General features: G+C 41.8%; 1 protein-coding gene across 1 annotated transcript; it reads right to left on the minus strand.

Annotated features, from left to right (window-relative positions):
- Positions 1 to 26387: 26387 nt before the first annotated feature.
- LOC129066770 (suppressor of cytokine signaling 2-like) lies at positions 26388 to 56247 on the minus strand. The gene is made up of 3 exons (XM_054568602.1): positions 56033 to 56247; positions 27295 to 27436; positions 26388 to 27110 (listed from the first exon to the last, which is right to left on the minus strand). Exons 1-3 carry the CDS (start codon positions 56245 to 56247, stop codon positions 26388 to 26390), a joined length of 1080 nt encoding a protein of 359 aa, XP_054424577.1.
- Positions 56248 to 72089: the final 15842 nt, after the last annotated feature.

Below are 72089 nucleotides of genomic sequence, written 5' to 3' on the forward strand. Positions count from 1 at the left end.
GTGACCACCTATTTCTTCAGGTTCTCTACCATTATTTTCCAGGCAAAGGTCAGAATAAATGTTATTTATAAACTAAAAGCAAGAAAGGCTCTGAGAAGCCTAATTCAATCTCTGGTTATCTCAGATAAGAAATTGAGTGAGCCAGAGACTCAGTTGTTTACCACGGATCACTCAGCTCACTCCTGGCAGAGCTAGAATTAGGACCCAGAGGCCTCTTTCCCTGGTCTCGGATGCCTTCCTAAAGTCATACAACTAAGATTCTAGTTCACGGTAGCCTGCCTTCTCACCCATCCCTAGCATCCTCTTTGGATTTGCACTAATAAACAAAGCAGATGAAAATTAAACAGTTTAATACTAATAGGCAAAAACTACAAATGTTTTCCTTCAGACCTGGAATGAGACAGGGATGTCTGCTTTCACCTCTCTTATTCAACATAGTGCTGGAAGTCCTAGCCACAGCAATCAGACAAGAAGAAGAAATAAAAGGCATCCAAACTGGAAAAGAAGCAGTAAAACTCATTATTTGCAGATGTCATGATATGGTATATAGAGAACCCTGGAGGGAGGGGGCAAGGAAAAGTGGTGGGGGGTAGGCAGAGACAAATGTATTTGAAAAAATAAGTTAATTAATTTAAAAAAAGAACCCTAAAGATTTCTCACACACACACACACACACACACACACACACACACACACACACACACACACACACACACTACTAGAACTGATAAGTGAATTCAGTAAAGTAGCAGGATACAAAATAAATACCCAGAAATCAGTTGTATTTTTCTACACAAATAATGAACTATCAGAAAGGAAAACTAAGAAAACCATTCCATTCATAATCACTTGAAAAAGAATAAAATATATAGGAATAAATTTAATCAAGGATGTAAAGGACCTGTACTGGGAAAACTATAAGACACTGAAGAAAGAAACTGTAAAAGATAGAAATAAGTGTAAGCACATACTGTGTTCATGGATAGGAAGAATTAACATCATTAAAATATCCCTACTACGCAAAGCAATTCTTATCAAGATAACAGTAGTATATTTCACAAAACTAGAACAAATATACCAAAAATTTATGTGGAAACCACAAAAGACCCCAAATAGCCACAGCAATCTTGAGAAAGAAGAATAAAGTTGGAGGAATCATGTTACCTGATATCAAACTATACTGCAAGGCCATAGTAATCAAAACAGAATGGTACTGGCATAAAAACAAACATACACATCAATGGAACAGAATAGACAGCCCAGGAATAAACCTATACCTTTATGGTCAATTAATATTTGACAAAAGAGGTGAAAAGATACAATGGGATAAAAATAGTCTACCCAATATATGGTACGGGGAAAATTGGACAAATACATTAAAAAAAACAATGAAACTAGACTGCTTTCTTACACCATACAGAAACTCAAAATGGATTAAAGACTTAAATGTTAGACTTGAAACCATAAATATCCTAGAAGAAAACATAGGCAGTAAAATCTCTGATGTTTCATAGCAATATTTTTTTTATACATCTTCTTGGGCAAGGGAACAAAAGAAAAAATGAACAAGTGGAACTACATCAAATTGAAAAGTTTTTGCACAGCAAAGGAAACTATCAACAAAATGAAAAGACAACCCACTGAATGGGAGAACATATTTGCCAATGATATATCTGATAAGGGGTTAATATCCCAAATTTATAAAGAACTCATAAAACTCAACACCAGGAAAACAAATAGTCCAATTAAAAACTTGGCAAAGGACCTGAACAGATACTTCTCCAAAGAGGGTGTACAAATGGCCAACAGGTGTAGGAAAAGATGCTCAATGTCACTAATCGTCAGAGAAATACAAATTAAAACCACAATGAGATAACCTCACACCTGTCAGAATGGCTATCATCAATAAATCAACAAACAAGTATTGATGAGGATATGGTGGAAAAGGAAGCCTCTTGCACTGTTGGTGGGAATGTATATTGGTGCAGCCACTGTGGAGAACAGTATAGAGGTATCTCAAAAGATTAAAAATGGAACTGCCTTATGACTCAGCAGTTCTACTTCTGGAAATAAATCTGAAGAAATCTAAAACACTAATATATGTACCCCAAAATTCACTGGAGCATTATTTATAATAGCCAAGATATGGAAAAAAACCCAAATCTTGAATCAAGAATAAATGTCTATCAATACATGGGCAGGTAGGGCATAAAAACTGTGGTTCATTTACACAGTGGAATACTACTCGGCCGTAAAAAATCTTACCCTTTGTGACAGCCTGGATGAACTTGGAGAGCATGATGCTAAATGAAATAAGCCAGTCAGAAAAAGACAAATACCATATGATATGTGGAATCTAATGAACAAAATAAACTAGCAAACAAGAACAAACTGATAGCTATCAGTGGGGTGGGGGATTGTGAGGCTTAGTAGAAAAAGGTGAAGCAATTAAGCCAAAAAAAACAAAAAAAACAAAAACCCTCATAGACACAGATAACAGTATGGTGATTACCAGAGGGAAAGGAAGGTGGGGGTACATAGATGAGGGTATAGGGGATAAATGGTGATAGAAGGAGAGTTGACTTTGACTGGTGAACATGCAATACAATATACAGATGATGAATTATAGAATTGTACACCTGAAAATTATTTCATTGTATTAACCAATGTCACCCCAATAAATTCAATAAAAAAGTTTAAAAAAAAAGAAAAAGTTAAACAGTTTAGTTTAATCTCTTTTAGAAGTTTCAGATACGTGTCTCTCATTAGGCCTGGACTATTGAAAATTTAACCTGTCACTTGTCTTATTCTAGCTGAAGATTTAACAAGTTGTCACAGACACTGTTTTGTCCATTTCTAACTTCAGTTTGTATTAGAATGCAAATCCAATGTTGTAGAAACAACAATAAATGATTACTATGTCTATCCCAGAAAAAATTCAATGAATTAAAAAACCATTTGACCAATATCTACATGTTTCATATTTGATTAAGTCTCTAATTTTATACTTTAAGTAAACATTGAAGTTTGCCTATTAATCTTTATTCTTGATTACCAATTGTCATCTGACTTTACAGCATAATAGAGGACTGGCTATTCTCTCTTTGTTCATTAAGTCCCAGTTAAAATGCCTGATCATTATTAGGGGGCCTTATGGGCACAATGGCTCCGTGGCAGTTCAGTGCCCAGAAAAAGCTCAAAAACTCTCTTCAGTCATAAGGTTTTGAGCAAAGTGGTGACTGCATTTTAGTACCGTACTTTTAATTTTTAAATTGTTTTCCTAGGACTTTACAGAAAAAAAAAATTTTAATCCACTTTTAAACCAAGATTACAGAATAATTATGTGCTAATTAGGTGTACTACCATTTGAATGGTAATGAAAGTGGCCCTGGTATTTAAAAAAAAAGGATTATTCTTTAAAAATCAAATTCCGTCTATGATATATCATATTCAGGTGTTTATTTTTATTTCAGCACCCTATAAAGTCTCAACATTTCAACCATTTCTAGGTAACCTACTGTAATGGAAATGTTATCACCTTCAGTTATCATTCCTGCACTGCCTTTATTACTTTAAGTCTGTGCTGTCTTTTTTTAATTATAAACATCATATTTTTAATTTAAACATACATGTATATAATAGGTTTGTCAGTGATATTGCTTTGGGAATAAAACAATAGGTGAAAATTTATCCCGTTGTAGGTTTTTGAAGTGAATGTGTTTGTAAAGAGATTACTTCAGACTTTAAGATCAGCTCAGCACTTAAATACATTTCACAAAGATTGGAGTTTTTGTTCAGATAAGTGAGGGTTTAGATGGCAAATTTAGTATTTTTAGAAAGTCAGCCTTTATCCAAAACAATACTGCTTCATATGTAATCCTTGTTTAGAAGTACAATGCAGCAAAGTAGGAAATTCTCTTCTTTTTATGAGAAATTCAATAAATATGTGTGGTAAAAAATATTTAAAGTCAAATAATATGCATATAAAGATATGAAATGAAACATAAAAGGTTTCTTTTTGTAACTCCCAAATCTCTGGCCACATTTGTCAGAGATTATTATTGTTAACAGTTTCTTATATGCTTTTACGGAAATAGTTTGTACACATGCAAGTATATATCTGGTATCTTAATTCTTAACCACTAGGGTAATACCAATATATTTTTGCTCTTTGAACTTAATATGCCTTGGACATCTTCCTATGTTAATACATCTTAAGTGATGGGTATATATATTAAGATTTCTATTGATGAATAAATATTTAGGTAGTTTCCTGTTTTGGCTGGAATGTTGAAGTGAAATATATGTGTTAGATAAAGATATAGATTATACTTTGCATAAGAGAATGAACATATTGATGGAGTACATTTCTAGAAACATAATTGCTGGGTCAAGGAATATATACATTGAAAATTTGACACATATTCCCAAGCTGCTCCTTGAAGAGTCTTTAGCCCTACCAACAGGCTGTAAGAAAGCCTGCTTCTTCACACTCTTGACCACATTGCATATTATTATACAATTTCATTTTTGCCTATCTGATAGGTAAGAAATGGTATCTTATACTTTTAATTGCCTTTCCTTTGAATAAATTAAATATCTCTTCATATTTATAATCCATTTGTATATTTTAGAAACTGAAAGTTCCTGTTTTTCTCCATTTTCTTTTTTCTTTTTTGCATTGGGCTTTATCTTCTTTATCAGTTCTTTTAATAACAAGAAAATTAGCTACCTTTTATTATGTGTATTGAAAATATTTTCCCTAGTTTTTTTCTAGTTCCTGCCACACAAAAGTTTTAAATTTTTAGGGATTTAATCTATTCCTATCCGTTTTTGGTGTTTAGAAGCTCAATTGGAAAGGGCTCCACCATTCTAGGATTTTCTTTTTTTGTTTTCTTCTAGTACTTTATCAGTTTTATTTTTAAAAACATATATTTGAATCTTTGAGCTATCTAATTGAAGTGATACAGCCTTGTTATTTCCCAAAACATTATTTTTAAAACCATTTATTTGAATAATGTGTTTTCCTCTCTAGTTTGAAAAGTCTCCTTTTATCATATACTAAACACCAAATATGAGTCCAGCTGGATATAAACTTGTTTCTAGACTCTGTCATTTATTGTTTTTCTGTCTATGCCATAATAAAACTGTTTAATAGCTCTAGTTTTAAATTTTAATTTCTGCATGAGGTAGTCCAGTCATTAGAACTCTTATTTTTCAGGATTTTGGGGGTTTAGCACTTAACATTTAATTTTTAGTTTATTTTATTTTTCCATATGGATTTTCAAGCCAGCTTGTGAAGTTCTGAAGAAGAAAGAGAAAGAGAGAGCAAGAGAGTGAAGCAAAGCAAGGAAGCAAGGGAGGGTGAGAGAGAATGAGGGGGGAACATTATTGTGATTAAGATCACTTTTCATTGATGGATCAACTGAGGGTGAATTAATATCTCTACAACATTAAATATGCAAGCTGATAGTATAGTTACTATTTACTCAGGTTTTCCTTTTAGAAGTAGAGTTTTAAGGTTTTCTTTGTATATCTTATGCATGTATATATATGATACACATCATATATATTTAGCTAAGCTTATTTCAGGTATTTTATATTTTGATTTCTTTTATAAGTGGTATAGATCTGATCCTGAAATTATAGTACAATAAAATTAGTTTTCTTATGGCAATCTACATTGGCCAGTAACAATCTTTAGTGGATACTGAAGTCTATCAAATGGATTTTTGAGATCTGTACAAAAATGATCAAATGGCTTTTCTCCTTTGACCTATGACTTCTTTAATTACATTAATACATTTACCATTATTAAACCATCCTTGCATTACTTGAGCATATCCTATTCTATTAGGACATATTATGCTGTACATATCCTGCCAGATTCCATTTGCTAGTATTTTAGTTGTAAGCCATCCCAAGTTTTCAGAACAAACAAGAGCCATATCTGTTTTATTCACTACTTCATATCCAACACATAAAACTTGGCCCTGTTTCTGAAGCAGAGAAAATTCTCAATAAAAATTTGTGAAAATAAGTCCATGAGTCATTTGATTTGGTTCTCTCTTAACTCTTCCTGTCTATTCTAGAGAGAAAATCCATAACAAAGAGTAGCATAAATGTTCATGAGTGGGTCCTGTTAGGATGCATCAGGTCTTTTGAAAACTTCTTTGTGTGTTCACATGACCTTTGCGGTGACTAACCACCCTTTTGGGTCCTTTCTCCCCTGTTTTGACTAGACATATTTTTCTCCTTGAGCAATCTTCCTGACAACAGCAAAGACACCTCGGACATGAGCAAGACTGAATTTCAGAACAAGCTGTTCTGAGGTCCTGCTCGGTTGTCTGGCCGAGCCCACATGGAGCTGAGAGGCGAGCTGAAGCCTGACCTGGAGGGTGCCTGTGTGTTTCAGGGGCCCTAGTTTAATTGGCATCAATCGCTAAATTACCCAGCCAGGGATTCAGGCGGCAGCTCGGAAGCCTCACCAATATAATTCCTGTAGGTGCCTTCCTCTCACCCCACAATTGGCTTCCAGCAACGGCAAATGGAATCTGTCCATGAACATCTCCATTAACGTCTCAGAAGAGCACAATGGCCTGGGTGTGCAGCCCAGTTCTCTAACTCAAGTCACATGTGCAAACCAGAGGGCAGAAGAAAGAGATCTCCAAAGGTTACTTTGTGACAACACAGCTGTGGAGACTGATGCTATGAATGAGCAGTGACTAATCATGACCAATCAGTTCATCTGCAATTATTCAGATACTCCTTCAGTTTCTCTTTTTTTTTAATATATGTTATAGTGTTTATCTATTAGGATAATAGGAATATTTATCCCCATTGTATCCTGCAATATTGTAATGTTGTGATTTATTTATATGTATGTATGTAGTCACTTGGTGACTGAAATATGTTCCTCGGGTATATTTGGTCTTCATCTACAGTTCCCTACCTCAGTTTCTTGTATACTCTTGTGTTTCTTTTCCCAGCCTTTCCCCATGGTGTCTGTCTATGGACACAAAATGAATTCAAAATCTTCAAAAACTTCCACATGTCTCCTTTTCCCTTTTCCTAGTGTCCCATGTTTTCTACCTTATTGGCCTCTTTCGATGTTCCTTGTGGCCAGGTACATCAACTTTCTAATTTCAGTCAGTACTCACGGGGTCTTGTACCCAAACATATAATACTTTAATTACATAGACTGTCCAGTGGAAAATTCTATTTCCAATTAAATCTAATCTGTTATTTCTGATTTAATAAATAAGAACATATTTAAGGAAATCATATCAAAACACTAGATTATTGACTTTCACATCAACTCTCTTATAACTAGTAAAAGGGTAATTAATACTGCTGACGAAATGACTAGGTTGACAGTCTAATGCAATGTAAATTTCCTTCCCAGGTGGAGGACACATAAATTCTAGGGCAAGTACTTATAGAATGCTCCAAAGTGTTACTGTGTTGGCATCTGTTTGGGAACTCCAACTCTCTGTAAATAAAGTGAAATGCATTATTGGGCTGGTTAGGGAATAATTAAAGCTACAAATGACTGTTGCAAAGAGCATTCTGATAAACTGGTGAATTCAAAGCCACAGTTATTCAGTCTTTAAAACTATACTTTTGAACAAGAATTATCTATGTACATCCTTTGGGTCACATTAGCTGAAAGATTCCTAAAGTTTTGCTTCACCTTGCGGTGCAGACTTGGCATGGGACTACTTAGCCTGCTTCCACTAACATCTTAAATTTAACCAGGAACAAGAACTAGCAGATGATCCCTATTGATTCACTCTGTCTTCAAAAACGAAGCCTTGCTGTGCAGTGCCAACTCTCACTTTTTCCACATTACATAATGCTCTTTGTTCCCCAGCATTTCCATGTGGCCATCTTATAAGTGGAACCAGGAGTGTGGTTTGCCTAAGGCTTCATGTTGATATTGATGGACTATGGAATAGCAAGTCCCTTACTGCCTAGAAACTAGGCAAAATTCCTCAACCTACTGACCTCACTTGCACAAAAGAAGAGCTCCATCATTGAATGGATTATTGTTGTGCTGTTTCTGATGCTCCCCAACAATATTTAGGGCCTTCTGCCCACCCCGATGAGGCTTCTTATTGAATGTAATTATTGTGCTGCTTTTTTCCCCTCACAGTCTGAGTTTAGCCATAAAACAAGTACCATAAACTAAGACAAATGTTCTTATTTGCTAACTCTGTTGTCACTGGATCTGAGACCAGACAGCCTGATTGAGAGTCATTGATGGAGAAGGAGAGACCATTTGTTCACCAGCCTAAATAGAGGCATTAAAATTTAGTTGGTACAGTGTTGGGTTTTTTGTTGGTTTTATTTTATTTTATTTTTTTTTTGCTATCAGTTTTCTTTTATAATTTTTATTAAAGTTAAGTTTCCACAACAGCAAGAACAATGAACTGGTGTGCTTTGTTTTAAGCACTTAATATATATTATCCTTTCAGTCATCACAACACCACCATGAGGAAGATATTTGTATTAGCGCCACTTTCAGATAGGAAAGCTGAAGTTTAGTGAGATTTTGCTGTTGAGACCAAACCACAAATGTAGTTAGGTAACAGAGCCATGGCTCAAATACAGGTTTACTTGATTCTAAAGCATATTGGGCCTGGCGAGGTAGCTCAGTTGGTTAGCGCGTCGACCCGATATGACAAGGTTGCGGGCTTGATCCGCAGTCAAGGCACATACAAAACACAACCAATGACTGCATAAATAAGTGGAACAAATAGTTGTTTCTCTCTCCCCCGCCCAAAAAAAATCAGTAAATAAAAACATTTAAAAATAAAAAAATATAAAGCACGTCAGAAGGTAAAGAGGCAATGACAAAAATTGTATTTCTAAAAACTCACCCTTTTCCCCAAATCGAAATAGTTAACATCACCAGTTTTCAGAGTTCTCAACTAGCAACGGCAGCTTTCAATGAAAAGCCTGGGAACACATCGGATCCCAAGTAAGCTAGAAGCAGATGAGGGAACTCTGCTGAGCTTATTTTTCAAGAGTAAGTCAGAACTAACTAATGGGAATTCAAATTCTTTTAGTAATTGTTATCAGTTATATTACTATGTATCATCAGAACCAGCCTCCTCTGACATAGTTGCTTTGTGATCACAGTTGCAGTGAATTAACTGGGATTTTCCTTGGAGGAAGCTGAGACACAGCAACTCTTCCTAAATTACCCTGTAAATAAGCAGTGAAATAGATATTTAAGCCCAGGGTTGTTAAACTCCAAAGATGAGAAAACAAAAATTACTGGCAGAACACATAGGCGTTGTTCAAAGATGGAACATTCTTAACACTCTTGAATTAGGTGTGTAGCTACAGGATGTTGTTAATTATCATAACAATTATAATAATAATACCCATGGGGGTTAATATCTGCCCAGTACTTTACTGTCTGGATACCTGGCCCACAGCCGAGCATTTCACACATACCATCTCATTGGAGCGTCACAGCCGCCATGGGCTGTGGGGTCCCCATTTTATAGGGAAACTGAATTGACCCAGGACATAGGGTAGTAAATATGGAGTCAAGGTCAGCATCGAAATCAGTCAAATCCAAACCCAGCTTTCAACCTTGATCCTCAACAGGGGGTCCCCTAGGTCTCTCTAAGAAAGTGTGAGGATGTTTCAGCTCTTTCTTCTCTTTAAAAACCTCAAGAACACTTTTGCCCATTGAATCCACATCAGCCCTGGACACAATATTAAAAGACAGAGTGTGCCTCTGGGCGTTGGAAACAGCCAGGGAGAGGCAGCCTACACGTGGATACATTAACCAAAGAGGGGCAAGTTCACGGTGGGCAGTACCGCGACTTTCCCTGAAGCACAGAGGAGCAAGACTGAGAGCCGGTGAGAGAGAGGGAGTTATACACTGTTCTGTCTGCCCGACCCACCTGCACACCACAAGCTGGCAGGCCCTTCCCCAACCAGTTCATTCAGGTCAAATACAATATCCAAACTGCACAGCAACATTAAGTGAACATACTTACTGCTCTTGCAAACCATTACAGTTTAAAGTGGAATGAAAATTGTCCTGGAAACACTGGCTCTGTAACTGCAAAATCATCTGTGCTTGACTCACGGAAGGAGGCTCAAAGGTTCCAGAACTACGCGACCAAGATTTATGTTCCAATCTTTCTGTCCTTGCTTACTGGAGGTGAGAGGGTTGAGCAACAAGAGGTGACATTATTTCTCAGGAGCCAGCAAATGCCCTCTGTCCCTTTGTTGGCTTGGGACAGGATGGCCAGATGACCAAGCTTATTAAAATTGTTTGATACAAAACCAGAAATGGTTTCTGAGTGAGACCTAAGAAACTTCCTTATTTGTTAAGTGTACAGAGTTCACTGTGTGGACGTGGTAACATCTGTTTTGTTGCTCAAAGATATTTTATGCTTCTGTAAGACCAGGGGTTTCAAGTACATTCCTCAGGGCCTAAGAGCTCTGAAGAGATGCTGAACAGGTTTCTTTGGGGTCAGGAGCACAGGAATAGGGCTCCAGGCAGGCCCCTGCCACATCCAAAGCAGCAAGCCCCTCCTTTTCTCTCAAACCCACTTTGTGAACTGGGGTTCTCTTGGGACAGCTGTTGTTTCACTCCCTGTCTTCTGGCAAGAGAACCCTGATTTTCTTCTAGAAATCTACCACTCCCTGCCTATATGTGTGGATTCCTCTGCTAGATGCAGGAAAGGGTATGTACAAGTCTCAGACTTAACCAACCAGAGTCTCCAAACCAACCCATTTCATCTCAAAGGTGGTCCCAGAAAGGGCAGCTGATCCCATTGGGGCCAGTGGGCACTGGATTTGCCCAGGTTCCAATCACCCCTCTTCCAGCTATCTGGTATGGCTGCAGCCTCAGTTTCCGCATCTGTAAGCTAGGGGTGATGCTACTTATGCTTCGATGGTTCCTGGCAAGTAGTGTACATTTTACAAAATAGGAGCTATTATTTCTGAACCTGTGAGGACAATCCCTTGCTCAATTTGCTTAGATTCTTCTTAATTTTTCCGCTTAACAATTACCCAAAATGCCCTTTATACCAACCCCTCCCTCTCAAAGAAAAATCCCAGCATCTCCATATTTTCAAAAGCCAACCACGTCTCCACCCGCTCAAATCCCTATCTAATTTGCTTTCATTCCTTATCTCTTCTAATCCTTCTCATTCCTGCTTTGTATGCTATGTGCGTCAAGGACCTAGGGGAAGTTTGCCAGACATCTGATGCTCACAATACCTCCCTGCCTGACGTGATGGTTCCTCGTCTTTTCATTTATCCCCACCCTCAGAATGACATGTTTCATTTGTTTCATCTTCTTGAAGGCATAACCACAGTTGTACGCAATGCCCGCTTCCCTGACCGCAAAATTCCACCTATTTCCAGCGTTACCTTGGACGTACTTCAGTTTACTACAGCTTTGCCCTCTGTACCTTCCCCAAGGCGCTTCCCTCATCCTTAGTATGTCCTTGACTTGGAGGACAGAAACAAATAGAAGCCCTTTGAATATGAGGGCTCCTTCTGTCTTGTAAAAGTTGAAAGTCTCTGAGGACATGATGTTAGGTATCCTGAGGAAGGAAGAGGGGCAGGCAGAGCAATAACCTTGAGCATGAGGAAGAGAAAGGAGACATATCGAGTCTGGGAAGGGGGACAGTCAGATGGCCATGAAGGGCCAGCCTTCAGTGCCACCCACGGAGGTGGCAGGACTTGGAGAGAAAGGCTGCCTGGTATAACTGAGAAGGCCAGCCCCCAGCAAGGGCTCCCCAGCCTTGGCAGAGATCCCGTGTCATGGCTGGGACACACAAGCAGAGAGACTACAGGACTGTAACAGAACTCAAGGCCCAAATAATGATGATGTCAAGAACAACAATGATGAATTGGTGGCTGGGCAGGACTTTAGCCTCCCATGTTATCCAAGGAGGAAAGGGTCTCAACAGTGATTGAGGTTAGCTTTCCTGCCACACTGGCTGGTAGGGTGGCCACTGAGAGTCAGGCTTGAGTTGAAATAAAGCATAGTAAACAGATGAGGCCTGCACACAGCTGACACTCCACAGCGGGCCCTGAGATCGACGCCCACTTCTCAGCTCAGCTCAGCTCAGCTCAGCCCAGCCACGGCTCACTGTGTGGTACCAGTGCGTGTGAACACTACTGTGAAGGGCTGTATCAGAGAAGGTGCCGGCCAGGAGTGTGGGCACGCGGTACCTCTCCCAGGTAATACTTCTCCATCAGAGGCCCCAGGATTTGCTCTCAATGTGGGTGATAGTGCCAACAGCCAAAATACCACCTCAGAAAAAAATCCACTTCCTAACCCCCAGGAAAGTCATCCAACATCGTCCATCTGGAATTTTCTGAAGCCAGACCAACTAATCAATGTCAAAACCAGAATGAGAGGAAACTTTCTGAAGAAACACCCTCCCATCCTCTCATGTCATAGGTGAAAAATGGCTGGCTTTGTTTTCTTTGCTTGTGAAGGGAAGAAAAAAAAAATCAAGGCAGGTCATGATGCTTAGTCCCAAATACCCTCATTTCCCAGTGCCTTTATCGTTCCCAAGTCATCCCATCAAACTGAGTTACAACCCTATTAAAATGCCACACTCAGTATTTTCTGTCTAATCCCCTAATACACCAATCACTGGCCATGGGCAGACAGGTCAGGGCACTCCATGCTCCAGAGGATTGGGTTTGGGTTTATTCTGACTGGAGGAAGAATGGGAAAGAAGAGAGACTCAGAAAGGACGCAGGGGCTGGCAGCGGGGAAGCACAGGCCGTGTCTGTGCAGACAGCCGCTCAGGCCGGTGACCCTCAGACTGCTGACTCTGCAGGCCGGCAGGCGGGCAGGCGGCCCCATGAAGTGCCATTTTGAAGGACAGATATGATCAGACCAAAGGAGAGCCCATTAGCCCCCGGTGGAGGAAATGACACCTGTTAACCCCGGGGGCCCCTCACTGGGGACAGGGGGAAGGTGGCCCCAGGGTGACTCAATCCAGCAGATACTGCCCAAGGACAGTTATGGAATGCAAATATTTATAAATCCCGTGGTTGTTTAATGTTCTTTAGAGCACTAAATACACACGTGGTATCCTCAAAACAAGATACAGAAGTCCTGCTTCTGAACTTCCCCGACCTAAAATGATAACAGGAAAGAAACTGTCAGACAGGGTCTTTTCCCCCCATTTTGTGCTTATGAATCTCGGTCAAATGTGCATCATGTCCAGGTGCCAGGTGTCTTCCTATTGGAGGCAAGTGGCTTTGCCTGGGGAGTTACCCATGTTCTGGTGACTTTCTGCATGGTTTTTCTTGGGAAGGATCAAGGGGAAGGATCAGGAAGAATGGGGCAAAAGAATTAGAAATTTCCACTCATTCTCTGCATAACTCTCTAAGCAGAGGGTGTGTTTCTGTGCCTTTGCATCTTCAGAAGTGTCCCCTGCCTTCTGATAATGTGACCTGAGTGACAAAGGACACTTAGTGGGTTAGGATAGAGGCCAGGTGGCTGTGCTATGTGGGGAAAGGCAGCTGCCTCCTTGGGGTCCCTGGCTTTCCTCTGAACACTGCCATGATTTTTCTAAATACAGAATATTACAATTCTGAATAATTAAGGGTTTACTGAAGGGACGAATAAGATTCTACCATAGGGCTAAAAACTAAGAGCTAGCTGGTACTCTGGCATTACTGGGAAATTTCTTTTCTGGTCAAAGTAAAGTGAGGGATGAATTTTAAGATCGCCTGGAGCCTTGAGTAGAAAGCTTGAATGTGCACCAGAGCCTTACCTGTTATGTACGGAAGCGGGGAGGAGACAAAATGAGAGTGGTAGGAAAGAGCGAGCTGGAACACCTGGCCCCGCAGTCAGAAACCATGACAACCTTGTGGTGAGAGAAAGGGTGGTACCTTCCAAAAGTTAAAAAGTTGAAAAAATAAATAAATTCTGAAACTAAAAGAAACCCATTCCGGAGTTCAGTGATAAGGTTCGGAATGGGGGGCTGCTGTCTGCTGTGACTGTAGTAATTGCTATGGCAGTTACGCCTCCACACCCTGCCCACCCCATCTCCCATAATGTCCGACAGCAGCCCTCTTTCTCTAGCCTAGTCCCTGACTTGGTGAGCCTGTTGATGTACCATCTGTGATTAACCTATGATGAATCACACAATCATGAAATGCGAGAGGCTGGGATAATTGAGAACCATGGTGCAGGTAAAGCTATATGACTGAGTCACACTGCTTTAAAAAAAAAAAAAAAAAAAAGTCAGGACTGGCAACCAAGCAGTGAGTGGGCATGATGGGGTGAAAGCACAAGGTTTGACTGAAGCAGGCACCCTGCACCATCACCTGGGAAATTGTTAGATGTGGCCCCTCTGAATCAGGATCTTGGGGGGTGGAGCCCAGGATTCTGTGCTTTTCCAAGCCCTGAGTGTGATTCTGATGCAGCCACAAGTTTGAAAGCCAATGGACTGAGTTGAAGCTGATTATTTAGGAACATAACACAACTTCCCTTCTCAGAGAGTGTGGCCTTCTGAGTTTCCCATGAGCCCTTGCTCCTCAATGCTTCATTCTTCAAGCAGATTATTTCTTCCCTTTTGAAAGTATCTTAAAAAGCTAGGTAGGGCCAGAGTTGGTCTAGTTCATGTGCTCATTTATTTCCTTTTTTTGGGGATGGCTCTTTACAAAAGCCAAATCACACAGCTTGATTACCAGACTCATCTCTAAACGTCTTTTTTCAGATTTTCAAACTCAAAATCAACCTCAAAGGGCAAAGTTTCCTCTTGAACTGAGGGCGTTCCAAAGAATGTGCTTCAGGTGCTTATCTCAGATGTGTTTATTGTTTCTTGGAGCTTCTTGTTCCTTGGTCTTTTCTTGGTATTTTTTAAATACATCACCTTCCTGGAACAGCCTGACAACACTGCTCTTCCAGGTAAGATGGGGCCCAGCTACAAAATAGCAAAAGATAACCTGGTATACTCTAGGAGACGCTGAACTGTGGGTCAGAGGCCAGCTACACTGAGAAATGGGTACGTGAAGTATCCAGGCTGCTCAGCATGCACAGTTTGGATTCTGAGGGTCCTGTTGACAGTGATGGGCCCTGGAACAGCTGCCGGCTCTGACAGAGATACAGCAACACAGTGGGAGCAAAATACCTCCGAGAGTTGATGGGCTAGTTTGGGGAGCAAGTCACAAAGGCTAACACAGCAAAATTCCACTCCGATTGTTACGGCTGTCAACACCCAGTTTTCCTATTTGGAAACATCACAGTGTTTCCCAGTGAAATGTAGCCTACATAAGACTAACACGTTGGGAACATTGAGAGATGCTCATGACCCAAAGTATCCTCGTGCCATGGGGGCCAGGCAGCGTGCTGGATTTAAACATAACTCAGTGAGAGGTATTTCCATAGCTCCCATATTGTCGGACTTCCTCAGGTAGCTGCCCCTCCCATTTTTGTGACAGCCACATCAGGAAGGGCAAGGGGAGAGGTTTCTGTTCTGATACTATCCAGAGTCCTTAACTAATTTCTTTGATGGTCCAAAGTGGACACATTTGCCGAAATTCCAAGTACTGTAAATTTTATATGCTTCATGTTCCTGTTTCTTATTGGGGGGCTATTAGGAGTGAACGTTATTCTTAATCAATTACTTAGAGGTGTAGAGTTTTTAAAAAAAAAAACAAAAAGTGATGGTTCTAACACCTTATTCTATTCCACCTTAAGGAGCCTCAGCCAGGACTAGTAAAGAAAGCAAATTCAAATCTGATTTGCCTTCCTAATTGATTAGACACTGTATTGGTCAAAAATGCATTCAGATCAATGAACAGCAAACTAATTGACAGTCATTTAAACACATAAAGATACATTTGTCTCTCTTAGAAGAAATCTACAAAGAAATAGTTTGGGGTCAGAAATGCGTCAAAGATCCAGACTTCTCTGTTTCTTGCTTCATTGTCCTTGGCGTGTGACTTTTGGCTTTATGGTAGCAGCAGAGCTGTTATCTCCAACATAGCATCTGCATTTCAGGCCAAAAGAAGAGGAAATACCAGCCAAAGTAAGCTTCTGCGTACTTCTTATTGGCATAACTCATATGGCCATATCTGGCCGTAAGGGAGGCTAGACAATCAGGTTTTGGCTTTTTAAACTTCTGAAGGAGAGAAGGAAATTGGGTCAACTAATCTAAAGTGTATTATTACAGACATAATAAATAGCAGAACTCTGGATTAATATGTCCTAATGTGTTGTTGGCGAACATTGTCAAGGGTCTTATCCTGTCATAGGTTCATATAAGCAATGAATTATGATACAATATGATAAAGACTAAACACCAACAGTGTAAAAGTAGAGCATTTTGTTTTGCTGAAGGGTCTAGGGAAGATGAAGTCAGTGTTTCTTAAGCTTTTATGGGATTCTGTTAAAATACCGATTGTGATTCAGTGGATCTGGGGTAGGGTCCAAGATTCTGAAATTTCAACAGGCTCCAAGGAAATAGGTAATGTTTAAACAGGGCCTAAAATATGAGTAAGAATTCACCAAGTGAGGAAAAAAAACAAGGACACTTAAGATTGAGGGAATAGTATGCAGAGATTCACATTCATATCTCCATTTAGGAAGCCTTCTGCCACACTATTTCTAATTTATTTTCTTTAAAAATATACATATACATATATAAATGGATGTCCTGATGAACAGTTAGGTAGTAGGTAGATATACAGACAGCCATGTACAATAAGTACATAGTATATATTTAACTAACTACTATACACCAGTGAGTTAATGCAAATTCTTAGTAAATGAGCTCCTTCCTTACAACACTCTTCTAATTCAATGCGTTGGTTTTTCCCTTCCGCAGCCTTTCCTTCTGTCATTTATGTTGCACTCTAGGACACAGGTTTGACCCATAATGATTGCTAAAAGACTTCCCAGTATTAGTCCTGGAGCTGCCCAAGAAAGCAAAGAACATACCATGTTCGATGTTAAAAAGTGAGCTTTACTGCTTGAGTCACTTCAGGAATGGTCAAGGGCACAAACAATAAGGATCAGCCTTTAAACATCATGAGGCCAGTCATACTATAGCTGCAGCTTGGGACGATTGACCAAGCATTGTGTGACCCATGGCCTAGAAAACTAAGGCCAGAGGGATGTGATGATTTCAGAGTATTTGAGAAAAGCTGAAGATCCATTGCCTGCGTGTTGTGTCAGACATGCCTGTTGGGGGAGACCAGGCTGAAGTGACCCCAATACCACTGGTTCAGGTAGCACTTCAGTCTCCAGGAGCTCATGCCCCCACAGTAAATGAGAAATGCCACTATGGAGCACATTTAGAAACAAGCAAGTAGTCTGCTATTCTGGAGTGCAGGGCAAGGGAGGAGGGGTGGTAGCAGATGAGGCTGTTTCATCTCAAAATTAGATTGTTTTAGCCATGCTGAGGTGCGCCTTAGCCTATGGGCAGTGTGGAGCTGTCAAAGTTTATAAACAATGTAAGGACATAATCACATCTGGGCTGTAGAGGGGTAACTTTGTTGGCAGTGCAGTGAATAGGTGCAGGGAAAGCATACCAGCTAAATACAAGTGAGGAAGGTCCGGTAGAAGGGGAGAGAATATGAGTCCCTGAACCAGACCAGTGACTATAGGAAGGGAGAAAAGGAGCAAGAAGTAATGGTCATGTCAAAGGTAGGTTCAAATGGGCAGAGTAAACTTAAACATATGGTTAAGGAAAAAAGAGAAGTTGAGGGTGACACTAAACTAAGGTAGCAGTTTGGACTAGCATAATATGTTCTTTTTTAATTTACATTTGAAGGCCTTCAGTTGTTCACAGGCACTCTATACACATTTGCCTTATTCTTGTCCACTTCATGTATCTTTGATACGTGCTAGAGCCTAAAACCTTTTCATATTGAGCACAAGAAGTTTTGTCTTGGTCAACAGGATGATTAAAATGGTTCTAAATGGAAGACATAATACAGGAGAAGAGCAAGTCTGCACGAGGAAGGTAATTCAGGGTAGAGCTATACCAATAGAGGAGAGCTGTTCGGCACTCATGGGCAGAGGACTAGCCTGAAACTTGATTCACTTTTTCTGTGACCTTGAGCCAGTTCTCTTGGCCTCCCAGTAGCTAGAAGGCAAAAGAAAACATCCACCACCCTGTGAATTGCCCCCCAAAGCCAGTGGGCCCGTCACATTGATTCTGGCCCAGTGCACAGTGATTGGTGTCATTCTCCCTCCTCATAGACCCCTTGCACAAGCCCTGCGCATGCTGCTCACTAAAGTGTGTGGATAGCTGGACTCCCCGCACTCCCCCAGAGCGGTGCCACCCTGTGAGATCGAAACAGAGAGGAGAAAAGACATGCCTGGCTGTATCAGGTTTTGCTGAGACACACCATCCAGTTCTCTGTATGCAAGAATTTTTAGAAAAAGTTCAGTGTTTATTTTCATGATTGCACTAAAGACCTCTGGAAATACCATAGATAACCACAACACTAATAAGTATTTAATTTATTACATTTGCACATGCAGATGGAAAGAAACCAATCCTGGCATAAAGACAACTATAAACAAACATAAATTACAAATCAGACAGTCAAACTGGAAAGTAAAGTAGAAAAGATTCAAAAATCTATCTAATGTTTTCCTGTTCCCCTGTAGCATTGGGCTAGCAAGTTCTTTTACTTTTTAATTCTACTAATCTGAAGTTCCTCTCCAATTAATGAGCTTTTCTTTTCTTTTTTCATCCCGTCAAAAAAACCCCAAAAAATCAGGTAGCAGGCCAGGCACTAGAAATGCAAATACAACCCTGCCCCTAGTCAAGTCATGGTTTAATCCCATGGTTTATGCAAAGTTTAGGTGTAAAACAATTTTAATGATCTAGTAAATGGATGAATTGTTTTTTTATTTTTTAAATTTAAATCATTTATTTTTTCAATTACAGGTGACATACAATATTGTTAGTTTCAGATATACAGCCCAGTGATTAGACATTATGTTACTAAGTGATCTTCTTCATACAGCTCGTACCAATCTGATACTACACATAGTTATTAGAGTATTATTGACTGTATTCCCTATGCAGTACTTTCCATCCCCATGACTATTCTGTAAACTACCAATTTGTACTTCTTAATTCCCTCACCTATTTCACCCACCCATTCATCCCCTGTCTCACCTGGCCACCATCAAAATGTTCTCTGTACTATAAGTCTGTTTCTGTTCTCCTTCTTTATTTTTTTTTTTTAGATTCAGTCATTGATAGGTAAGTATTTATTACCATTTTATTGTTCATATTTTTATCTTTTGTATAATATTTATTATTTTTATTACCATTTAGTCCCCTTATACACCCCTCCCCCCAGCAATCACCTCGCTGTTGTCCATGTCCATGCGTCCTCTTTCCATTTTGTTCAGTCCATCCACCCCCTAACTACTCCCTGCCCACTGGCTGTCATCTGTTCTCCATCTATGAGTCTCTCTGTTTCTGCTTTTTCTTTTCTTCTTAGAGAAGACCCTTTAACATTTCATCTAGTACTGGTTCGGTGGTGATGAACTCTTTTAGCTTTTTCTTGTCTGGGAAGCTCTTTATGTGTCCTTCAATTCTAAATAAATGCTTTGCCAGGTAGAGTCATCTTGCTTGTAGGTCCTTGCTTTTCATTCCTTTGAATATTTCTTGCCATTCTCTTCTAGCCTACAATGTTTCTGCTGAGAAATCAGCTAGAAGTCTTATTGGGGCTCCCTTATAGATAACGAACTGCTTTGCTCCTGCTGGTTTTATGTTTCTCTCTTTGTCTTTAACCTTTTGCATTTTAATTATGATGTGTCTTGGTGAGGACCTCTTTGGATTCATCTTGTATAGGACTCCCTGTGCTTCCTGGACTAGTATGTCTACTTCCTACACCAAGTTAGAGAAGTTTTCTGTCATTATTTTTTCACATAGGTTTTCAATGTCTTCCTCTCTCTCTTCTCCTTCTGTCCCTACCATGGCGCAAATGTTGGTATGCTTGACATTGTCCCAGAAACTCCTTACACTACCCTCGTTTGGGGGATATTTTTTTCTTTTTGCTGTTCTGATTGGGTATTTCTGGCTTCTTTATATACCAAAACTCCAATTTGATTCTTGGCTTCATCTACTCTACTGCTGATTCCCTGTAAATTCTCCATTTTGGTTATTGTATTCATCATTTCTGACTGGTTCTTTTTTATGGTTTCCATGTTCCTTTTTATGCTGTTGAAGTTCTCCCTAAGTTCATTAAACATCCTTATAACCAGTGTTCTGAATTCTGCATTTACTTGATTGCTTGTCTCCATTTTGTTTAGTTCTATTTCTGGACTTCTGTTCTTTCATTTCGGACATGGCCCTTTGTCTCCTCACTGTGGCAGCCTCCCTGTGTTGTGCTTTTGTATTAGGTAGAGATTGGTAGAGTGGCCTTATGTTGTAGGTATTCTGTGGGGTCCAGTGGTATAGCCTCCTCTGTCACTCAAGCTGGGAACTCTAGGTATACCCTGCCCCCGTGTGGGCTGTGTACACCCTGGTATTGTAGTTGAGCCTTGATTGCTGTTGGCCTGTCAATGGAAGGTGTTTATCCCTAGGCTGACCGACTAAAAGGACAGGCCGCAACCACCACAGGCAATCAGCTGAGCAGTGGCCCACCCTACAGAGCAGGACTTACTTCAGCGGGGCTCTGGTGCCCCCTGAGTCCGCCCCTTGATTGTGTCACTTGTGGAGGTGGTTGGGTGGTGTTTTGACATGGTCTGAAACTGTCCACTGGTGTGCTGGCTCCAGGGCCTCCCAGGAGGTGCAGGCCAAGGTCAGCTGCCACCTGTGTTTGGCCCAGGGGCTCCCAGCATGGGCTATAAGCAATCTACAGATGACTGTTACTTGTGCTGAGCCTGGAGGTGGCCAGGCAGGGCAAGCTACAAATGACAGCCAGCTGCTAGTGCCAGACCTGGAGCCACTTAGTGAAAGGTATGGGGAATAATGAGGCCAGGTGCTGCTTATTTGAGAGGTTTTAGGAAAGTCTGAAGCATGAGCCACCACAGGCCATGGGTATGGAAAAGCCACTAGAAACAGCTTGGGTGGACCCACAAGTTGGGTGGGGCAGGGTCTCAGGGAATCACCAGGGCAGGGTGAACACTGAGAACTAGGTTGATAGAGGCTCAGATATGGAGTCCTCCTGCTGGTTCTGTGGGGGCAGGGGCGGGAGTCTCAAAAATATGAATAATGACCTCTGCCAGGACTTTTGTTTGGCAGAAAGCTGTGCCCACCCCACCCTTGCCCTGATGCCAGACAATTCCTTTCCTCCCTGTATGTCCTTGGTACCTTTTGAGCTGCTGCCCCAGTGCTGGAGCTTGGAGCAAGTGAGTTTAACTCCATGCACAGGCCCTTTAAGAGGAACAGCTGGGACTCCAGAAGCCCTCTGTCTCACCCAGCCACAATCCCTGCTAGTTTTTACAGCCAGGAGTTATGGGGGCTTCTCTTCCTGGTACTGGAACCACGGGCTGGGGGGCCTGGTGTGGGGCTGGGACCCCTTGCTCCTCAGAGGGGACCTCTGCAGCTGAGATATCCCTCCCAATTTGTATCTGCCACACATGTGTGAGGGACCAGCCCATACTGTGTCCCCACCCCTCCTGCCAGTCTAGACGTGGCTTCTTCTTTAAATCCCTAGCTGAAGGACTTCTAGTCAGCTAAACTGTAATATACGTATGAAAACATCCTAAATGAGGAGGAATTGATATGATAGGAGAGTCTAGAAGTTTATTTTGAGATTTATATGATCCTTGGCTCTTTTTACCAACTCTGTCTATGGAATTTTTCTTCAAGGGGCCTCCCAGTAATCAACCTTGACTACTCTGACTCTTTGCCTCTGGGAACAAGGGCAGAAGCAATGGAAAAAACTCCTCACCCGTTCGATAATTCACCTGTCCCTCATACTGAGGCATGACTTACACATGCTTGTTATCTGGAGAGGGAAACAGACAGAACACAAATAAACTGCAATACCAGCAAGAGCAAACAGTGTGGTATGAGAGGTCATGGACTTAAGAGCAGAGGCTCTAGATTAAGAAGACTAAGTTCAAACTTTGTGCCATGTCTTGTTAGCTGGATGAAGTGAAGCAATTTCGTAACCTTCTCAGTAAATTGGAACAATACCTATCTCATAAGGCTGTCGTGAGTATTAAATGAAGGAATTTATGTAATGTGTTTAACACAGTGCCTGTGGGCACACAATAAATGATCGACATGACAATGCTAAACAAAAGGATCATAAAGATGTATATAAAGTGCTATGGGAAACTGTATCAGAGTACGGGTAATCCTGCTTAAGAAGGGGTTCAGTGAAAAAGAGACCTTTGAGCTAAACCTTGAAGGGTAGAAGGAAGTCAGGATGGAGACTGAGAAGTTGGCATTTCAGAGGAAAAAAGGCATCATAAACTAAAAATATAAGGTAGATTTAAGGCTTAAGAGTTTATCGAAGAAATAAATGAGAAGTTAGCTTGAATCAGGGGCTCAGCTATGGATAAAAGAGAAGAATCTGAACTAAATCTTGGAGACATTCCTGTGTGTAAGTTTCAGAATGATGACATGAAATGTGTAAAAGTAGTTTGTGTATACACTATATGCAATTAACAGATCTGACTTCTTGCGACAAGGCTGCTGGTAAAGGCTCACCGTCTTCTTTCAGGAGCCCTTTAAGTGTGTTTATAATCATGTTGATCAGGCACTTTCGTTGTTGAAAACTCTTCTTGCCATTTTTTTTTTAAATCAAAATGTGCATTTTCAGAATCAAATTGGAATTTCAAAGATAGACCATGATTTCTCTATTTAATCAGAGGCTATATTGTTCATCTGAGCCTAGGAAGGAAAGTTCTTCCAAACTCTTCCAGAAAATGTATTTGGTGATTAAGTTCAAATAGAGCATTCTCCCAAAACTTGCCTTTTTATATCAGTGTTGGTCTCTGCCTCACCCCCACCCCAAACCTCTCCCCTACCCCACCAGCTCCCAACTCTGGCCCTTCCTTCTATCTTTGTCAGTTGAAGTTTTTTCATGATTGATAACCTCACAAATGTCAAAATACCAGCAATTTGGTATTTTGCTTATGTTTGTTTTTAAGCTTCACATAGTCTATAAATCACCCAATACTTTCTATTCCATTGCTACTGAGCCGACACTTGAGACACACAGTTTGCAATTTTATTTTCCTCTGCCATTATTCATCCAGCCCCTCCATCCATATTTTTCTTACACATGAACTCAGTACTAAAAATACACATCAGTTGAAGGTTCTGCCAAAACACTTTGTACATGAGTAATCCAACTTGTCCAAGACCGAAAGGAGTGAGGGGGTCCTAAAATGAATCCCTTTGAAATGAATGAATCAATTTGTCTGGGACCTGACTTCATTAAGACATTACAAGTGTATGCCTGCGGGATATAAAGTCACTGGGTCAGCCTGACACACACTCAGTGTGCACTTCATGCCACCCTTTAGGACTTGACACCTCTCCCCAAATGCCAGAAGTTCAGCCAGGGTTCCCATGCATGGCACCAGTACACCATAGCCCATTTTCTCTTTTAAATTTCTTCAGAGCTCCCATCTTTATCTAAAGGTATCCTGTTTGTTTGTTCACTTATTTCTTATCTCTGTTTTCCCTCAGGATTTACCTCCATGAAGGAAGAAGGGACTTAACTGTACCGTTGCCCACTCTGTCCCCACCACTAAATCAGTGCCATGCACAGGATAAGTGCTCAAGTTTGTCGAATCGATTTTTGAAGCCAAAGTCCAATAAAGCCAAACTAATACCTAACTTTTTTTTTTTTTTGCTTGCATTTTTCCTCAGAGTAAAATAATACTGATGGTTATAATTGATGAGTGCCTGCTGCGTGGCTTCTCCTGCGCCAGCACACTAATACAGACACTGCGTCATCTGCAGGCCTCCCGGCTGCCCTGTGCGATCTACATTTGCATGGCCTTTGCAGATGAAGCCTTTGGGGCTCAGACAGGTTTACTGACTCCCCCAAGGCCACAGAGCTGGGAGGCAGAAGACTGCAGGCTTGAACCTAGGACTGCTTTACCGCAGCTTCTCAATTTACCACACTGCCACCCCTGACCGGCATGGGCGGCAGATTTTAAAATTACCAGGTCTTAACCCTTTTTGTACTGACTCAGGATTGGGGCTAAAGAAAGGAATTGCCAGCTTTAGGTTAGGGGCGTGCTGCTCTTTTTTCTCAGATGTTGGTTATAGGGATGGCTGGTTCTAGGGACAATCACTCATCCTCCTGCTTCTTTTCCCTTCTGGCCACTTCAGTCTTCCATATCCTTTCAGAGAGCAAAATAAAAAGGATCCCTTTTCCAAAACTCATCTATCTTTCGCAGTTACATTTCTAAGAAAACCTGGAGGGACACAAGCCTCACAAGTAAAGTCCCACCATCGGATGTGTCTAGAAGCTCTCCCTGCTCCTGCAGGATTTTACAAGCCACCTGAAGTGTTTGAGCAGCTACATCAAGAGTGGCAAATTCTCCATTCAAATAAGGCAAAATGCTCCTTTATTTATTTGCTTTAAAGAAATGGGAGGGTCCCTTTAGTTCATGTACACATTTTATATGTGTCTTTTCCCTTTAGATCACCATTATGTTAGCCTTGCCTTTATTGGATAGAGTAAATTTGTGGGGACTCTAAAGATCTCCGAGTTTCCCCACATTGATATTTTACTCCCCTAGAATACAAATGCCAAGCAATTATTCTAAACCTAGTAAAATATAACTTCCATGCAGTATTTCCTGATTACTCAAAACAGAATTAATATCTCTATAAAAGTTTGCACAAACTCTACAATATCAATTACCATGCAAAATAATTATCTTTGTACCTATTGTTTATATATCACAGATTTTCATTAAATACCCTATGACCAGGAATCACATCATATTAATCTTTATCTTGCTGATCATGTGGCAATTAATAGAGCCTCAGTAAGTGCTGAATGAATTCTACATACACACAGGTTATTCATCCTCTTTTGAAACACTATATATACACATATATATATTTTATCCTCATTCAAGAACATTTTTTCATTGCTTTTTTTAGAGACAGAGGAAGGGGGAAGAGAAAGAGGAACATCAGTATGAGAGAGAAACATCAGTTGGTTGACTCTCGTAGGCTCCCTGACCAGGGATCAAACCCACAACCTAGGTATATGTCCTGACCAGGAACCCAACTCACAGCCTTGCAGTATAGAGGACAATGCTCCAACCGCCCGAGGCACACTGGCCAGGGCCTCTTTTGAAACACTTTAAATGATAGTTCACTGTATCAAGATCAACCCCTTTTTATTGTTGGGCAGATAATAATTATTATGAGGTCAAATGTCTTTTTTTTAAGTCAGGATTTTTAGGGGTTTTTTTTTTTTAACTTAATACATTCTAATCAGATAATAACAGCGGTAAATAAACCTTTGAAAAACAGGTAGACTTTCCCCTAGATCTGGAGGAAAATTAAGTCAAAGTTCTTGCAAACGAGACAACTGCTGATGTCCATGGTTAGACATTCAAGGACAACTTGGAAATTTTTAAGCCATTTCCAAAAAAATCTATGGCAACAGGTTGGGACATAGCTACTTCAAAGGGTAAAATGTCTATATTTACATGGTTTTATTTAACAGGAACTGGGTTGCACCTGTATAGCATGACATTCTTATCTTTAGTCTTAAAGGAAAAGACAATCTTTTTCGTTTGCACCAGTTTTAAATACCTCTGAAGTAAGTCTCTCTTAAAATGGATTACTTACAGCACTCATTCACACGAGAGAGTTCATACATGTAGTAAACATATAAATACAGGATTTCATGGTCACTTTTTGGATTGATTTGGTTAATTGCATAAAATGAAGATAAATACTCACAAGCACATCTGATCAACAAAACTCCTAGGTACATCAGAATACAAAATATCACATGGCCAAAATAGACTCAGATCAGCAGGCATATAAAATTGAAGTAAAGCCTGTGCCAATTTCCTTCCCCTTCTTCAGTACTCCTCCATGGGGTCCTTTCTCTACTGGAGCTTGGACCTTCAACCAAAAAAAACAAAAAACAAAACAAAAAAAAACAACAAGAACCTCCGACAGGCAGGGCATTCTGATAAAAATGTCCCTTCAGCCCTTCAGCCTTCCTTGGGCCATTTAATTTTTAACTTAAAAGGATCAACTGTTCTCAGCTTTAGGAAGGGAAGCCGTACCCAGGTGAAAATATCTTGGGCACTTTAGATACCTCGACACACATTGCGTTGGATTGACTCAGTCCTTCCTGGAATTTTGTGTTGTTATCCAGAGCAGGTTTTGGTTCCCTTCTGCGTAGCTGTCCTTGGAGATCGTCTTCGTGAAGCGTGTTTAGAAAAAGAGAAACACTTATATCTGGAATTTATATTCTTCCAAGTAATCTTTCAGTCTTGTCGGTAAAGGCAGTTCCCAGACGGCGCTGGTGCACTTGTTAATGGAGAGTCTGCAGAGATGCTGCAGAGGTGGTGCTGAAGTGTACAGCGGTTTGGTCAGGTAAAGGTGAACGGCGCCACTCCGGTGGGCTTCTGGGTCCACCCGCTTGTCCTTACACATCTGAACATAGTACTCGATCAGATGCACCGCACTGTCAAACTGTTTAAGCTGGGACTTCACACACACGATAGAGTCCAGTCTGAATTTCCCATCTTGATATTCGATTCGCAGATTAGTTGGTCCAGCTGATGTTTTCACAGATATTGTCAGTAGGAAGTCTGAATGCGAACTATCTCTAATCAAGAAAGTTCCTTCTGGTGCCTCTTGTAATTTCTCCTTGGCTTCAGAAACAGTCATACTTCCCCAGTACCAACCTGTCTCGCCGAGCTCCTGCCAGGCCTTCGCCAGACGCGCCGCCTCCGGGGACAGCTGCCGCGGGGACAGCTCCTCCGCGGACACCGCGCTGCCCCACCGGCTCCGCGTCCTTTCCACGCCATTCCCGGGGCGCTCCAGGCTCCGCAGGGTCACGGGCGAAGGGTCACCGCGGCAAACAGCAGTTGCCGCCGAGTTGGCGGTAAGAGAGCGGCACGCGTCCTTCCTGAAGTCAGTGGGACCCCCAAGCGCGTCCGTGCAGAGTATCTGAAATGGTGGTGTACGGGACAGGAATCGGGAGCCTCTGGTTCTTCTCTCTAGGTCCTGGTGGACGAGTGGCAAAGTCTCCCACAGGCGCGGCCGCCCACAGTTTGCCCGGTTTCACACCCTAGGGCACCACAGTTCTCCTGCGGACGGAGCCACCTGCCTGGCTCAGGAGCCACCAGCCTACTGCGGAGAGGTGCGCGAGGTGCGCGAGTTGCCGAGTTGCCGAGTTGCCGCATCCCGGGCCGGAGGCGGTCCCACTCCCGCCCCCGCTCCGGGCAGGGGTCGGGGGCGCCGCCTGGCGCCGCGGCGGCCACTCCCTCTCACGCCTTTCCGTGTTGAGCTGAGCTCAGTGTCCCTGAGAATCCAGCTTTGAGCCTGGTTTGACTTTCTGCACCCATTCAGAGGAAGTGGGCTTCTCTTTAAGCATTTTAAGACAGCGAATGTGGACCCCCCGCCCCCTCCTTGACGAAACACCTTCCTGTCTCTGCTGAGGACTTTCTAGGGACAGCTTCTTAACTCTAGCCACCCTGGTTCCTCTTCCCAGGACAATCTCTAAAGACCAAGATTCCTGTGGGAGGAGAGCGCCGCGCCCTGCCTCCGGCGCGGCAGCGGGGCTCAGTACTACGGGACTCTGCTGAACTGGACACTGTACTTTTGCAAATAGCCTTAATAACATTATGTGTTCAGTATTCCATCCATTCTCTCTCAGGTCTCTTTTTCTTTTAACTGTAGGGAAGTCAGATTTCTAATTGATCTTGCTACAATTAATTTTATGATATTAAAAGCAAAACTTTATATTTGTCATTGTTTAAAGATATCTTGTTTGGGGGGAATTTTAAGGTGCTTAGGTCTAGGAGACTGAACTCTGAGTACAATCATGCATTTCATGGTTAACTGACACCCTCTCCACTTGATAAGCCTATAAATGGCTGGGTTTTAGACAGTCACAGCCCGAGTACATTTCCAGGTATGTGCTGGCCTTACTAATTCACTACTCTAGGTGGGCACTCCTAAGTAGCAAAACAACAGCAGCAACATCAGCAGCAGGCAGGCTTTTGAGCCCTGAACACCAGGCCTGTGCTAAGCACTTCCCATGCTTGTCAGCTGGGACAGGTAGCTGTGCATGATGATAAACAACCTCAAATTCATGATGATTTAAAACAACATTTTTTTTAATCTCCTTGCACATCCAATGTGGGAAAAAAGGGGTAGGATTTTGCTCAGTCTGGTCGCTGGAGAGGCAGATGAATGGAAGGAAGTTCTTTCTCAATATCTAATTACTCAGCATCATGACAGACAAAAGGAAGCATGACAAATCCCGGATTGGTTTTTAAAGTTCCTTTCCAGAAGTAACACATGCCATTTTCTGCTCACATTTCATCAAGCAAAACCAGGTACATAACCATCTCTAACTTCATTTTTAAATTTTCTGTCTTTATCTCTTAGTATAATGCTTTACCCAGTACGGAGTCACCACCCAGAAAGTAGGTATTGAATGACTGACTGACTGAATGAATGAATTGACTCTTTAGTTACGGAGCTTCTTGCCCAAGAAACCCCAACTCAAAATGTCTGAGGACATGAGGAAACTGAGCACTTCTCAAGTAGGCAGCTCCAGAGAGGAGTGATTCTGAGGCTCGGGGAAGTCACTAAGGGTCTTGCACCTTTCAGCTCTGTGCTCTGCCGCCCCCCAAGTGTTCCCTGATCTGGTATGGCTGCAATCTCATCTCCCCATTCCCCATGGTCACAGGGTGGTCACAGCAGTTCAGTAGTCATATCCAATGACAGCAGAATCCAGAAGAGGGAGAAACCAACCCTTTTGCGCAGTCCTCTGTAAGAGAAAGAAAAGCTTTGCCAAAAGCTACCCCAGCACACTTCCCCTATTGTCTCTGTGGCCAGAGTTGTGTCACATGCTCATGCCCAAACCTGTCATTGGCAAGTGGCATTAGGCTGTGGGACTGACTTAGTCCAGTCAGATCCGTCTCCAGGCTAGGGGTGGGGTCACTCTCCTCTGAAGTCCATACGTGTGAGGAGGAGAGTGGACCCCTGAATACAACTGGAGTCTTGTAAACAAGGAAAAAGGAAGGGATGGATATTGGGTAGAACATATCTGAGTCCCCAAATCTCTTCTCATTAACTGTTCCCTGCCATCATGGCTTTGATCCCTCAGACTTTCTGGGTCTGTGCGTGATGTTCTGAGCTTTTCCTTCATTTATTTAACCCCCCCCCCCGCCCCCCCACTCTCTCTCTCTCTCTCTCTCTCTCTCTCTCTCTCTCTCTCTCTCTGACTTCAATTAAGTTAGAAGTTGATTGTCATGGGCTTGGTTGAGTTTGGAAGGGCCAGGTTCTTTTTATATAGGCTAACGATATTAGCTCTCTAAAGTAAACCACTTAACATAAACGAGGCAGAAGTCAAATACAATTTCTTCCTAAAACTGTCGTAGACCATGAGTCTACCAGTATTTACATCACCTTAGTTACCACCTGGGCAGGGAGAAGTTAGTGACGCGATGAAGAGTGTTAGAAACAAAGACTGGCATGAATTCTCCACTGCTTTGACCCAGAACTCCTGACCGTGCCTCACTGTGCTGAGATTGCAGGCCTACCAGACTGTTTTTTGGCTTATCAGTGTCTCTCCCTGGAACCTGCATCTCTGTTTCATTGCCCACTTTTCACTCTGCTCCCCTGTCTAGCTCTTGATTACCCTTTGGGTCATTTAAACATGGGTGTCTCCTATGGGCACAGTCAGAGTATCCCTGCTATATTCCCTCCGGCCACCAGAAAATGAGCTAACACAGTGCTGTCACACTTCAAGGTTCACCTTGTTGTCAGTCCCTACTGCTTAGACCATAAATAAGCTATGAACCACAGAAACCACATCTGTATGATCCCCGTTATCCCCAGTGACCCTGGGGTAGAGTTGCTGATAATTTAATTTTTTTACTCAATGAGTGAGTAACTAAATAGCATCTCTCAACATTACAGCACCACATTCTCTCATATCATCTGCCAGACTTACTGTTTTTAACTATACACTGTGGAACATAACTATTAATTGTCTTACATTGATCCACGGGGTAGGGTCTAAAAAAGAGTTCCATCTGATTCGTGCAGGGAGAGGGTTCCCCAGCATGGTTTATGCCCCACTGTTGATTTTAACTTGTACAACTCCTTTATTAGTTTTGTCTTCATTTCTATGGGGAGCTTCTGTTTCTGGCAAATAATATTTATTTTATATTTTCAGTAGTAACTTTCTTTTTGCTTTCCTTTTAAAATAAATATTTTAATTAAGTTTCGTAATTACCAAAAACTGGAAACTATCCAAATGTCTATCAACAGGTGAATGGATAAACAATTAATGGTATATCCATAAAATAAAATATTATATAAATGATAATTTAACAAAAAAGCAGTAAAAAGGAACACACTATTGATATATGCAACAGCATGGATGAATTTCAAAATCATTATGCCCTGTCAAACAAGGCAGGAAAGAAGTACATATATTTATATAAAATTCTGGGAAGTATAAATTAATATATAGTGATTAGAAAGCAAATCAATGGTTGCTTGAGTGTGAAATGGTTGAATGGTTGCAATGGGTGTGAAAGGAGATATGGATTTCAAAAGGGGCATAACAAAACTTTAAAGATGGGTATGTTCTTTATTCATTAATTCAAGTTGTTTATTTTAAATATGTGCATGTTATTTTAAATATATGCAGGTTGTTGTATTTTAAGATTTCCTCAGAGTTAGGGAAAAAGCCAGATTGTTAGGGCTGTGGGGACCATTGGCACAAAGTTTAAATTGAATTCCAAATACAATGACAAACTGCTAATGGGTTCTAAACAAAGGATCGGCATGATTATATTAAATATTTAGTGTAACAGAAGTACTTAGACCATGTTTTTTAAAAAATCTTATCTGATGTTGCCTCACAAATCTCAAAATTTTCCCCAAATAAGGCAAGCACACAATACTAACTAATACTCGCCTGTACTGATGGCTAATACTTACTATTGGTCTAAGTATTGGTCAGAGTATTTTCCTGCTAAATGGATCAGAAGGTCAAAGCTGGACTGGAGAGACCACATGGATTTTAATGCGCATTGAGTAAGCGATGAGCAGAAAGTGTTGGCCCATACATCCCTCTTCCCACAGCCGTTTGAGGGAGAAATCACCAAAGAGGCAGGACCTAGCCATTAGGTATTCCCTGTATGAAACCCACAATGTAGTACCTGTTCTTCCCAACAGTTCTTTAAGAAAGAGTTGACATACCCAGGAGACTTGGGGAAGCAAATATATTTTCCAGCCCTTTCATACAGGGTGAGAAAGGAAATTTTAGCCCAGGAAATTTGACTTTGATAGCAAGTGAGGATCCCAAGAGTCAGATGAGGGCGGGGGGCCACTCCCATGCGAGAGAACACAGCCTGTCTGGGAGCCTCAACAGCCATTTTCTTAGGAGATAAAGCACAAAAAGAAGCAAACCAACATCAAAGATCATCAAAAACTGGGGTTTAAAATCTCCTAAAATCTGTTTATTCCTTGAGTTGAACTCTTAATGACTGAGGATTAAGAAGAAAGGAGAGACTGACTCTCCATCAACTGTAACTTGTTTCTAAGGCACTTGAAAGCACTTGAAGAAGCACTTTTGAAATATCTCAAAGTTATGAAGTTGTCACTGACAGAACCTTCTACTAACAGCTGACAGCCAGGACACTGCTCTGGTTGAGAAAGGAATTTCATACATTATTTTATCGCTCCCTTCATGAGGGTGCCGTGTAAACAACCTGACCAAACCAAATAGGTCGTCAATGCCGGGAAGTGCCTCTTACCTCCTGCTCTGACGGGAAGTCACCACTGTTGGTTTAGCTAATAGGATTTCTTAAAAGTTCCTTTGGCACACAGCGCTGGAAGTTGGGCTTAGTTTTCCCCTTCTTTTAAGGAGATTCACATTGAAAATGGTCACATTCAGGTACAATTATGAAGCGCCTACTAAGTGCTGGATCAGAAGCACTCAGGGGGATGAGCTATCTGGCTAGAGGAATAAGGGTGTATGTGGTGCGAACAGTATCCGCTGGTGGATGACACTTGACTCACTGCAGAATTTATGAAGTCACATCTCCATCCATGTCTGAGTGACAAAGTCAAAAGAGGTACCTTTAAATGGAGCCTAGCTTTAAGTTAAACACAAATCTAGTTGAGAGAATGGACTTTCCAAGGACCTACTCCAAAAAAAAAAAAAAAATTAAAACATAGTTGCCTCTGACATTTTCAGACACTGGAATGGCAACTGATGATAGTGCTGCCTCTCTAAGATCATAAATTCCTAGAAATGAAGGGAGGTGTCCAAGCTGTTCTTTGGTCAGTGCCCAAAAGACATTCTATTCCTAGGAAAACAAGGACATAGACGCAACTGCAAAAAAAAAGTCAAAGACTTCCCGTAAGCTGATTACTCAAAGTCCATCCTAGCTCCTCTTCTCTCCTGCACTGAAGGATTTAGATGTAATGGAAGTTAATTAAAGTAGATTTTCCCTAGCTTCTTTAGAAATACAGTCAGGAGGGGAAAAACTAACTTGAAGAATTCTGGATCATTCTCTAGTATGAAATCATGAAAACACGAGTTCCACAATGGCAGGGACCTCCATATTATTCCCTGCTGTATCCCCAGTGCCTGGCACCTAGGAGATAGTTAATAATTTTTTTTTTAATGCATTTAAGGAAATATATGCTCCCGCTTGTATAAAAACTAACAGGAAACATGAATTTCTGGAGGGATGTATAAGAAATATATGCACATCTATGCTCATAGCAACACTATTTACAATAGCAAGTGCTGGAAACAGTGTAAGTGCCCATCAGTAAATGAGTGGATCAAAAAACTGTGTTACATTTACACAATGGAATACGACGCAACAGAAAGAATGAAGGAACTCCTACCTTTTGTGACAGCAGGGATGGAACTACAGAATATTATGCTAAGTGGAATAAGCCAGACAGTGAAAGGCAAATACCATATGACCTCATTTGGAAGAGGAATCTAATGAACAAAGTAAACAAATGAACAAAATAGAATGACAGGCATGGCAACATGGAACAGGCTGACAGTGACCAGATGGGTTGGGGAGGAGGAGGGAGTAATGGTGGAAAAAAGGGGAAGGGACTAGTCAAAGAACATGTGTAAATGACCCACAGACATGGACAACAGAGTGGGAATTAATTGTGGGAATGGAGGGTGGGGTAGGTGGAGGAGGGCGAAGGAGGAAAAATTGGGACAACTGTAATAGAATAACAATAAACAAATGATATAAAAAAAGAAACAGTATTTACCTCTGGGAAGAAGGGATAAGAGGGAAGAATTTTATATCTTTTTTCATGTTTAAATTTTTCAATTATCTTTATAATTATGATGAAAGACTAGTTAAAAATAAATCACCCTTAGGTTCATTTAAAGAAATGGTTTTACAGCTGTGGTACATTTACACAATGGAATACTACTCATCTGTAAAAAAGGAGAAAATTTTAGCCTTTGCAGCAGTATGAATAGACCTGGAGAACATAATGCTGGAGAAATAAGCCAGTCAGAGAAAGACAAAATACCATATGATCTCACTCACATGTGGAATCTAATGAACAAACATGCAAAATAGAGACAGACTGATAGACAGAGAGCAGGCTGACAGATCTTGGGGAGGTTGGGAGGGTTGGGGTGGTGGGGGGATCAAGCAAAAAAGAAAAACGAGAAAGAACCCATGGACAAGGACAAGAGTGTGGTGATGGGGGGGGGGTGTAGGTGGAAGAGGGTATGGGGGGAATAAATGGCAATGGAAGAATCCAATAAAAAATAAAAATGATAAACATAACCAAAAAATGGTTTTAGTAGAAATGGGGAAAAAAAGGTCTTTCCCTTGGGCTTAAACAGCAGCCTTGCAGAGTGCCCGCCAAGGGCTGAGTTCAGAATTCCCGGTTATAGCCTGTGAGTGAGACCTACAGGGTGTTTGTGTCAATACTCATGTTTTTTTTTCCCTCATGTAGCGTGAGGAACCTTTATTAAAAACACAATATAATAGATATCCAAATATCATGAGTGTTCTCTACTTTTTTTTCTGTCCACATATGCTGTTGCATAATTTAGTATTATAGGGAATGGCTACAAATACACATTTCCTATTCTTTTATTAAATTTATTGGGGTGACATTGGTTAATAAAATTATATACATTTCAAGTATACAATTCTATGGTGCATCATGTGTATAAGGGGGTCAAACATAGGGTGATGGAAGAAGATCTGACTTTGGGTGGCGGGCACACAATGCAACATACAGATGGTAATGAATGCTTATGGTTCTTAACCACAGATGAAATGCTGAGGAGAGCTACTTGGAGGGATATTTTGGAATTGTATAGATAGATCCGTCAAAGAGATGAAATAAAAAAACCTAAAGTATGTAGCATAATGTATAAGGGATCTGGAGGCAGATTGCCTGAGTTTGAGCGTTGGCCCTTCACTTACTAGCTGTGCAATTAATCTTGATCAATTCATTTTGCTAGGCCTCAATTTCTCATCTGTAAGATGGAAATGAGAACAGTACGCAGTTCCTAAAGTTGCTGTGAAGACGGAACGCAAGTCAATACTTGATGGCCCCTAAGATAATGTCTAGCATCATAATGTGCGTGCAGTATGCATCAGCATTTATTGACACAGAGGAGCACAGGCAAAAATAAAGTTAAAAACACAACGTATATCAATGTAAATTCAGATGCATCAGTTGTGTAGGTTCTTTCATACTCATACAGAAATCTAATAATACCCTTTTTTCTTTCCTTTTGTGCATATTAAATTCTTCTCAAATTGACATCGGTACAATGTCATTTTTCTACCGGTCGCTATAAGGACAGCCCCAAAGTTGAAAAAGAAAAGATCTGATGGTGAAATGAGAGTCTTTGCATGCAAGCAATCATTGAAATGTCTTCTCATTTTACCTCCAGACACATTTAAGAGGAAAGACAGGAAAGCAAAAATCCGAACATGAACAAAGGAGCTGCACTCACACCGCACAGGTGACGGGCTATGTTTTGTGAACACGCCTGTTTGTTCTCGGAAAGACATAATAATATAGACTTCAAAAGAAACTGCAGGGCTTACTCTGACTGTGGGTGGCTGAGTTGATTTCATAGCATAACGCTTCCATTTCTATATCTGCCCACTTAGAATAAGTAATTGGAAGTCCTAGCTCCATATCCACGACGGTCTCCCAAAGACTGTAACCAATGACCCGGCATGTCTGCCCACCCCTTGTGCTGAAGGAACCCGCCTTCCCCTCAATTATTTCTCTGTATCTCCTCCATTGAAATATACTTTCTCTGTCTGCCATTCGCCCCCACAGGCAACACTTGCTGACAAGTCTTCAATTCATCCTAACCCGCACTTCTCAGTTAAAAAAGCAGCTATGCAATTCAAAATAAAATAAATTATGGGTCAGATCCATCCAAGTGACTTGAAAATCAAGCTGCCCCCAGAAATCTTCACTGGGCATCAATTTTGGCTTCTACTTTGGCTGTTTGCATTGAATGCCAATCAGAAACACATTTCTATTTTTGTGTAGTTTTTGAGGGAATTTTTTTTAATGCTTCCTTTATCTCTATACCTCTAATCACTATTTTGTTTTTTTGTACTTTACATTTGATGCTACCCCCGCTCCCCCACCTGCCCAGTGTTGAGGTACAGCCACAGAACCCCAACCACACAACTTGAACTTACCCTTTGACACATGGTTCCTGCTGCCCCCCGCCACCACCACTGTGACTAGGGACCGGTGTGTCATTGACTAGCTGCCCCTGAGACCCAGGGAAAGGAAGGCTGTCAGTGTGCAGAGCTACATGATTAAGCATAGAGTTTCTCAATGAAACCGTTAGACATCCCCGTGAAATCAGAGACCCTTGGGCTTTTAGCCTTGAAAGGATTTAAGAGGTAATGTCAACTACCAGTTGAGCACTTTTTGTGAACCAGGCAGTTTCCAAACACTCTACGTAGATTAATTTGTCCAGTCCTTGCCACAGCCCAACACAGGTAGGTATTATTATTAACCTTATTTTACAGAATAGGAAACTGAAGCTCTGAGACATTAAGTAACCTCTCCAAAGTCACACAATAGTAAGCTGAGGCCCTGGGAGACTTGAGTGACGGGCTCGCTGGGAGAAAATAATGCCTCTATTATAGAGTCTCTTCTGATGTCATCCGCTTGTGTTCCCCACATGCGTCCCTAGTAAAACTGGCAACTCTGTATTTCCACTGTTCTCTACTCACATTTCTTGCCTGTCATCTGTACCACCATCCTGCTCTTATCTGTTCATGTGGGATACTAATCTGTATGTATCATATCCCAGGCACTTATTCCCACTGCAGATAGTTTTCTTATATACATGCTGAGCAATTGATAGCAACGACCAGGAATGCTGTGTAGAGGGTGCTTCTGAGGGAGCCTCTGTAGACCACGGGGATGGAGGGGCAGGACTGAGGAGCCATGGCTGCCATGGGAGGGAGGCTGCCAGTGCCTCCACAACCCCTTCTCCATCCCTGGTTGCCGGGCTCCTCCCAGGACCCAGAGTAGTGTGTACCGACTGGTACATCTGGTTATGTTGTGACTGAGTATTCTGAGTTTTTTCCAGTGCCCTATAGACACAAGTATGTCTCACTCATGAGCCACAGTGCTTTCAGAAGTACTGCTCGACTCTGATTCTAGCCATATTCTCTGAGAATAAAATCACCATTTCTACAAATCCTTTTGATTTTGATACCTGGGAGTATCGGTCCCTGGAAATGCCAGGGAACTGTAGCAAATCAGAATAACACCGGAACTGTGGACAGAGATTTGGGAGTCTCTGTGCATGGTGCATGGGTTGAGGTGCCAGGGTAAGAGATCAGCGCAGTGAAGGGGGGCAGGTCTGTGGGGTGCGTGTCATGCAGACAGGTCAGCTGAGAGCCTGGGAGGGTCCTGCCTGGGAAGCCAAGGGGGTGAGAGAGCTTAAGGCAAGTGTTCACCAGTCCAGGTGCCGCAGAGAGCAGGCCAGGCCTCCAGAACAGGAAGATGAGTAAGACGTGGCCCCCTGCACCTAAATGCAGTCATGTGAAGGAGGAAGGTTTCCAGAAATGATCTCCTTGGGATTTCAGATATGCTAGGTATGCCCAGGAACCCGCAGGCGGATGAAGTTATTAAACAGGCATGAGTGATAGGAATCAAGTGTGCGCAGGCATCAGTGAGAACATTAGCTTCCAGTTCTACAGAGGGAGGGTTGGGTGGAGAATTCCTGGAAAATCTTTGTTATCTGGCTGGGGGGGTTGGGTGAGTGCCAGGGCTACACTTCCTGTGAAACGGTGAGGTTCGAATGGCAGCATGGCCCTGTGGTAAGGAGTACACTTCCCTCCACTTGCTAACCGTGAGCCTTGGACAAGTCTCGGGAACGTCTCTCGGCCCTGTATGCAAAATGAAAACCAAGGGTCATAGTGATCATAGTACCTGCTGTATTTGACCATTGTGAGAAGTGAATGAGAATAGGGCCTAGAACAGCTGGGAGGAAGCCTTGGAGTTATTGCAGTGATGCCATCCAGCAGAAGGTGAAGGGACGAGTGGGCAGCTGGGCTTCAGGTCCCAGGGGATCCAGCCACACTTCCTGCGAGCTTGGCCCTGAATGGATAAAGAAGCTACAGAGGAGGGAGATGGAAGGAAGGGAACAGACACTGTGGATCCCAGCACACTTCCATCCCAGGCTCCAGGCTATTCTAGGGTGGTCACCCCATGCCTCATCCTTCTCTAACAGTCTCATTGCCCTCTCTTATTTTCTATATGGTGCTTGATGCTTTCTGGCATTATCTTGTTCATTTATTTGTTTACTGACTTCCCCACCACCCTCCCCTTCTACCCTGGAATGTAAATTCCCTGAGAAGAGCATCTTGACTGTCGTGTCAACCTCCATATCTACAAAGTCTAGAATAGTCTCTGCTGCTTAATCAATATTTGTTAATTCTTGAATTAAGACCATATATCCTCAATCCCACCTAAATGGGTGTTTTGAGCTCGTTTGTCAGCAGAGAGAAAAAAATTCAGGAGTGGGGGAATTCTTGACAGACCAGAGAGCAAGAATTATTAGGAGCCTAACATCAAACGCATGGGTGGAGCAATGAGCGTGGAAAGGATAGAGAATGTTTCTTGCCTTGGATATTGGATTTCACCTAGAGCTGACGCATATCCCTCTAGCTTTCATTCCCAGACAGCTGGGCTCTGATATCGTGTGATTAGGCACATGCTGTAATTAATCATCTTTATAAAATAGCTCAGAGGCTTACACCCAGCAAGTAGCCATCCAGCCAGCCTTGTTATGGTCCTCACAGCCTTCCCTTTACGTGTCGGTTTGCTTCCTAAAATAAGCAGACCTCATCTTACCCTTACTGCAACTCTAAAAGATGCAGAAGTGGTTTGTGTACTCCGTATTTAGAAAGCTCCATACACATGTGGAAAGAAGCCTTTTGGCTGAGACAAAACAGCTCATCTAAATGTATTCAGAAAATGAGTACTTGAATCTCTAGAAAGTGTTTAGTAGAAAGGAAAGTCTCCACCTATGGGGAAGAAGTTACAGCTAGGGAAAGACTAACAGAAAGGAGAGAATTTCCCTGGCTTCTAAGCTTTAACACCGATAAATGTACAGCATGAAGTATAGAAGTATATCGTGCCTAAAATGAAGGCTATTCAGTTTGCTTTGTATTTTAATGTATGCACACACAGATAATACCTTTCTTGTGACATGTGTCTTTAATATACATGGGTTGAGCAAAAGTAGCTTTACAGTTATGAGTACACAAAACAGAGTTTATTCTTTTATTATTTCTTAATTATTGTATTATTTTCCATATGAACAACTATAAACCTACTTTTGCCCCACCCTGTAGTGATCTATTTTTGGAAAGAAGTCTCATTGGGACACTTGGCAAAGAGAAAATTCAGTCTTTTATGACCATCGATGCAGAAATGCAAAGTATTCTGGGATCCATAGCACATTGTCTGATAAACAGTAAAGCCAAAGCTACAAAAGTAATGAAGAGACATTTGTCCATGGCAATGGCAATGGTAAAGAATACAGGTGTCCCCCACTTTCCTAAAATTTGCTTTAGGCCACTTTGCTTTTATGAAAGACCCACATTAGCACCTGCTTTCAAATTTGTTATGGAGGCAGCGCTCACCCTGAGCAGCGAGAGGGGCGCCACCAGGCTCCTTCTCGGGAACCACGCTCAGCACCGCAGCACCAGGCCTCCGTAGCTTTGACCTGTGTCTGTGAGCATCTGCGCTCCATCTTGATTACTTTGTGTGTCCATTAGCAAGACGTGTCCTAAGGCAACTGCTTTGCTTTACCCCATTCTGGCTTATGAAATGTTTCATAAGAACACTCTACTTTCAGACAGGAAGGGAGACTTTTATAAATTAAAGCAGTTTTTCGGTGTAATTATTATTAAGTAAAGCAGGTAATATGATAAACAGAAATATCATGGGTGTTTTCTTAGAAATGTTAGAAGAAGAGGACATCTGATTGAGATATTAAAAAAAAAAAAAGATTTTCTAAAGGTATCTCATCCCTATTAGGAGCTTTATTGAGTCATAGCTGATCCAGAGACCCCAGACTATATTTGCCTTTTTTGCAAGGTAATATTGTATATTTCTATATTTTTTAAACTTGCTTGACCATGTATATGAAATGGAACAACAGAAAATTTTCACTTTCTGCATCTTTTATTTCCAGTAAATATTTGTTAAATTAATTTTGGGGGAGTGGGATCAAACCACTTTATTAAGGGCCTTCAGGGGAGGGTCGAAGGGCTAGGAGGACAAGATCCAATGTCCTCAGCCAGGCTGGGATCTCCCCAGCTTCACAGCCACCCAAATTCATTAATATTTGAACTAATGCCATGTGTCTTCAATCCCATGTAAAGCAGGGAGAATCCAGGAGTGGGAGAAAGCTTGATGATACTGGAAAGCAAGAATCATTGGGAATCCTCACTCCCAATGTTTGCACTCATTCTTTCCACCCACATTTATCAAGCTCCTCTCCTGTGTTAGTCATTTTTACAGACACTGGAGATAGAGGGGCAAACATGATGAAGACTCTGCCCTCCTGGGTAAGCTCATTTAGATGGAGAAGGTAGGTAGAGAAAAGTGAGGACAGAGCTCTGGGGGACAACATTAAGAATCTGACAATGTGGTCAAAACAAGGCAGAAGGACTACAGACTAACCTTGGATGATATAAGGGAAATCAGGGGAGCCTGGCATCATGAAAGCTCTCAAGATCGTGACTTCAAGGAGGGCATGGGCAATCTGGGAAATTGCGATGTAGCAAGAGCCTGCGTGCAATGAAGACAAAGAACTGGCCACTGGATTTGGCAAGATTTCAGTCAGTTAGGACATTGAAAAGAGCAAATCTGCTGGAGTAGATGGGACAAAAGCCAACTAAAGGATGACGAGAGAACTGGGACGTGAGAATTCAAAAAATGAAGCTAGTCTGGGAGTTAAGTGAGTCCACTTCAGAAGCCACAAGCCACAAGGACGTGGAAAACTAGAAACCCAGAACCCTGTGCTTGGCTCAGTGCCTGCCTAATGTGACCATACAGCAATTGAAGCCTGGCGTGTTAGATTTCAAATTTTTCAAGAAAATCTAGATGACCATATATTTTTTAAATCTCCCAATTGTACATGTTGATTCAATTTATTTTAAAAATTTATTGTGACAGTCAAACAAATCACACCTGCAGGCCAGATGCTTCAATAAAGAAAAAGCCCTGGTCTAGTGATTGGGACTGGAAGGGGCGGGATGCCTGTCTGCTCTCAATTCCACCTCTGTTCTCTTTCCGAATAATGTCCATCTCACATACTCACTTTTCTATATTCTTTCCTAAGGGGAAAAAATTTTAACCAGTTAATTTTTATTCAAGTGATACCACATAACTAGTTTTATCTTTTCTCAATTGAACTGACTGCTTTTGATTTATTCAATTAACTCTTTATTAAACCAACAATAAACAAGTACAAAAGAAAACTTTAAAAGCAGTAACTTTTAACTTTTTTTTTCCTTTTTGTGATGAGAACACCTAAGATCTACCCACTTAGCACATTTCAAGTACATGACACAGTATCGTTAACTGTGGTCACATGGTTTTATACCTGTACTCCAGAACTTACTCATCTTCACAGCTGAAACTTTGCACACCTTGACCAGCATCCTCCCATTTCCACCTGCCCCAGTCCCTGGCAACCATCAGTCTACTTTCTGTTAGATTTCACATGTTAATGAGATCATATAGTGTTTGTCCTGGGCCCACAGCAGGTCTGCCTCAGACCAGTGTATGGGTTCTTAATTTCATGCAGGAAAGATTCCCCAAATGAGTCCAAGTGATTTTGAGAGTCTGTTTATTAAATCTAGGAACAGTGAAATGAAGAAAGGGCTTAGGATAGAAAAAGGCACAGGAGAGAGCCTAGGCAGGACTGCTTTGGCTTTTTGGTAGAGCTATAAGAAAGAAGTGGGCCACGCTGGGCTGCATGAACTCACTGAGAAGTAAAAGTGACAGAAGTGAGCCAAGGTGAATCTACTGTCAGTTTGCAGGAAAGTCAAGGAAAATGTGGCTTTGGAGACAGGTTCAGGAGCTAAGCCCTACACAAGCTGCCACTGCCCACTGCTCCCTTGGTTGCAAGTCTTTTGGGGACCCTTAGAGTTTAAGAGACAGAGCAGAGATGATACATGCCTAAGGGAGAAAGGCATGGGCTTGCTGGGTCCTTTGTCTTAAGGCTTTTTATCTTTCTTTAGCCAGCAGGAATCCTAGAGGAGGTCTCCAGGGACGGTTCTAAGAGAATATTCATTAGCTTTGCAGATGTGTCCTTCAATATGTTGATTAATCAAAATGTGCATATAGAGGGGTTAAGGTTATTGTCTGGTTAGTTTAATTTTTAAAGCACATCATTGAAGACAGACCAGGACCATGGCCGGTCTGCCCCTATATGATCTGGAATGTGTAACCCATTTGCTTCTAAGTGTCCTTTGTTAGGGAAGATAACAACTTGTGATTCATTAGCTGGCTGGCTGTAAATTTCTCAAATTTTTTTGCCTTGTTTAATTATTTTGTCTCAGTTTCCCTTATTCCAATTGTCAAGGAATTGCCCTAGCTTCTTATCTTGCCTCAAATGTACTTAGCATAATGTCCTCCAGTTTCATTCATCCATATTGTCACAAATGGCAGAATTTCCTTCTTCCTGTTTGCTAATGTTCCATCGAGTGTGTATATATTGTGTTTGTTTGTGTATGTGTCTCACATTTTCTTTATCCATTCATCTGTAAATGAACATTGAAGTGGTTTGTTTCCATATCTTGGCTATTGTGAATATATTGTGACTATTTCACAGTGTACATACATATAAGGTCATCAGGTTATACACCTTGAATACATACAATTTTTATTCACAATTATATATTTATAAAGCTGGAAAAAATGGTAAGATATTACCTGTAGCATGCATACATACTCCATGTGGGTAAGGGCACAAAAAGAAACTGAGTACCTGCCAGGCATTCCAACAAACTGAAGATGCTCTATTGCTGTGGAGTGTGCCTTGCACCTTTCAAGTTAACTAAGTGTAGTATGAGATTAAAACAAAAAGCAAGAACATTTACAATAGCAGCAAGTAAAACATCAGATACCTAAAGTATAAATCTAACAAAGATGGGCCGAACCTCTATCCCAGAAAACCTATAAAACATCATTAGGAGAAAGTAAAGATGATGTTAAATAAATGGAAAGATATTCTATGTTCAGTGATTGGAAGATTATAGATATTAATAGTGTCAGTTTTCTCCTGACCTATTAATTCAATAGCTGGACAAAATGTCAGGTTTTTCTTGTGGAAATTGACAAAGGGATTCTAATATTTGAATGGAAATGCAAAAGACCAAGAATGCCAAGGTAACATTGACAAGAATGAAGTTGGATATCAAGATTCATTGTAAAACTAAATAAAACAATGTGGTATTGGCACTAGAATAGACAAATTAAATAACGAAATAGAATAGAGAATCCAGGAATACATAAGAGCATATATAATCACTTGAATTATGACAAGGATGGCTTTATCATGGTGGTGGCAATTAGATATTGAATTTTGACACCACCATACACAAAAATCAATCCAGTTATATTTTAGATCTAAGTGTGAAAGGCAAAATGATTATAAGAAAACATAGAATATCTTCATAACCTGAAGGCAGTTAAAGATTTTTTAAATAAGACTCAAAAAGCATGGAAATTCCATAAAAGAAAATCTTGATTAATTGGATCACATTAAAATAAGTCCTACATATCAAAAAATATCATTAAGAGAATGAAAAGGCAAGCCATAGGGTGGAAGAATATATTTATAATACCTATATGTGAACAAAAGACTTATATCCAAAATACATGTGGAACTCCTTCAAAAAGAAAAAGGACTAATAACCCAATTAAAAGAAAAAATGAGCAAAATATTTAAAGGGCACTTCACATATGAGCAAAAGCATATGAATAGGTTATCGACATCATTAGTCTTCAGAGAAAAGCAAATTAAAGCCACAATGAGATACACTGCAGATCCACCAGAATGGTTACTCTTTAAAAGACATAATTTCACGTTGTTGACAAGCATTGAGTAGTAACTGAAATTCATATACTGTTAAGAAAAATGTAAATTGCCCTGACTGGTATGGCTCAGTTGGTTGGGTGTCATCCCTCAAAGCAAAAGGTCACCAGTTCAATTCCTGGTCAGGGCACATGCCTGGGTGGCATGTTTGGTCCCCAGTCATGGCATATATGAGATTTCCCTCTCACATCAATGCTTCTCTCCCTCTCTTTCTCCCTCCCTTCCCCTCTCTCTAAAAAATAAATAAAAATAAACTCTAAAAAAAGAAGAAGAATGTAAATTGGTTTAACCACGTGGAAAACTTTGACAGTTTCTACTATTGTCCAACATATGCAAGGGGGAATTCACCTAACAGTTTTATTTCTGGTTATATTTCCAACAGAAATGTGTGCATGGGTGCCAAAAGACATAGTCAAGAATATTAATAGCAATATTACTTTTAAGAGCCCCAAACCCAAATATCCATCAAGAAAAGAATGAATAAATTGTGATATATCCATATAAAATAATGTTATTTAGGAAAAGAATGAACATATTTAAACTACATGCAAGCATAATGTTGAGCAAAAGGAGCCAGATCCATTGCAAACGAGTGCATACTGCATAGTTCCATTTACCTGAGTCCAAAATCTGGCAAACCTAATCCACAGTAATCGAGGTCAGGATGGTGTTTATCCTTTTTAGGGGTGGTGACTGAGAGGGAGCATGAGAGTCTTCTGGGGTGCTACTAATCTGCCAGTTCCTGATTTTGGTGTAGTGTTAATGGCATGAAAATGTATCATGCTGTGCATTTTCGACCTGTGCACTTTCCTGTATGTATGTTTACATTCAATTAACATGGGGGGTTTTTTAGAGATACTTATGAAGTACCAGACATGATGAAGATAGAAAGGACATAGCAGTGAGCATGATGAACATGGGCCTTTACCTCATGGGACTTAGTCCAAAGGGGGATCAAATGAGCTTACTGTTGTTTTCTTTGTGTATTAACAACAGACCTTTAAGTTCAAAGATAGATGTACAGAAAACCCTTTATTTGGGTTTTAGTATTGGATGAATGAAAGGGTGGATAGATGGATGGATGGATGGATGGATGGATGGATGGATGGATGGATGGATGGACATATACAACTATACAACGTCTATGTAGAATACTTCTAGTCCTTTATTTTACTTCCAATGCATCTTAAAAATATATTTGAACAACAACCTTTTAGTTAGTCCCTGGTATGTCGGTTGATTGAAGACTGAGAAGAAATATCTTCTGGTAATAGAAAGTATTTGTTTCTCATAATTTCAACACTGCCCAGTATGTGATGGCTGAGTTGCATCAGTCACCAAGTACTCCAGCCTGTGTTAATTGATTAGATATTAGCACAGTTAAGCTACTAAATATATCTAAAGGGAGTGCAGTTGACCCTTAATCAATGGGGTTAGAGGCATTAACCCGCCCCCTCCCCAACCCAGTCAAAAATCCAACTATTGATAGTAAAATTTAACTATAGTGCTCCCTCAGTATTCACAGAGGATTGGTCCCAGGACAAAATCCTGATGCTCAAATCTCTTATATAATGTGGTATAGAACAATATATATTGTCAGCCATCTGCCTCCACAGACTTGCAGCCATGGATCAAATATACTGCTTTCCATCTGCAGTTAGTTGAATCTACAAATGTGAAACTTTGGTAATATGGAGGGCCGATTGTATACTTATTTAAAAAAAACTCCACACTATGAGTGGACCCGTGCAGTTCAAATCCAGGTTGTTCAAGGGTCAACTGTACTTTATAGTCTTCAAATTATTCTCTTTTGTAGACAGTATTACTTCTCTACAAGTTCATAGTGTGAACTATCATAGCAGAATAAATCTGTGGCATGACCCCAAAAAAGTGAATTAGTGACTTGGCAATTAAAAATAGCATCATTTACAACCCAGTGAGCCAGCACCTTGAGTTTTCCAAAAGCATCTAATACCTACTTTTGCTTGGGATGCTTTTTTGAGTGCCTGTCCATGATAACTTTCCTTCTTCTCAACCTGAATGGGCCATCAGTAGTCATTCACTGCCACAGGACCCCATCTCACTGGCTACTCTAGACTGGAAAAGGGCTGGAAACTGGGCACAAGCTGAGCTCATCAGAGACTCTAGGGTAATCTGAAGTTAGGATCAAGGAAAAGAAAATTAGTATCTCTACTGTACTGATCAGGTAATATTTGAGTTTGAGAGCCATAGACCACCAGGTTTTGCTATGAGGACTGGGAGAAGCAAAAGCAAGGACTGCAGAGAATAAAAGAGAGAGAAATGTGGAGAGAAGCAGAAGCAAGAGATGGAGAGAGGCTATGACCTGATTTCCCTATGGTTTTACACTTCCAGGTGTTTCTAAGGCCCCAGCTGTGCTTCCTGCTGTGGGGTTCCATATGACAAGTTTCTCTTATGAAAAAATATTCCTTCATTTGTAGCTTGAGTTGGTTTTTGTAACTTGAAACCAGATGTCCTTCCCTGGCTGGTGTGGCTCAGTGGATTGAGTGCCAGCCTACAAAGAGAGGGGTTGCTGGTTCGATTCCTAGTCAGGTCACATGCCTTGGTTGCAGGCATTTATTCTAGTAGCTTTTTAAAAAATAATAATTCACTAAAATGAAATTAATATAACAAAATTAACCATTTAAAAACAAATAATTCAGCCCTGGCTGGTATGGCTCAGTGGACTGAGCACTGGCCTCTGAACTAAAGTGTTGGGAGTTCAATTCCCAGTCAGGGCACATGCCTGGGTTGCAGGCCAGGTCCCCAGTAGGGCGCACAGAAGAGACAACCACACATTGATGTTTCCTTCTCTATTTCCCTCCCTTCCCCTCTAAAAATAAATAAACAAAATCTTTTTTTTAAAGAAAGAAACCAGATGTCCTAAGTAATATAAGTTTTTGTTCCATTGTGCAATCTAGTTTTAACTAATTTTGATTTGTATATAGTAAAAATTGATCTATGATCATGACATAAGCATATGAAGTGAAAATTAAAAATCTATTTCCTTTATCCCTAAATAGCTACTCTTAACAGCATCTTATATATCTCCTAAGAAAATTTTTATAAATATACAGATATATTTCTATCTTATTTTATACACAGAATTATTTTATAAATGTCCTGTACCTTGTTCTTTTATATAGTAATAAACCTACTATATATGTCCCAGTGTCAGAAAATATAGTTCTATCTTATTATTTGTAAAAGTATCATATTCCATGATATGAAAATATGGTAAAATATTTAATAAATCTCCTAGGATTTTTGGTTGTTTTTAGTTCTTTAGTATTACAATCAATGCTGCAATGTCTTGCCCATGCATCTTTGAGTACTTTCATGAGTCTCTTTGGAGTATAAATCTATAAATTGTAATTGCTGGGGCCCATCATTTAGGCTTTAAGGTCAATGAATATTATTTAATCTCCCTACCCCCACCACCATCACCACCACCAATGAGTCTAACTTTGAAGAAAGGGGCATTAAAACCTCCTGTAAGTGAGACCAGAAAGCATATGGAGTAGTGAGCCAGATGAAGTTCAGAATACTAAAGTGTGAAAGAGAACAGAGTTTTGTGTGACAGAAACCAAAAGATGCTTGGTTCTTCCTAATCTGATATAACCAAGGTTACTCTGCTCTTAATGGGCCATATTCAGTCACTATCACGGAGATTTCCATTCACCCACATCCTGCCTGGCAGAGTGAGATGTAACAACTAAAGCCCAGTCCTTCTGTGGTTGGGTTCACAAACTCCGGGGATTCGTGGAGGTGGGAATTCTTTTGTCTTTCTGAAAAAATGGGAATATATAAGGATTTCTCCACCTTTAAAGGTTTATGTGGTACCCAGTGGTTTTCAAAGCACATCTCAGTCCTTACAGGGCTCTGGCATAACAATAATACCCATTTTACAGATGATGAAACTAAAAATTAAAAGTAGTACATGAATCTCCCAGTAAGTTTCAGAGTCTGGGTTCAAACCAAGGGCATCTGGTTGAAAAACAGGCTGCCTTTACACAGTGCCACTTAGGTGGAATAACTGATTTTGACTCCCAAATAAGCTGTTTATTTGTAGCTAGTACAAACTGTTAAGTGATAATGAGCTTTTTTCAATCGTGGAAATACAGCTCTTGTTATGGTTTGAATCTTCAAGTTTCCTCTCTCAAGTTATTGGATCAAAACCCACCACATATTAGAAAAGAATGAACTTCACTGAGCTGAGAGTTTATTAAGCATCAGCTCTTAGGAAATGGATGAGTAAATTCTTCTGATAATTAGGCCCCAAGTCCTAAATTAGCAAAGCTTTCTGAGAAATTTTGCCATGTTAGGAAACCCTTAGAACTATAGAACTGGCTTTCCGCAACCACTTACCACTCTTCTTCCACTGCTACCCTCCCCCAACACAGGCTACCAAAGGTCATTCTTAAATTTCCTTGTGGTTTGAGTTCTGTCATCAAATCAGTGACAGTAAATGTTGGCACACGGCAGCATGCCACTCTCTGTGTCCAGTGACTGTGGGTCTCCGTTGGGAAACACAGTTCCCTCAAGTGACAAGGGAATTGCCTTGCAATCACGTGTGTTAAAAATAGATGTGTACAAGCAAGAGGAACAGCCATGGGAAGTGGGTTTTGACATTTCCCTTGGTCATGTGTGCATCTGTTACCCACCAACTGATTTCTAGAATGTGATTACGGATAGTTTACAGTAACACGTTTTATACCAAATGCCTCATTAATAAAAGTAGGTGACTCTTTAGAGGTACAAATACAAAGTATGGTGAAGAATTGAAATAACTCTCAGGATGACTCAGATCCTGAAGTAAAATAAATTAGCGTAGATTATAGCCTTAAACATTCAAGGTGTTTGTCTCCCTTCCCTCTATTCCTCTTAGCCTACATACTTTCCATCAATGATCTTATTCAGGACCATGGAGTTAAGCGCCTTCACACGCTGGTGATACCACAGCTACATCTCCAGGCCTAGACCTCTCTCCATTGGACACCAAACTTGTGTAGCCATCTACCCTTGACATCTCCAAATGATTGTCTAAAAAGTGTCTCAAAATTTACATAAACAAAACAAAATATTGTGGGGTATTTTTTTCTCAAGAATCTATTTCTTTCCTGTTTTTAACCCAAAAGAAAAAAAATGGTCCCATTTATTTCACCCAGTTGCCCACACTCACCCTGAGGAATCAGCATTGACCCCACTTTTCCCCTCATGTCCAGTTTACCAATCAGCCGGTCAACCTACATCTTTTCATATCCACAGCTCACCTCATCCAAGCCTCCACCTAGCCCCCTCCTAACACATGCCCCTGACTCCTGGCAGCCCATTCTCCCCTGCTGAAACCCTCTGTCTTCCCATCGCACTGAGAATAAAGTACAGATGCCTTATCAAGGTCTGTAATGCTATAGGGGCCCAGCTTCTACCTCCCTGTCAGACTTAGCTCATCCCACTATATGGAAGCTCAGTGTGCTCCAGTGGACTGAATTCTCTTCCTCAAACCTACCAAGCTTGTCCTTAGGGCATTTGCGTCTTCCTCTTCCTGGAATACTCTTCACCTAGATCTTCAGAGAATTGGTTCCCTTTGTTATTCAAGTCTCAAGTCCCCCACCTCGGCAGGCCTTCCCTGAGCACCCTAATCTCTATTTTCCTTAAACCCTCAGTCACTATGACATACATCACCTCATCATGTTTTATTTTCAACATGGTCCCCATCACTACCTGAAATTATATTACCTGCTTTTTAATCTTGGTCTCTTCTACTAGAAGGTGAATTCTTAGTGGACCGGGGGCATTGTCTAACTCCTTGCTGAATTCCCAAAGCCTGACGCAAATGGAATGAGGCCTTGACTGAGGGGACTGTTGCCCCAGGCAGAACGAGGCTGCAGTACTCCAAATGGGAGCTTGTTTGTTCTACCTCTGCCTCACCTAGGAATTTGTTCTTGGGAGAGAAATGTAAATTTGAGCCAGGGCTATCTGATAAATTGAGGCAGTTTTGTCACAAAGTTAATCCAGTTTGCTGCCTCGAGTTCCCAGAAACACAAAAGGCCAGAAAGCTCATGGCAGATTCATGTTTTCATCTACTCTGCAAATATCTATTGAGAGCCTTCTATCTGGAGAACCGAGGACAAGGATTAAGAATCTGGTGGTGAACGAGACAGAAATAGTCCTGCTCTTGTGGAACCATGTCTGGCGGAGGACACATGGTTAACAATTTACTGCACAAATAAATGTTTAATTATTTTGTTAGGGGAGCAAGGGGGAAGGCACAGGATGCTAAAACAGGAAGACCTATGTACCCTGGGGATTCAGAGAAAGGCTCCGCAAGGAACAGCTGTGCTGAGCGGCATTCAGGCAAATTGACACCAAGGACCACCCTCACTAGGCCAGTCCTTAGTCCTGCCTCATTTCCCTTCTTCTTCCCTTAATTGTCTTTCCCTTTGCTAGAAATGAGGGCATTTTTCCTACACAAGCAACACAAGGCAAGGTGACCCCACTGCATGTGACAGTTGGTTGTAGGGCCTATCTGATCAGCAAGGGGAAAAGCAGGTGACACACTTAAGCCATCTGCTCTTACCCTTGCTCGCTCTTACCCTTGCACATACTTACTAAAATTCAGCCCAGAGCTACCCAGTCAGGCACGTACCACCATGACTGCAAGTACTACTACTCTGTCATCATCTTCGCTGGCTAATGTTTACTTAGAGCAGCGTGTGTACTGTCTAGCATCCTAAGCATTTACTTTCCTGATCTCCTTCCATCTTAACCACCACTGTGGTCACTATAACCATTTATGCTCAAGTATGTGTGTGTGTATATATATAAATTCCATATATATATGGAATTTAAGTAACTTCCACAAGACAGCACAAGAAAGTGACAAACCCAGAACTTAAACCCAGGTCTGCCAGCCTACTCTCAATCATCAATCTTATGCTCCTTCTCAGTACTGGAAATCAACAAGTGGAACCTTCCTTAGAGCACTCTGACTTGCTCAAGAAGTTGTTATTAGATACCTCTAGGGTCCTATGCTCCCCAAGATAAATTGAGATAGAAGCTTCACTTATACTCAAAGCCTTGTGCTACTTGATTTTACCGGATGTGCACTCTCTGGGGTAATCTCTTTTTCTAGTCACACTTTGTACTTTCAAGGCATGGTGAGCTTTGAAGATAAGGCCCCATTCATTCCCAGAAACTATAGTTGACTCAGAAAACATTATGACCACTTTGCTAATAAGACAACTGAGACAGAGGACCAACATGCTAATATGGCCCAAATCTCGTAAGTTGTATGCCAAGCAGATGACAAACTGCAGGTCCTGTCTCCTGTGGCTTAGGCTGGTTACCCACGGTCTCTGAGCTTCAGCTTCGTCATCTGCAGCATGAGGGACCTTGGCAAGGGCTTCTCTGAGAACCGCCCTTTCCTGCAAATTCACATGCTCCACCTTTGGGCTTAGTGGCTGCCACTTAGCTCTGCCTGCCCAACAAGTATGCTCTTTTCTTTTGGTGGCAGCTTGTTCATGATCCTGTGGGGCACTGCCCTTCCGTGGGAGCCCACTTGCAGCTCCCCATCAGGGAGGGCAGGGCATGTGGATCAGCAGCACCCCCACAAGCACAGGGGGCAGCGTGGTTTCCCCGATGAAAATGAAGGTGTTGGTAAGCAAAATGCACTATGGCCATCACTTAGGGACTACTCGATGTGCTTGAGAACTTAGGTTTTCTCCCAACCTGGATGCAAGAAGCCCCAGACCTGGTTCAGTCACTAAGATCCCTTGAAACAGGAAGACAGGAAAAGCATTGGAGGGAACAAAGGACAAACATGGGGTTGAGCAACTTGTTCAAGGTGAAGCTCTGAGGAAGGAAAACAGGCCACTTGTTCCTTACTCCAAATTTTCTTCTAACTGCCCTACTCCTTTGCGCTGGAAGTTTGCACCAGGCAGCAACATTTTCCCATTATACAAGGAAAATTTGTTTTTGTTTTTAAAGACTGAAGCAAAAGACCTCCGGACTAATTTAAGGCCACTTTGGTGAAAGGAGGCAAATGGGACACCAAGCCATAAAGGAACTTGTGAGATAACAGAAGAAAATAGTGGTCACACTTCAGACCAGAAATGGCAACGTTGGCCAGAGGACTGATTCAGGCCCTCTGATGTGTTATTCAGCATGTACAATTGGTCTTTCTAATTGGACTAATTGCCAACATTTAAAGATCAGAGTATTTCATATGAAAAGGTTTTGCATGGGAGCATTAGGCTAAAAATTGAGGAGCAGCCTGTCTCCTGGGGACTCCTGTATAAATAAATTCTCTGTCCTTCGTGTCTCTCAAAGCTAACTCTTCATTAACATGAACTGTTAGGCCCCAGAGCCATCTGTGTTTTGCAGCCTCTCTCTAGATAACTCTACAGCAGCAGCTGCAGCAGCCAGGAGCCAATGAAGATATTTCCCTGAGCTTTCATGCCCACCCTAGAAACTGAGCTGCTCCTAAAAACGCTGTCAGTACCTGTGCCGTTTATCTTGTCATGCTCTGTCAGCCCTCACTTTGAGGAAGAGAACCGAAATCAATACCCAGACTCGTTGGAGAAAATGAGATCCATTATAGATGGGGCTTACATTTCACTTAGGCTTCTGCTGCCAGCCCCAGGAGTTACAGAGGAACAGCTTGAAGGACGGTACATCAGTGAGGATGGGATAGAATGAAATGAAGAACTGCACCTGCTGAGGACCCGCCGGGCAGAGGACCCAACCAGCCTCTCAGAACTGCCGGGGCCTGGATGGGGCGAGGTGGAAGGACGGGCCCTGGTTGAAACTCTGAACCCCATAAAGGAGCTAGAGCCTAACACAGAAAAAAATAACACAAAAATGTCTGAGATGTATGTACAGACATACTTCAGAGAGATTGCATAATTCTTTATTCAATTAAGTAAGTAAATAAATCAATCTTTATCCCAGACGACCACAGTAAAGAGAATATTGCAGTAAAGCGAGTCACACAAAATTTTTGTTTCTCAGTGCATATAAAAGTTGTCCACACTGTACTGTAGTCTAGTAAGTATGCAATAGCATTATCTAAAAAATAATATACATAAATTAAAAATACTTTACTGCTAAAAAATACTAGCCATCATCTGAGCCTTCAGGGAGTTGTAGTCTTCTTGTTGGTGGAGGGTCTCGCCTCACTGTTGCGGGTTGCGACCGATCAGGGTGGTGGTTGTTGAAAGCTGAGGTGGTTGTGGCAACTTCTTAAAATAAGACAAAAGAAGTTGGCCACACAGGCTGACTCCTCCTTTCATGAACAATTGATTTTTCTCGTAGCATGTGATGCTCTGACAGCATTTTACCCCCAGTAGAACTTCTTCAAAACTGGAGTCAGTCCTCTCAAAAGTCTGCCACTGCCCTTTCTCAACAGAGTTTATGGGATGTGCCAAATGCTCTGTTGCCATTTCAACAACCTAAACATTTTCACCAGGTGCACATTCCATCTCGAGAAATCGCTTTCTTTGCTCATCCACAAGAAGCGATTCCTCATTCATTAAACTGTTACCACAAGCCTGCAGCAATTCAGTCACATCTTCAGGCTCCGCTTCTAATTCTAGTTCTCTTGCTGTTTCTACCACATCTGCAGTTACTTCCCCCCAGCGAAGTCTTCGACCCCTCAGAGTCATCCATGAGGGCTGGAATCAGCTTCTTCCAAATCCTGTTAATGGTGATATTTTGACCTCCTCCCATGCATCATGAATGTTCTTAATGGCATCTAGAACAAAGAATTCTTTCCAGAAGGTTTTCAATCGGCTTTGCCCAGATCCATCATAAGGATCCTGTCTGTGGCAGCTACAGCCTTACAAAATGTATCTCTTATTAATAAGACTTCAAAGTGGAAATTACTCCTTGATCCATGGGCCACAGTATGGATGTTGAGTTAGCAGGCCTGAAAGCAACATTAATCTCCTTGGACATCTCCATCAGAGCTCTTGGGTGACCAGGCGCACTGTCAATGAGCAGTGATATTTTGAAATAAATCTTTTTTTCTAAGCAACAGTGGGCTTAACATATTCAGTAAAACATGTTGTAAATAGACGTGCTGTCATCCAGGCTTTGTTGTTCCACTTATAGAGCACAGGCACAACAGGTTTAGCATAATGCTTAAGGGCCCTGGGATTTGGGGACTGGTAAATGAGCGTTGGCTTCGGCTCATAGCCACCAGCTGCATTAGCCCCTGAGAGCCTGTCCGCTGAAGCCATGAAGCCAGGCAATGACTTCTCCTCCTAGCTAGGAAAGTCCTAAATGGCAGCTTCTTTCAACAGAAGGTTCTTTCATCTCCACTGAAAACCCGTTGTTTAGTGCAGCCATGTTCAGTAAGCGCCTTAGCTAGATCTTCTAGACCACTGGCAGCAGCTCCTCTGTCAGCCTCTGCTGCTCCTCCTTTCACCGTGTGTCACGGAGGCAGCTTCTTTCCTTAAACCTCAGGAACCTGCCTCTGCTCACTTCAGACTCTTCTTCTGCAGCCTCCTCAGCTCTCCCAGCCTTCAGAGAGTTGAAGAGAGTTAGAGCCTTATTCCGGATCAGGCTTTGGCTTAAGGAAATGTGCCTGGTTTGATATTCTATACAGACCACTGAAACTTTCTCAGTATCAGCAGTAAAGCTGTTTTCCTTTCTTATCATTCATGGGTTCACTGGAGTGTTGCTTTTAATTTTCTTCAAGACCTTTTCCTTTGCATTTACAACTTGGCTAACTGGTGCAAGAGACCTAGCTTTCAACCTGTCTTGATTTTCAATATGCCCTCCTTACTAAGCTTAATAATTTCTAGCTTTTGATTTAGAGCGAAAGACATGTGACTCTTCCTTTCACTTGAATATTTAGAGGCCATTGTAGGGTTATTTGTTGGCCTAATTTCACTATCGTTGTACCTCAAGCAATATGGAGGCTTGAGGAGGAGTAAAGAGATGGAAGAATGTCTGGTTGATGGAGCAGTCAGAACAAGTACAACATTTATTCATTCAGGTTGCCGTCTTATGAGGGTGCAGTTTGTGGTGCCCCAAAACAATCACAACAGTAACATCAAAGATCACTGATCACTGATCACAGATCCCTATAACAAATATAATGATGAGAAAGTTTAAAATATTGCAAAAATTACCAAAGTGTGACAGACACACAAAGTGAGCAAGTTCTGTTAGAAAAATGGTGCCAATAGACTTGATAGGGTTGCCATAAATCTTCAGTCTGTAAAAAAAATGCAGTGTCTGCAAAGTGCAATAAAGCTAAGAGCAATAAAACAAGGTATGCTTGTAGTCAGGTGAGGGCTTAACAGTTCTATTTATTGGTGGGTTTAAGCAATTATAGAAAGTTAATAAGTAAACCTTTAGGTCAGAATTAATTTTATTTTTATTCAATAAATTGGTTCTTCATTTATACATTCAGCAAACATTTATGGAACATCTCATGTGTGTCAGGCATTGTCCTGGGATTTGGAAAGTCTGAGCACAGGAAATGAGCACAAGGTTAGTTTTATCTTGTTACGTTTACTTGTTTTAGTTCATTGATATAAATTCTAGCCTAAGTTTTCCCTAAACCTCTGTAGTATATGACAATAAAATCCTAAAATAGTAATTTCAGGGTTGGAGTCAGAGGAGCTTTTGACAGAGACAGGTAACAGATTCATAGCACAGGAAGAAAAGCTGCCCTATCGGTAAAAAGTTTTCTAACACCATCCCATATATATATTTGTTTGTTTATAAATTACATATACACTTACATACAATACAATTTTTATAAATGATATGTAATAATTGTTTAATACATTGATATATAATTATTATAGTTATGTGTTAGAGTATATTTTGCACATTATGAAATAAAGAAATAATTTGAAAAGAATAACATTTTAACTTATTTACTATTTTTAAAAATAAAAGTCCTAATGTTTCCCTGTCACCCTGCAATGAATTGTCCTGTGCGCTTTCTGGGGTGTGTCACCCCCTGGTAGAGACCAGCTCCTAAAATTGTCCTGGGGCTCTATGGGGAGAGTATCCGATGTTCACATCAACAGGAATTCAGATGGCCTTCACCGATCCAGTTAAGCGGATGATGAATTGCCCGCTCAGCCCCTGCCCGCGGCTGCTGAGGTCCCAAGTGCCCCGCTAGCCCATTTCGCTCACAGAGCACAGGGCGATCTTTCCGGAAAATAGACCTGCTTACAGAACCCCCCTGATTCGCGGCCCTTCAGAGGCTGGCTGTGCAGGGACCCGAACGCACAGAAACCCCAGGTTCTCGCACTGCACGGCCCTGACCGTGCCCGTGGCCAGGCCCCCTGCCCCCACGCCCCTGCCTTTCTTCCAGGCTCTACCGCCGCGGCTTGTCCCGCCCCAGGCCGCCCCCGCGCCGCTGCCCTGCCCGGAAGGCCCTTCACCCATTCTTCACCTTGGATGCCACCTCCCCGGGGACGCTTCCCTGACCCTCCCATCCTAAGTCCAATCACCCGTTAATGTTTTCTCATCACATTTTTTATTTTTCCTTAACAACACTTATAATAATTTGAAATCACAGATAGATTTGTGTGCCTTCTGTTTAACATCTATCTCCCTGATAGATAAAAAGCTCTACAAAAAGGAGGATTATTGGGGCATCGGTAGCTGCCAAGGATGTGTGGCCTGACCAAGTGGGTGGTATTTAGCATATGCTCAATAAAGATGGATTAGAGGAAACAAAGGAAATGAAAGAAGAACAAAATTAAATCCTCCATAAATATATAAGTTCATGCATATGTTTTTCAGAGTCCTGAGAAAGAATTAGAAATTTTCTAGGAAATAGATTCTAGCAAAAATATTGATGAGGTTCCCTAATAATACCTGCCAGTGAGATATTAAATGTGCCTGTAAGTACAGGAAAAAGAAAAAAAAAAGTCAACTAAGCTATGCCCACAGTAAGTGCTCAAAAGAAGTAATTTAAGGGTTACGTTCTGGGTTCATGATAAATACTAAAAAAAAAAAAAACAAAAGAAATTGTTGAAAGACTGGCTGAATGAACAAATGATTGAACAAGGCATAAAGAGACCAGAAAAATATTAAATACTAAAATAATAAAAATAATATTCAGTCATCATAAACTAGCTAAATAGAAGGAATATAAGAGTGATACCACACAGGAGTAATACATTAGAAATCTAGTCGTTCATATTTATATACAAGTTACTTCATGCAGACACCACTTCAGAAACTTTATAAGTATTAACTCATTTAATTCTCACAACCGTCCTTACAAGATAGGTTCTATCGTCCCCATTTTATAGACAAGGAAACTGAGGCACAGCGCACAGCGAGCCCACTGCTCTGTAGCTGGTGAGTGACAGACTCAGAGGTGCAGCCCAGGTGAGGCCTGAACAAATTGCACTGATCCTGCCGCTTTTAATTAAACGGAAATATGTACAAGGTTGTTTCAAAGAGCAAGTTTATCCTCACCCATGTGCCATAAAAGAGATTTATTCCAAATTGTTAGTTTTATGATACCAAAAAGGGGCTGTTTGCCTTTGAGGTTAGAAGTATGTCTTGATGAATGCCCTGACTTCCCACGGGTGCGGGGAGGAAGGCCACCCCAGGATTATCAATCTTTACAGAAGGGAATTCACTTATTCAGCACATTTTTATTTTATATCTACAGAGTTTGAGTCACTGCTCGGACCTGGGGATTCAGCAGTGACCCAAATAAGCCTGGTCTCTGCCCTCCAGCAGCTTGTGAGTGGGTAGAGGAGGGAGGCAGTAAACAGCTCCTCATGAACGGCCTGTGAGAGCAGTTAGGGAAGAAAGTCGGCCGCTGAGAGCAGGGAGGGGTCAGCCCTGGAGAGCGGCTCCGAGTGAAGGGAGGCTCCGGTGGCCTCTGTCCCAGCCCTCAGCATGTGGCCAAAAGATACTTCTTTGAGTGGGTGACCTTGGGCGAGATGAGACATGGCTCAGTGCCTCCATTTTCACATCTGCAGAATGTGGATAATAATAATACTCACCTCATGAAAGTACTATGAGAATTACATGAGATAGTAATTGTGTAGAACTTAGAACTTAGAGGGTAGTCAGCACTAAATAAATGTCATCTGCTGTCATTGTTAGTATAATAGTATTATTCAGAACCAGAAATCTGAATCTAACAAAATTTAAAAGATATTATGGGAGGTGGGCGGGGGGGGCAGTGGTTATCAATATGAGAGGATACTTTAAGCTCATAATCAAGATGCATTGCCACACCACATCACTGAGGGGTTTGCTAAAGCACCTACAAGATCCGCCAGAACGGCTCTCCCGAAAGTGTCCCTGTGTCTCCATGTCATCCTGAGTCTGAGTTCAGAGTAAGAGAGAGAGGCATCTATTTTGGCTTTTCCCGAAAACTAAATTGGGTGTAGCTGGTGTCCCAGGCACTGCATCCTGATCAAAGGTTAATAAAGTGACTTGGGGTTTGCAGGAATGGGGTTGGATTCCCCTTCGCCTTTTGCCAATTTTGGATGTATTATTATGAAGTGATGGCAACTACATCACTTTAAGTAAATTTAAAAATTTTTTAACTTTAGTGTTTATCATTACTTTTAAACACAGCAAAACCATATTCAGACCCACTCATACTACTTCACTTTCCCTCTGGCTAGAAAACACGTGGCCTTAAATTGTATTTTGCATTTGCCAGGTTTCTAGATTTCCGTATCAGGAAAATAATTGGAGGTTCATATTTCCCATATTAAATAGAAAAATTCATAGTGGAGAGAAACTTCCTGGGAGCATCACCTGTCCTGCCAGGGCAGTTTCCCAGGGTGTTCTGAGGCCTACCCCGTACAGGAAAGAGGGAGATACCCACCTCAGGGACCTGCAAGGAGGCGTAGGCAGGAGAGCGGAGAGCTGATCACCAGGCCCGAACAAAGGAAGAGAACTATTTACACCTCCCATGAGTCATTAAGAAAAGTCTCTCCGGCATGCTCAGGGGCCTCTTGAACTTTGAGATTTGGATTTAGTCCAGACACGAAATATGGAAAATTACTGTCTATGCAATGTTTTCATCTCCGCCACCATTTCGCCTCACTTTCATCTCAGTTGAAAGACAGAAGGCAGGTACTTGCAACCGCTCCCTGTGATCGCTGCAACCAAATTGTTTATGTGGAAATTAGGAAGATTTAGGAATCAAATGACATGTGGGCATTGTAATCAAGAGAATATCTTCAGTCCACAAGACTGTGCCCATATGGTAATGATTCCATTTAGATGCTAATTCTAATTCACTTTTTTCCTGGTATGTAAAATAGGGCTCAGCGTTGTTGACTGTTCAGTGAGCAAGAGAATGAGACCTTTGTTTATATGAGCCCATAGTGTTGGTTGAATGAGTGACCAGAGAGAGCGTTCATAGGGATTACAGAAAACATACACACCCAAGCACGTGCCTGTCAGATAACTTCAAAAATCACTTAAATTTCTGAAGAAGAGACTGCCAGTTCCAAACCAGTAATCCCAAGCTTGTCGCATGAGCAGATGTCTCCTTAGCAGCTGGGCCCATGCATCCCCATCCCAGAGAAAAGGGCTAAATACCCTGCCAACAGCAGAAAATTTCACCCTGGAAACTACAGTCTGTCCCCCGAAGGTCCTGTCCCCTTTAAGCAAATCTTCCCCGCAAAAGAAAGGCATGTTTATTTGTATTTTCAATTAAGTTGACTATTTTCCACATTTCCTGCTGATGAGTCATTTATGCAGGTTACTGAAAAAAATAAATAAATTGAGAACTACAGCACTGCAAAATTAAAGGATCCAAGATGCACAACTGACGTAAGCCCCAAAAAGGTGTGGCTTAAAAATGTAATCAGCAAACAGATCAGTCAGCACATCAGGCCAGCACAGTCAGGGGGTCTGGGTTTGGATATTTTGCCCTGGGGTCAGCACAGCCTGCCTCTGTGGAGCACCTCTGCTGGTTCTGCTCATCAGATGCTTGTAAGCAAAGCACATGGTGAGTATTTGGTCAAGGAACAAAACCACATTTGCCTGGAGTCCATGTGAGCAAAGATCTATCTCAGGCTTGTTCCACATGGTGCCTGAAGGAAAGGTATATATATACATGCTTGTCTCCGGAAACCAGAGGCCCGCGTTGAGGTAAACCATAGGAGGTTTGCCCCGTGTGTACAATGTGTGAAGGTAGAGGGAGGCACAGCCCTCGGCGTGGCACTACTGGCTGTGCACCTGGGGCAACAGACCTGCGATGCCTGCGTACTCCTGCGATGGCTGGCTCTGTGTTCCACGCCCAGACGCATCTGTCCTTTTCAGACTCCAGGACTCATTGGCTGCAATGCTGGAGGATGAGTGTTATTTTCACTTCTTCCTCTGGACATGCTTTATTCAACATTTAAAAAAAAATCAGGCAGAGAAGCAGGTGCACATAAACATACAATAGCTTCACTAAAATATCTAGTGCGATTAAAAACATCACCAGGGAGCTCAGATATGGATACAAATAGCATGTATTATATGTGCCACATGCATTACCCATGTTAATTAATTCTCAAAACAGTCCTGTGAAGAGCTTATCATTATCATTCTCTTTTCATAGATGAAAAACCTTGATACGTGACTTTGCCAATGTCCGTAGAAAAGAAGGGGTAGTCCATTTTGACTTCAGGTTCTCAGCCACTACTACACTGTCTCCCTTTGAAGATTAGTCAAGTCTGTCTGCATCTGATTGTATTATATCAAATCTTTTCTACTTTGTAAAGAACTAGGTATCCAAATTAAGAGCTTCTTAATACACACAATCTATGAAGCATACCTTTGAATTGTCATGTACGCTTTCTCTACAATGAACAAAGGGAAGACAACTTTTCATTCAGCCTGTCGAAACACCTTCACAATGTTGCCCAACATAACAGGTGAAGTTACATGATTATGTTAAAGGCCCAGTTCTTCCTCCATTATTTTAACCTCCAGCCTTTGAAGCCTATCCTGATATGAAGCTGAAAATGTTCTCTAGAGCCCACAGAGTTCTGCATGCACCCAATGCTCAGCAGTCGCAGGTGTCCCAGGTGTCTGAGTTTCCCTGAAGGGAAGTGATATTGTTGCTGCGTTCTCTTTCTCCTTTTACAAAATTACTTTCAATTAACTCCTCTGCTGACTTCCTATAACCTCATTCTTTTCAGATTTGCATGTTTCAACAAGTGCAATACTGCTGAACCACAGTGAAAATTCCACCTTTGCCCAAGACCACATAGTGCCCATGACTTCACCAAGGGCTGCAGGACCAGCTTTGAAAGTCAGCCTGTGTGTCCTTGCCCCTTCTCTGTTGTCTGCTTGGGCACCCCCGTTCTCCCACTGTCTGTAGATGATGACTAGTCCTGAAAGTGAGAAAGTAGAATGACCCATATTAGCCTTTATTTTCTAAAGCTCAGCTTAGACTATCTGAAATAGAATCAGTTTCATATGAACTTCTGGTTTGCAAGCCAAAAACCTACTCTTTTTAAACATATCCATCCCAAACCACTCCTCGTCAACAGTACATTTTTATAATCACTCATGGGATTAGTCTCTTCCACTCACTGGGATCCAGTTTGCCCATCTGTAAAACCAAAGGAGTGGATTAAACCATTTCTGAGGCCACTTCCAGCTCTAAGGCTCACTGATTCTAAACTAGGCTTCTACTTTTCTACACTGGAGGTTTTTTCCTCCCTTCCATTTACTCATTCATTCATTGAATATATATTAAAAAATATATTTCTATATTTTATATATAGTGCCTGCTATGCACTAAATAGGCAGAAGGATTGAGTAATACCTGTACAGATAACATCTTTGTTATATTCTTTATAGTCTTCTCTGTTTCCTCTCCCCCAAACAATTTGAAAATGTAAAGAAAGCCTGTGGTAGAGTTGATTCAACAATGTTGTTGCATAATGCTGTGAAACCTAAGTTCACATCCTCTTACTGCAAGCATAACCTTGTATAAGTCACCTAGGCTCTCTGAGACTTTATATAGAAAAAGAGAGACCAAAACCTATGTCATGAAGTTGTTACAGAGATGAGCCCTGGCTGGCATGGCTCAATGGACTAAGTGCTGACCTGAGAACCAAGGGGTTGCCAGTTCTATTCCCAGTCAGGACACATGCCTGGGTTGCAGGTCAGATGCCCGGTTCAGGGCGTGTGAGAGGCAACCACACATTGATGTTTCCCTCCCCCTTTTTCTCCCTCCCTTTCTCTCTCTCTAAAAATAAATAAATAAAAAATCTTTAAAAAAAAAAAAAAAGAGTAGAGATGTATGCCCAGAACCTAGCACATAGTATGCACTCAATCATGGTGGATGATACTGTGAGCAGTAGGCACCCAACATGTTCCCCTTAGGCTACTCTCCCTGTTTTTGTTCAGCTGATGGTATTTTTGTCACAGAAGACATGGTCTATAATTTAACAAGGACTTCCCTACTTACCTCCTTTGTTAAAGTACACGGAACTTGTACAATGCGACTTGCATTAGTTTTCTATTGCTGTTATAACAAATTACCACAAACTGAGTGGCTCAAAACAGCACAAATTAATTATCTTACAGTTCTGAAGGTCATAAGTTTGGAATGGGCCCCTCTGGGCTCAAAGCAAGGTGTCCACAGAGCTGTGTCCCTCCTGGAGGCTCCAGGGGACAACCTGTCACATTGGCTTTCTGCAGAGGCCTCCTGCATTCCTTGGCCCGCGGCCCCTCCCTCCAGTCTCAAAGCCAGCTGTGTAGCATCTTCACACCCTCTGACTTTGGCTCTTCCTCCACCTCCCCTCTCCATTCTGAAGGACCCTGGTGATTACCTTGGACCCACCTAGATAATCCAAAATTTTATCTCCCCTATTTTTAAGGTCAGCCGAATAGCAGCCTTCATTCTATCTGGAACAATAATCCCTCTTGGCCATGTAACCTAATGCATTCACTGACTCTGGAGATTAGGCCATGGACATCTTCAGGAAGTCACTGTCCTGGCTACCACATGCCCCGCAAGTGTCCCTCATCTGTCTCCACCTTTGCTTTCCCATTATTACCTCCATAGCGGCGCCTCTGGTCCTCTCCCTGTGCAGTCTTCACAAAGTGCTTTTCCTCTTGACCTTTTCAGTTTTTGCTCGATGCCTGAGAGAGATTTCTGCTCTCCCCACAACCGAGCGTCCCCACAGCTGCATGCTGAGCACAGACTTATTCAGAGAGGCAGCTTCCTGTCAGAAAGAGGACTCTAGAACGGGCTTTCTGCCGCAGCCAGCCGAGAGGGGCCTGGGCCCACCTCTGCTGATCCTCGGGCCAGTCCCAGGGTCCACACTCTAAAAGGCAGCTGCCTTTGCAGGGTCAACCCTGGCAGCCACGTTGTCCTCTTCCCAGGAAGTAGGCGACAACCTGGTTCTTCCCAGGCTTCTGCTGAGAGTGGGTGATGAGGGGTAACGGGGTTTTCCGCACGGCAACAGGAGGAGAAACTCAGCGCCAGGGGGTCCTGAGGTGGGGTGTCGAGTGCCCCGCAGGAGTTAGAAATAAAGCACCACTTCTTGCCCACTTCAGGGCCTTGTCTTTCCATGCATAGTTGCTTACCCCCTACAACTGCCCAGCTTCACACAGGGATGGATAATGCTGTCATGGGCATTTAGGAGCTGATCTGCCTGCATCGAGTCAGAGGGCCCACGCCCTGCCACTTGCTGGTTGACTCATCTAAGCCACTTAAAAGCCCTGGGCCTTCGTTTCCTTGTTGTGCAACGGCCATAGTGCCTACCTGGTGGTCCTGTTGGAGGCATCCAGGATTCATAAAAATCAACAATGACAATATTGATAAATAACAATGTGTGAGCACTTAACAATGTGCAGATATTGTGCTGTAAATTCTAAATGTATTAAATCACTGGATTCCCATAGCCGGCTTCTGAGGGGGAGCCTCTTATCAATCCCATTTTAGAGGTGAGGAAGCTGAGGCTTGAGAAAGGCTCAGCCACTTGCTCAGCCTCACCCCGCCAGTACACAGACTGTGATGGGATCCTTATACTCTCCATTACCCTAGAGGTTCAGAGCTCGGACTCCGGAGCTCGACGGCACAGATGAAAATCCAGACGGTGCAGCGTACTAGCTGGGTGACCTTCCTTGTTCACTCCCTCGCTCCTCAGCCTGGCCCAGCAGCTCTGTGGAGATTATTCCCCAGGAAGCACCCTGCTCACCTTGACGGTTGCCCAGCCCTGTGATGCGGCAGTGATTTGCAGGGAGCTCAGTTCAGCCACATCCATGAAGCTTTCATTCCTCCCCTCTGCATAACATAAAGGCAGGTTTCCAAACTAAGCTTTTAATACAGTTCACCATTCGCTACCCTTCAGGTTGGTCTTCTTCCAGACACAAGGAGCTGAATATACCTTTTATGCCTGCCTGTCTTTTTACTCTGTCCTCCTAAAGAGGACCCAGAAGTAGGTGGGGTTCTGCAGTCCACGGACCTCTCGGCTCTAACCCCAGAAGGGTTCTCTATGCAGTTGGCAGGAGAATTGGGAGGACTATAAAGTAAAATTGTTTCCAGTGGTAAAAATCAGACCAAATAGTGTCAGCCTGGGTGTCTTCTCAGTAAACAGTCTGAAATCCTGTTTCTCTGGAATTACCAGATCACTGAAATTTACCTTTGGTATTTACCAGATATTTTGAAGGCATGGATTTGCTGCAGGAAACAGAATTCCACTAGGACGCCCCAAGCTATGTTGACCCCACCCTACCCAAAAACCAAACTTCCTTTACCATAAAACCCAAGACATTTTTTCAACCCAGACAAGAGGCCTTTGATGAATTTAAGGAGGCAAATGAGAAGGAAAGCTCTGGCTGAAATGAGACTTTCAGGATAATTCGCCTTCAAAAGCAAATACAAATGGTTTTCAACAATACGCTTCCAACAATACAGGGAAGACATGGCAGGCACTGTGCTAGGTGCATCTAGTCCTTACTGCAAGCAACTGAATTGCAGATACACTCCTCATGTGCAGACAAGGAAATAAGGTCCAGAGATGGCGAGGAACTTGCCCATCGTCACAGAGCCAGGGAGGGCAGATGGTACTCCGATCTGGGCCTGTCACACTCCGAAGCCCAGTCGTCCAGGCTCCGTCTGGGACTCCCTGCAAGCTGGAATGATTTTGTCTTGGGCTGAGAAGTCCCTGGGCCCCCTTCATACTCCTGCCAAGAAGCAACTTCAAGGGCTGTTTGAACAAATGAGAAGCCTGCAATTGAGTTAAGAGCAGGAGAGCACTGTGCGTTTTCGGTTATGCCTGGACAAGAAGGGAAGCCTACTGGCAGAAAAAGGAACATTTCAGTCTAATAATTAGACTTATTGACTGCATGACAGCAAGCAAAACTGGTTTGGCCCCTGTTATCAATGAGCTGCATGGCAGACAGATAAGCCCGGGTTTGTAGTGGAAGTAACCAGCTCAACTGACTGAACCTCCTTTCCACTTTCCAGATTATCACTGTGGCACCATGTAGACAGAACCAAGGTGCTCAGTGCAGAGGTTTTGCACATCTGCATAAGCTTTGTCTTGGGACTAACTGCCTGGACTCCCAGGTTCACCTCTGAAAGATGAGGTCGAGGCTCTCTGTCTCACAGGGCTGTTCAGAATGTCAAAGGCCACTGCTATGCTACCAAAATTTCCCAAATGTTTGCAACTACCCTGCAGACTGTATTCCTGCATAATGCCCCCAGGCAGTATTTTCAATGCCAGTGGAATTTAAAATGTAATTTTTGTGTTTTAACAAGAGTTTTATATGAACATATGCTCAGAATAAAAAAAAACAAAAAACCTCAAATGATATAGCAAAATACAAAGTAAAAGTTAATACCCTTTTACCCATCCTAGTCCTCAGTTCCAACTTTTTCCCTCTCCTAGAAATAGCAGCTGTTAATAAGTTGTACACATCCTTCCCTGCTTTTTCTATATAATTAGATAGGTTGTAGGTAGGTAGATAGACTATGTATGTGTGTAGGGCTTTTAAAAATCATAATTGATATCAGGCTATATGAATTATTCCAAACATGCTTTTTAAACTCAATAATGTCTTTCCATTCAGTATATAGTGGTCTATATTATTCTTTTAAACTATTGTATAACATTCCATAACTTATTTAACCATTTCCCTATAATTAAACATTTAAGTTACGTGCAATTTTTCACTATTACAAACATTGGTATAATGAACTTAGCTTATACTGTTATCCTTGTACATTCTTCAGAATGTATCTGAGGGCAGATTTCTAGAAATAGAATTGCAGAGACAAAGGTTGTGTATTTTTATGTCCATTTTTAATTTTGACAGGAAAACTGCCAAATGACTTCTCTCCTCAGAAAAAATAAACAGACAATAGCAATTTCCCCTCCAACCAACAGTATATAAAAGAAAATGTAGAAACTTTGCAACACCAACTTTTCAATACACTTCATTCTGACTAAAATGTTACTGTTGGTATCAGAACTTCCCCGTAGCTGATAAACTCGCTGGTGCCTGGTTCTGTCTGGGGAGCGGCCCCTACCTGGGCTACAAGCAGCAGCAGTGCCCTGACAGCTCCGGCTCCCAGGGTTCTGGGTTCTTCCTAACACCCATCGTTCCCTGTGTAACTTACCTACTCACATCCTGGCTCCTCAGCTAGGGAATCCCCTCCTCTAGGGAAGAAACCAAGCCTTAGTCACCTCTGTATTCCCAGCACCTATCAGCCTGTCTGAAACGAGTCAGTGCCCTCTGAGCTAGTGTTGGAATGAATAGCAGGAGGGAGGGGAAGCGGGGGTGGAGAAAGGAGCCCCAGGCCCACTGAGATTTAATAAAGCCCTTTGGGAAGTGGAGAGACTTGCGGTCTTGCCATAGGCTAGAAACCTGAGCATTTGGAAGCAGAGAAAGAGTGCGGTTTAGTTCGAAGGCATTCCCCAGCCACACACCTGAAGCGGGCATGACGCTGCCCGTTTCCAGTCCAAGAACTGCAAGATAGAATACAGGATCTTTGAGGCGGAAAAGCCACATTTATTTTGTTCTTAAGAGTTTTCCATACCCACTTCACTCTACTTTCCTGCAGCCATCTTAGACACTGACAAAGCTGTGTTTGGAAACAGAAAAAGCGAGAGATTCTCGTTTGCCTCCGGTCTTAACTCTTTCCAGGATCGGACGCCATGGTGCTCAGAGATCTTCCTACCGCTGCCCTGTCGTCCTTCCCAGTTAATTTTCCAGACATCCTGCGAGCTTCCTGCCCACTCCATCCTGCCTGAACTTTCTTTCCTCCGCAAAAGAACTCCCTGAAGGGAATCCTGTGGCCTTTATTGAAACAGCTGGAAAATGGCTTTGTCTTTTCTCTGCCCACATGTTATATTCAGAACTTAGGGGACATGTTTTAGCATTGACGCTTGGGCTGACTCAGGCAATTTCCAGGAAATATTAAAAAGTTCCTGAATGCAGTCAACTTCAAGGAGCTGACTAGAGCTGAACTTGCTTAAACCCTTTCTAGAGGTCCCAGCATTTAATGATCTCAAGTATAAGGGGAGGATTCATACATAGAGGCCAGCATTTATGCACAAGGGAAAAAAAGAAAAAAAGAAATGAAAGGAGAGATGGGAGAGAGGGGAAAGTATCTTAAAAGAAGAACATGAAAAAAATAAAGAAATATAAGAAATATAAGAAATAAAGAAATAAGTGTACCATCCAGTGGCTTTTGATTAATGCATTCCTAGTTTAATCTTCCCCCCATAAGGATATTGCACATTTCCATTATCCTACAAAGTTCCTCTTCACGATTAATCCTCTCTCTCTCCCCCAAACAACTAGAGTTTTCATTTTTTCACTCATATTAGTTTTGCTTATTCTACAGATTCAAATAATAAAATAATACAGTATGCATTCCTTTGTGTTGAGCTTCTTTTGCTCAGCATACTGCCTGTGAGATTCATATGTGCTGTATCAATAGTTCTCTTTTCTTTTTCTGAGAAGTATTTCCTAATATGCAAATATCCCACAATTTGTTTATTCATTCTCCTATTGACATTTGGGATGTTCCCAGTTTTTTGCTGTTGTTGTTGTTTTTTACTGTTGTACGTGGACCTGCTATAAATGCTGTTGTACCAAACAAAAAACAAAAAACAAAAAATAAATAAATAAAAAAGAACATTAGATGTGAAGGACCTGGCTAAAGGTAGCATGTCTTATCTGAATCAACTAAATAATGGATCACAGATCCTGCCTTCTCTGGAGGACCCTCTAACATGCTCAGTTCAGTACGCTACATTCGTGCAAACTCAGCTGCCTGTGTACCTGGAATACTTGTTTTCCTGTTAATGATCAAATGGTTACTGTATCCACCAGCTGCTTGAATACCCCAGGCCTCTGAGATGCTTGTTATGTGTCAGCAACCCAGGGCATTCACTTCACAGGTCGTCCAGCAATATTGCAGCATTTCCTGTCCACACCTACCCCCTGCTATCCACAGGGGCTTTCTCCTCTTCTAGCAATAGCTCTACCATTGCCGTTCCTGAATTCATAGCTTGGTCATTGGAAGACCTCTCTAGGAACTCTTCGTATTTTAGAACCGAATATAAGTGCTTCCTCCTCTGGAGCCTTCATTTTCATTCTTTTTTCTCCTCTGCTTCATATCCTCACTGCCTCCGCCACCCCAATTCGAGAATATCTTTCTAAACACTCTCGCATACTTTTTGATTTTATATATTTACATTATATATATTTATAAATAATGCCATATATAACAGTATAAAGTTGTTATGAGCATATTATTTATTCCATTTGTCAAATTAATAATGTACTTAAACTTCCTCTAAACCAGAGGATTTTATCAAGTGTTGAAAGACTTGTTATGTGTATAGGTGCTTTGGGAGGGAGGGCAAGTTCCCAACATTCAATTCAAAGTTGGTTTAAACAATAAAAGGAGTGTATTAGTTCTTATAACTAAAATACGTAAATAAATGGATGCTTGTATACAGACACAAATTGCAGTCGTATGGACTTCAGGCATGTTTTTGTTGGGCTCCAGTTCCTTTGAACTACATTCTCGGCTCCACTTGCTTCATCTCACGCTGACCTCCTCATGGTAGCAAAAGGACCTCACTTCCACACTGCCCTGCATCTAGGCAACAGAGCTCCCCTTCCTCACCTCACCCCTCTCCCCCAGCCCTCAAAACGCAGCCCGGGCTTTCTCCCCAGGGAAACATGGGTCACATACCTACCCCTGACCCAAGCAGAATAACACGGGGCTTGCTCACGTCAGCCAGAGCCTACTGCTGGAGCTGGGGCTGAGTCGTATCAACCCATGACTCCTGCGCACTGGGGGCCGTAGGGCCCGGGGGCGAGGAGGCTGACAGCAGTGGTCACAACAGGGGGCAGTGAAGGAGAGGGAGCATTTGTACCTACTGAGCTCAGAACTGTGAGGGACCTGCAGTTTATCTCCTGAGTTTCACAGTCCAGAAGCGTCCTGACTAATGATGTGAGTGGGTTGAGAATGCGACAGCTTATGGAATAGGTATGACCCAAGAGACTGAGAACGTCTGTTCTAAACCTCTGTTCTGCTCAAGGGCAGAAACTGTATGTTGTGTATCTTTGCTGCTGTAGCCCCTGGCAAGTGTGAGCTGCATTCATTCCTGTCCTCCCTGACACCCTCTGCCTCTCTGTTTCTCTCCTGTTGCTATCCTGGTGTTTACTGTCCTCTTTCCGCAACCTGCCTTCCACCTCCTCAAAAGGTTCGCTGTAAGGGAAAGGCAATTCCGCCCCTGCCCCCACCCCACCAGCTCTTTTCTGAAGGAGATAATTTGTAAAAAAAAAAAAAAAAAAAAAAAAAAAAGAATATAAATGCTTGAATGTGTGATCAAGTGAAGTAAGTTCACTGAGAGGGTCAAACAGACAAAGGCACCCCATCTATGGGCTTAAATATCGTTGGTCCAGGGAGCACGGAGGTGCACACCCGGAGCTGCGTAAGGCTTTGATGCAACTGGATTTCATTTAAAAAAGTTTGTTTGGACTGTACATGTGCCACTTGTCACTTGTAGAGATATACCCTGGCCCTCATTTTAGGATGTGCATTTTCCATTATTCACTTAGAAGTGATGGAGTAAAGCTGAGCTATAGATGCCCTTTCTCAGTCCCGTTTGGGACAGTCCCTTGTAATGGTTGTTTGTATGGTCTGGGGTATGATCTCTGACCATGGACCAGGACTTTTTCTACTCAGAGGGAATGGGTTTAAGCAGAACTGAATTATGATATTGAAAAACCACAAGCACTGACAGACTCTGGTGCTCTCTTGGCTGTAACCAAAAACAAAGCAGTGCTCAACTGTAAAACACAAAATGTACATGCATGCACAAATCAGAATAATTTCATTCTGGCTCTAGAGATGACAAAATTCTGAATAAATTCAATCAATCTGAATCCTTCTCTCCTCTCTCTTTACATCTCTCTTTATGTGCCCTTGCTTTGCTGGTGGGACTTTAGATACATACCTCTTTTGTTTTTTGAATAACACAGCCCTGGTCCAGGAGGAAATGAGAAGGCTACATTTACTCAGTGAGTTTCCCTATTCTAACCTGCTGAGTAAACTTTCCCTGGGACAGTGGGAGGGGGCACCCAAACAAACAAAACCCAGACAGGTAGAAAGCCTCAGGGTGGCTTGGTTCTAGAGAAACCAATGTCAAGATGTTGAGCTCACCAGAAGGGCCCAGAGGCAGAACTCTCACCTGCTGCTTTTCTGACTTCCTGTTGAGACAAGTAGCCTCTTTAACCAGGAAATATAAGAGCTACCCAAGATTTCATCTCCCTCCACCCCACTGATGGCTGGCACGCTTATCCCATGCTGCGGCTTTCTAAAGCCAGTCCTTCCCCTTGTGTTCTTGACCCAATTCCCTCTAGCTACTCAAAGGCAAAAGCTCAGCAATTCTTCCCTCCCTTCCCCTCATCCTCAGAACTCCTCTTTACCAGATCATTCCCATCAGCCAACAAACATGCCATTATTTCTCTAATCTTTAATAATAATATGAATAACTTCCAAATCCCCCACCGCTACACCCTATTTCTCTACTCTTCTTGGCAATGACACTCCTCAAAAACAGGTGTCTATTCTTGGAGACTCAAGTTCTCCTCCTCTCAGGAAGTCTTAAATCCAGTCCAGCCAAGTTCCTCCGCTTCCCCATCAAGAGAGCTCTCTTCAAGTCACCACGGTCGTCCACATTACTAAATCCAAGGGTCAATGTTCAGCTCTGCCGTGGCTTCGTAGGCCATCACTCTCTTGGTTTTCTCCTATGTACCCAGACTCCTCTTCTGTTCTACAAGGTGGAAGTGTCCCAGGGACTCCATCAATTCTCATTTCACACTCACTCCCCTGGTGATCTCATTCATCGCATGACTTTAATCTTATGCTGACAGCTTCCAGAATTCCGCCTCTCTCCTGAACCTCATCATAACCAACAGCTAACACAACACCTCCACTGGAGTATCTAATAAATATTCTTTTATCTCAACATGCCTAAGATGAACTCTTATTTTTCCCTTCTACTCACTTCTATCCCTATCAAACCTGTTCTATCTTCAGTCTTCCATCTCGGTTGATGGGACCCCAGTTCTCCTTTGCTCAAGATCCTAACCAGTCCATCACTATATCAATGTTTTGAAAACAGAGCCTGAGTCCAACCTTTCCAATGATTACCATCCTGTCCAGACCTCACCAATACTTGGCGAGGATTATAATCTTTAGTAAACCAACACTTTTTGAAAAAGTGTACAATGCAGAATATTAACAACCTGTGTCATGCAATAAAAGTCAACCCTTTGAAAATGAAAGGCTGTCAGAAAGTTCTAGCAGTTGCAGTAGCTTATTTAATAAAACATGTCAAGGCTATGCCTGCATTAGTTTCTGCTTAAGGAAATAGAAGGGAAAGGTAAAAGACCTGGAGAATACAAGTTTTTATAAGACAAAACAAAAAATATGATCAATGATTCTTTTAAAAAGTCTCTAAGTAACTCTAAAGGAGTTGGGATTAATTGAAACTGGACAGTGCCTAGTACCTTTCCTAATAGATTATAAAGTTCTTTTTAGCAACATAAGCAACTAGCTAAGGAGAAAAATTATTGAAGTTAATAGGTTTATATGCAGAAAATAATGTCATTAAGGAAGTTGAGCATCCTGCCTTAACAACCTTCAACAATATATTGTTTTGTGCTCAACTGCATGCTAAGCAAATGAATCTGAGGCCTCTTTTACTTTGATTATGTGAAACAATGAAATTTAAGTATAATAATTACTTTTC

This window comes from Pteronotus mesoamericanus, unplaced genomic scaffold (assembly GCF_021234165.1).
Source record: "Pteronotus mesoamericanus isolate MK-2021 breed Mesoamerican mustached bat unplaced genomic scaffold, CSHL_Meso_final contig_2, whole genome shotgun sequence".
Classification (NCBI taxonomy): Eukaryota; Metazoa; Chordata; class Mammalia; order Chiroptera; family Mormoopidae; genus Pteronotus; species Pteronotus mesoamericanus.

Bases quoted from the DNA above. Each gene is read 5' to 3' on its own strand.
- LOC129066770 (XM_054568602.1), bottom strand. From the start codon at position 56,247: ATGGGTGAAGGGCCTTCCGGGCAGGGCAGCGGCGCGGGGGCGGCCTGG. The intron at 27,437-56,032 runs GTAAGCAGGTCT...CAACACGGAAAG, and splicing joins CCGCGAATCAGGGGGGTTCT to GCGTGAGAGGGAGTGGCCGC. The intron at 27,111-27,294 runs GTAGGCTGGTGG...CCACCATTTCAG, and splicing joins ACCTCGCGCACCTCTCCGCA to ATACTCTGCACGGACGCGCT.